The sequence below is a fragment of the Gorilla gorilla genome, chromosome 6 (genome assembly GCF_029281585.2).
Source record: "Gorilla gorilla gorilla isolate KB3781 chromosome 6, NHGRI_mGorGor1-v2.1_pri, whole genome shotgun sequence".
NCBI lineage: Eukaryota > Metazoa > Chordata > Mammalia > Primates > Hominidae > Gorilla > Gorilla gorilla.
This window is the reverse complement of record NC_073230.2, coordinates 74,924,256-74,982,886: the sequence shown is the minus strand read 5'-3', so window position 1 is coordinate 74,982,886 and position 58,631 is coordinate 74,924,256. Positions and strand designations below refer to the sequence as shown.

The 58,631-nt window shown below is 44.6% G+C and overlaps 1 long non-coding RNA gene, 2 other non-coding genes and 2 pseudogenes across 3 annotated transcripts; 1 reads left to right on the top strand and 4 right to left on the bottom strand.

Moving 5' to 3' along the window:
• Positions 1–5,235: 5,235 nt before the first annotated feature.
• Positions 5,236–24,187, bottom strand: LOC134758867 (uncharacterized). Its single transcript, XR_010134532.1, has 7 exons — positions 24,121–24,187; positions 23,000–23,136; positions 21,212–21,270; positions 19,998–20,070; positions 13,150–13,333; positions 8,528–8,612; positions 5,236–5,340 (listed from the first exon to the last, which is right to left on the bottom strand). It is a non-coding gene; the product is annotated as an uncharacterized lncRNA (long non-coding RNA).
• A 6,421-nt stretch (positions 24,188–30,608) lies between these two features.
• LOC129523664 (nuclear protein 2-like) lies at positions 30,609–34,296 on the top strand (annotated as a pseudogene).
• A 4,514-nt stretch (positions 34,297–38,810) lies between these two features.
• LOC129523899 (T-complex protein 1 subunit zeta-like) lies at positions 38,811–53,110 on the bottom strand (annotated as a pseudogene).
• LOC129523942 (small nucleolar RNA SNORA15) lies at positions 42,841–42,975 on the bottom strand. Its single transcript, XR_008667576.1, has one exon. It is a non-coding gene; the product is annotated as a small nucleolar RNA SNORA15 (small nucleolar RNA).
• LOC129523944 (small nucleolar RNA SNORA22) lies at positions 47,382–47,515 on the bottom strand. Its single transcript, XR_008667578.1, has one exon. It is a non-coding gene; the product is annotated as a small nucleolar RNA SNORA22 (small nucleolar RNA).
• Positions 53,111–58,631: the final 5,521 nt, after the last annotated feature.

The following is a 58,631-nucleotide window of genomic DNA, read 5'->3' as shown; positions in this document are numbered from 1 at the left end:
GAGAGTTATGTTATCAGTCAAAATGACCTCTGTGTTCTAAGCAGAGATGACCGAAGGCCATTCCATACAGCAGTGGCCCCTAGCAGCCTTTGCATTCTCATCAAGAGGCAGGGTAGCTGTTCAAAGACAGGTGGTGTCTATGATGCAACTAACCAGTACTCAGTAAGTTCAAGTCATCAGACACAGAGTAGTCAGGATTCCTGATAAGGGGCAGGAAACGTCAGCACCAGGTATTGAGATAATGGACAGGAATGCCCGGGAATGCTGCAAGTGCTCCCCACTCCTTACTTCCTTCTCCATGACAGATACACCCAATCAACTGAAACACACTTTCTTGCTAAACCTCCTCAGAATCGTTCAACACAGCATTCCAGGAAACTGCTGTCAACAAATCTCAGTATTTTTCACACGTGTGTTAGCCAGATTAGAAGTACAGATGGTGGAGTGACACTTATCCCAATGCCTCCCTTCCTCTCCCATTCTGACACATAAGAAAGCTGAATCCAAGAGAAATGAAGTTGTCTGCTTGGTTTCAATAGCAAGTGTAGTAGTAGAAATAAACCAAAGCCCGGTTTCTGGGACCTTCCTTTTCTAGGTCCTGAGTTTCTATAATTCATTCAGACATGACCCTTCATTGATATGTTATTAAATTAAAGACATATTGTAGGGGAAGGACTATGAGTCCCTTCATGTCTATATCAAAGAGCAAGACTCTTGTCTCCAAAAAATAAAAAATACAAAAATGTTTTAATTAAAAAAAAAGTGTGATGGTTTTTGGCAATGTTTAAATAGAAAATAAGAGTATCACTTTCAAATAAGCTGACACTTTCTGAACATGTAATAACCAGGGTCACAGAATCACAGAGGCCAGTGAGAACATTAAAAAGTACCCCTGTGAGCCCCAGTGACACATACATCACCAGGAAAATTTCCTGTTCCTGTCGCTCCAACGAATCCACAGCAACATAATATCAGCAAGTGGCACGATCAGCCTCCCCTACCTCCAGGAAGCCACAGGGAAAGTGGAGAGCAAAGGGACCATTCCCTGTGTCACTGATAAGTGAGGCTCAATGGGAAACATGAGGCATGAGGGGCATCCAAAGGTAGGTGACAAGTTCAGTGTCTCCCCTTTGTCTTCCTGCTTCACGTATTATCGGCATCTTCTGCTCTTTTCATGATAAGGAAGGAGGCAGCAACAGCATGTCTACTGTGGAAATGTGGGACTACTCATCGGGCATCATGAAACTTAATGTAGAAGTTTATACAGCCCTGGGAAGCTTTCAGAACCCGGTCTCCTAAGGCTCCTGGTTTTCTAAGGCTCTTGAACAGGCAGTAGACTGTGAACCCCCAGGAGTTCACACTGGTTTTCTAGGGTCTTCACACTGCTAACCGCAGTCATGGCAACTCCTTCATTTCATTTTTAAACAATTGTTTTCCCAATTATCCCTTTAAAATTGGGCAGTTTAGGCTGGGCATGGTGACTCACACCTATAATCCCAGCACTTTGGGAGGCTGAGGTGGGCAGATCACTTGAGGTCAGGAGTTTGAGACCAGCCTGGCTGACAATGTAAAACCCCATCTCTACTAAAAAATATAATAATTAGCTGGGTGTGGTGGTGGATACCTGTAATCCCAGCTGCTTGGGAAGTTGAGGCATGAGAATCCCTTGAACCCAGGAGGCAGAGGTTGCAGTGAGCGGAGATTGTGCCACTGTACTCCAGGTTGGGCAATAGAGCAAAACTCAATCTAAAAAAAAAAAAAAATTGGGTAGTTTAGAGCCTCTGATATAGCGAGTGTGCACAATGATTCGTGGTGATGAGCTATTAAACATGATTAACTAGGCTATGGTGGTTTTTTAAAATCGTGACTGGCTAGGCGAGGTGGCTCATGTCTGCAATCCCAGCACTTTGGGAGGCTGAGGTGGACGGATCACCTGAGGTTGAGAGTTAGAGACCAGTCTGACCAACATGGAGAAACACTGTCTCTAGAAAAAATACAAAATTAGCTGGGTGTGGTGGCGCATGCTTGTAATCCCAGCTACTCAGGAGGCTGAGGCAGGAGAATCACTTGAATCCAGGAGGTGGAGGTTGCGGTGAGCCAAGATTGCGCCATTGCACTCCAGCCTAAGCAACAAGAGTGAAACTCTGTCTTAAAAAACAAAAAAAGAAAAAGAAAAAAAAGAAAAATCAATACCCAGCAGATGGTGAGACATCCATAATGTGACCAGGTGCCAAGGAATGTCCATAAAGATGGAACTGCAGTCAAGTCTCCTGAATTTCCTTCCTTGGGCCCCTTCCCTGGGCCCACCCCCTACCCATATAACCACATCCTCACTTTTCTCCCCTAAACACAAATCGAGGGACACTCAAAGCAAGCATAGTACTCACTTCTTAACCAATCCATCCCCTCTTCCATCCCCAACACATGGAGAGAACTTATGTTAGCCTTGTAAATAAGAAATACTTACCATCCCACAGTTATTTTTCCAGTCTGCCTTTTTTTAACCACTCACCTGGCAGAAACTTATTCTCCTGGCCAGTAGCTATTTGTAAAACTGGTCTGCCTCCCTATTTTCACATCAAAGATACTAATTCTTTAGTAGAAAGGGGAGTATTCTAAATCAGACAATTAGCAGATCACCTAGAATTTCCACCCCCTCCACAGAGGCACCCAAACAAGAGAATTAACCCAATTTGTTGTCTATAATAAACAGGATGTTCTACTCACCACTGAGCCCCAGAGGTTGTTACTAGATGACTAATCCCTAGCAGTAACGGCTACAATGGCCCAGTTCCCTATTGTATTACTGTGTGCAGAAATTTGAAAGGCACTCTTCTCCCACCCCCATCTTCCCTAACATACTTTTGCACATCAATCCATTAAGAATCTGAAGTGTAATTTATCTTATTCACTACTATCCTGTTAAATTGCTCTACAGCTGCCATGGGAGTAATTGCGGTGATTAGTGATTCAGACTTCTTGAGCAAAGGGCCTTAAGTAGGTTTCATTATTAAAACTTCCAAAGGTTTTATTATTGAAATAAACCTGAGACAGAGCAGTATGCCTCCATAGGGCAGTCATACTAATGATTCTTAAGTTATGAAGGGATGTCAGACTCATCATCAATGTTGCGCTTGTGAGTATGACTAACTGGGAATTTATCAACGAATAAAACCAACTGGCATTCTAAGAATGAAGAAGAATAATCTCATTTTAAGTAGCATATGAAGTGCTGTGCAACCCTTTAAAAAGCTGTCTTTGGCTGGGCGCGGTGGCTCATGTCTGTAATCCCAGCACTTTGGGAGCCTGAGGCAGACATATCACCTGAGGTCAGCAAATAGAGACCATCCTGACTAACACGGTGAAACTCCGTTTCTACTAAAAATACAAAAAATTAGCCAGGTGTGATGGCACATGACTGTAATCCCAGCTACTCGGGAGGCCGAGGCAGGAGAATCACTTGAACCCAGGAGGCGGAGGTTGCAGTGAGCCAAGATCATGCCATTGCACTCCAGCCTGGGCAACAAAAGCAAAACTCCATCTAAAAAAACAAAAACAAAAACAAAAACACCTGCCTTTGGCCAGGCACATTGGCTCAGGCCTGTAATTCCAGCATTTTGGGAGGCCGAGGCAGGTGGATCATATTTACGTCCTGAATATCTCTCAAAACCTCGCTTCCCCTTCATACTCACTGGCACCTCCTATTCAGCATCTCATCACTCATTCAACAATATTCAATGAGTATGAAGCATAGCTAGGTGTTTTTAAACAGAATAAAAACAGTGTGATCTTTGTTTTCTGGTGGCTCAACATCTAGTTATTTCTTTTTTCTTTTTTTTCCAAGACAGAGTCTTGTTCTGTCACCCAGGCTGCAGTACAGTGGCGCGATCTTGGCTCACTGCAACTTCTGCCTCCTGGATTCAAGCAATTCTTCTACCTCAGCCTCCCAAGGAACTGGGAATACAGGTGTGCACCACCACACCCAGCTAATTTTTCTATTTTTAGTAGGGATGGGATTTCATCATGTTGGCCAGGCTGGTCTCCATCTCCTGACCTCGTGATCCACACACCTCAGCCTCCCAAAGTGCTAGGATTGCAGGCGTGAGCCACCGCACCCAGCAAACATCTAGCTATTTCTTATCTGAACTATTCACCTACACTCTTGTCTCTTACCATTCATTCACAGAGTAGTACCCAGTCTGGGAAAGGTAAGAGACAAAAGTATACCTGCGTACACCATGCCAATAGTTCCCAGAGTGTCTCCTCCTCAAAACTGAGATTTTATTCAGGGGTCAGTAAACTTTTTCTATAAAAACCAGACAGTAAATATTTTAGGCTTCTGGGCCATATGTTCTCTGTTGAAACTACTCAACTCTGCTCTTGTAACATTAAAAACAGCCATGGACAATATGTAAACCCATGGGTGAGACTGTGTTCCAATATGGTTTATTCATAAAAAAAGGCATCAGGCTAGATTTGACCCATGGGCCACAGAGTTTGCCGACCCCTGATTTAATTGCAGTGCTTCTTACTCCATTGGAATTATCCAGATTCCTTTCCATAGCCTAGAAGGTGCTCCATCCTCATCTGAGTATAACTTGCTTCTCCAGGATCCACTATGCTCCAGCCACCCTGACCATCTTTATGGTGCTTAAACACCGTGCCAAGTCCATTCATATCTCAGGTCCCTGCACTTCATGTTCTACCCATCACAACCACTCTTGCCCAGTGAGCTGCCTCAGCTCAAATGTCACCTCCTCAGAGAGGTCTTCACTGCCCACCCCAATAGGTCAGTGCCCACCCCAATAGGTCAGTGCCCATCCCAATGCCCAAACTTTCTAACTCCCAAAGCTCTATTTATTTTCTTCAAATTACTTATCGCCGTCTGAAAACATATCATTTGTTGCATGTATATAGCCTGCTTCTCCACCACCACACCACCACCACTAGAACGGAAGCTCCCCGAGAAAAGAGACTGTCTTACTCATTCTCCCCTTAGTTCCCAGCACCTAGATCTGTGCCTGGCACTTGGCAGGGGCTCAAAAAATATCTGTTATTGGCTGGGCACAGTGGCTCATGCCTGTAATCCCAGCACTTTGGGAAGCTGAGGTAGGCAGATCACCTGAGGTCAGGGGTTCGAGACCAACCTGGCCAACATGGCAAAACCCCATCTCTACTTAAAAAATAGAAAAATTAGCCGGGCATGGTGGTACACACCTGTATTCCCAGCTACTCGGGAGGCTGAGGAAGGAGAATCACTTGAATCCGGGAGGCAGAGGTTGCGGTGAGCCAAGATCACACCATTGCACTCCAGCAAGGGCAACAAGAGTAAAACTCCATCTAAAAAAAAAGAAAGGAAAGAAAGAAGAAAGAAAAGCAAAGGAAAGAAAAGGAAAGATAAGAAAAGAGAAAAGAATATGAACAGTTGGCGAGATCAAGACTTCTGGCCCAAAGGGCCTGCAGCTGGTCTGACCATTCATCAAAAAATCTGAATTTAAATGGAGACACATTGGACTGTCACATGCAATAAAAGAACTGAAGCAGCAAATGGTCTTGATTTGGGTTTCGTCCACCCTACACGGCTCCAGCAAATGGAGGAGTGAGCGTGCCTGCGGTGCTCCTGACACATCTAGGGTAGTTCCTATTCACAGTGGTCAACCTTTGGGATTTTCCACACCTCACAGGGTCATCGTCCATCTAGGCTAAGCTAGAATGTCCAGATAGAAGCTCGTGTTTAGAGACTGGAGAGAAAATTGTCAAACCTGAAAGCCCATGAACTGTCTCAGCCAGGGGAGAACACACGTAGGAAAGACTACAGAGTGATGTCAGAAGCCTAATTTCAGATTGACCTGTACAGCTTTACGATTGTGAGTAATTAACTTACTTTTGCTAGGCTCTGTTAGTCTCACATCAATAATGAGAAAGCGAACCGAATAGTCTCCCAAATCCCTTTCAATTTTAACATCCTCTGACTTTATGATTAAAGAGTGATACTAATAAGGCTAAAACTGTGGCTTAACCCCAATAGGAGCCTGTTGGGATTATGCTAAGCAAAACTATTCCACACAGACAGAGCCATTCTGACCATGTCCCTCCCTACACCAGCTAACATACAGATATGCACCACTGGTATGAGAAGTCCCTCCTACAGAGGACATTGGCTGATTCAATAATAGGCTGATTTAGTCATTCAACCAACAAATATTTACTGAGCACCTTCTAGGTATTTAGGGATACAACAAAACAAAACAGACAAAATCCCTTTCCTTATGGAGCTTACGTTTTAGTGAAGAAGAGTGGGGGAGTCAGACATCAAATAGGAAATGAGTTGAGGATACATTTTACGCAGAGCACCCTGGAGGCACTTTTGATAAGGTGATTTTTGAGCCTCAATCCAAAGCAGTGAAACAGAGAGCCATGCAGACACTAGGGGAAGAATGTTCCAGGCAGAGGGAACAGCAAGGCCCAGAGACAGGACAGGGTCAAGCATGCCTGGAATGTTAAAGGAAACGCCATGAGCTCAGTGTTTATACAGAGGAGTAAGAGCAGGAGAATAGCAGGAAGCACAGTGAGACAGGTAGTAGGGGGCAAGATCATGTAGAAAACAGAAAGCCACTGGAGAGTTTGAACAGAGGGGTAAACATGATCTAAACTCCACTGAAAAAGGACTGTTCTAGCTGTTGTGTTGAGAGTAGACAGGCTGGGTACAGTGGCTCACACCTGTAATCTCAACGCTTTGGGAGGCTGAGGCAGGCGGATCACTCGAGGCCAGGAGTTCAAGACCAGTCTGGCCAACATTTCGAAACCCTGTCTCTACTAAAAATACAAAAGAATTAGCCGGGCATGGTGGTTTGTGCCTGTAATCCCAGCTACTAGGGAGGCTGAGGCAGCAGAATCGCTTGAACCTGGGAGGCGGAGGTTACAGTGAGCAGAGATCACAGCATTGTACTCCAGCCTTGGCGAGAGAGCAAGACTCTGTCTCAAAAAAGAAAAAAAAAAAAAGACAGAATAGACTGAAGGAGGCAAGCATGGAAACAAGAAAACCAGTTAGGAGACTCCTGAGATAAACCAGGTGAGATATGATGGCAGATGGATCCAGGGTGGCAGCAGTGAGGAATGAAGAGGGACAGACTCTGGGATATATTCTGAAGTTGAATCAACAGGACACTGGAGGACAGGATGATCTTGGAAAATCTTGGGACTACTGCAGAACTGAATGAAGCTAAATGGCACTAAATTCCAACATCCACTGTGAAATCCTGGGATCAGGGATTTGTTCATCTCTGTCACCTAGTGTCCCACCCAGTACTTGGCACATAATGAAGATATAAAAAGTCCTCAATTCTTGAATAAATGTGGAACTGAATATATTACAAAGCCAAAAAACCTGCAGTTTGATAGGTCATTAGGAGACCAAAAAGCATCTGGTACTAGACATATTTTACTAATAGAGTCTTGCCCTGTCGCCCAGGCTGGCAATGGCATGATGTCAGCTCACTGCAACCTCTGCCTCCCAGGCTCAAGCAATTCTCATGCCTCAGCCTCCCCAGTAGCTGGGACTACAGGCACTCACCACCATGCCCAGCTAATTTTTTTGTTTTGTTTTGATTTTTGTATTTTAGTAGAGATGGGGTTTCACCATGTTGCCGAGGGTGGTCTCAAACTCCTGAGCTCAGGCAATCCACCCACCTTGGCCTCTCAAAGTGCTAGGATTACAGGTGTGAGCCACTGCGCTCAGCCTAAATCTGTTTCTTTTTATAAAAAATTTTCCTTACTATGGCCAGACACGGTAGCTCATGCCCATAATCCCAGCAATTTGGGAGGCCGAAGCGGGCATATCATGAGGTCAGGAGATTGAGACTATCCTGGCTAACACAGTGAAACCCCGTCTCTACTAAAAATAAAAATAAAAATTTCCCTTTATAACTCATTTCACAGTAGTAACCAATGAAGCTGACAAACAACTTCACATTATACAGGTGAGATGTGAACAACTTGGCCATTTCCCTGAGAGGCCAGATGTAGTCACCAAACCTCAGCAACTCCCACCTAAAATACAGGGATAAGTATTACACAAGTAGTAAGCCCATGTTCTTATAAATAGTAAATCATGGGCCGGGCACCGTGGCTCACGCCTGTAATCCCAGCACTTTGGGAGGCTGAGGCGGGTGGATCACGAGGTCAAGAGTTCAAGACCAGCCTGGCCAACATGGTGAAACCCCGTCTCTACTAAAAACACAAAAATTAGCCAGGTGTGGTGGTGGGTGCCTGTAATCCCAGCTACTCAGGAGGCTAAGGCAGAGAAATGCTGGAACCCGGGAGGTGGAGGTTTCAGTAAGCCAAGATTGTGCCACTGCACTCCAGCCAGGGCAACAGAGGGAGACTCCATCTTAAAATAAAAAGTAAAATAAATAAAATAAAAAATAAAATAAAATAAAATAAAATAAATAAAATAAAAAATAAAATAAAATAAAATAAATAAAATAAAATAAAATACAAAAATAAAGACATAAAGGATGTCACTTACATGGACACGTGTTCAGGGCTTGTGTGGAGGAGTTGTGGATGAGGACGAAAGTCGACTTGGAGACAATGGAGTCTGACTGGAGTTACTGGATGAGGAAAGGAGAGAAAGAGAGAGAAAAGGAAAAGGGTAACGGAAGTGGAAGATTGTCTCAGTGTGAAGGTCATCTCTGATTGCTGACAAAGGCAGTGGAAAATGTTGGAGAAGGTCTGAAAATACTGGTAAAGGTTGGTGGTTTCAGAAAATCTTGTAACGTTTCCTTTACTTTAAAACTTAGCATCTCAAGGGTTTTTAGTATGAGTTTTTTTTTGTTTTGTTTTGTTTTGTTTTTCCCCATGGATTTCAGAGTAGTTGAACCATTCAGCCACAGAAAATAACTCCGGTATCAACCACATTTGAATATTACCAATAAAGACATGGGACTCTCCTCCTCTGAGGTCGAGCACGTCTATTCACTTGCTGCTCAGCCTCCTCTCCTGCCCACCCTCACCTCCTTTTCTGGCATCTGCTCCTCCCAGGGAGGACTTCACACCCTCCTCACAGAGCCAGCTGCCACCTCCCACTCTTCGAGGCTCCATCACGTGCCTGGCTCCACCACCTTCTCACGTGTGACATCTACCTTTCACCAAGCTGACGACACAGTGCACCCATGGTGTGTTTAAGGAGACAGTTCTGATGGCCACAAAATTCTTTTGTTATGTGGTCTGTGATTTGAATTGCCCTGTCCAAAGACTAATGCATGGTTCATGGTCAGGCCAAGTAAGGTTATGCTGGAATGAGAAACCACCAAGCACCTTTAATTCCTTCCAAGATCTTTTAGGAGTGGGACAAAGTCAAGTGCTGTTAGTGATGGTAAGAGAGGAGATTCTCTCTGCTGCACTCTGGTGATGATGGCAGGTCCAGCACTGCTCCAGCACCCAATCCTTGCAGTGTCTTCTATGGCACTTGCACATTCTTTATATAATACGGGCTTTGCAGTCTCAGTCTCTGCGATCACTGTCACAACTGCCCCTAACAAAAGCAGTGACTGCATTCCTCACAACCTTGAATTTGAGCTTTGTCTTGAGAAATGAAGGTTTCTACAGGTTTCTTCATGTTCACATTAATCCAAACTGAAGATTTACCTCCAGGAATATTTTTCTTTCTCTATTACTTCCCTTAGCAAAAAATGTGTAACCTCCAATCTTCAATTCTTCACCAATGCTTTGATTCTTTGGCTAAATCAAACGCATGCTGAGGGCCAGGCACAGTGGTTCACACCTGTAATCTCAGCACTTTGGGAGACTAAGGCAGGCTGATCACAAGGTCAGGAGCTCAAGACCAGCCGGGCCAACATGGTGAAACCCCATCTCTTCTAAAAATACAAAAATTAGCCAGCATGGTGGTGTGCACCTGTAATCCCAGGTACTGGGAAGCTGAGGCAAGAGAATTGCTTGAACCCAGGAGGTGAAGGTTACAGTGAGCAAAAATCATCCCACTGCACTCCAGCCTGGGCAACAAAGCAAGACTCTGTCTCAAAAAAAAAAAAAAAAAAAAAAAGAAAAAACATGCTTAACCTATGAGTTAAGCACTGAGTTTTGTCTTCTCCACTGCAGGACTCCTGGACAAGGATTATTTTCTTACCCTACTACAGAATTTCTCAACCACTTTCCATGCCATAATCCACACAAAATCTATTTGGCACACTGACTGACCTTCACTAATTGCCCCAAGGTACTGTGAGAGCTGAAGGAGCAGTATTTCAGGACACACCCATTAACCCAACTTGAGAACATTTATTCACTGTAGTATTAATGAGAATGATTAACTGCACAAATTTGTAAACACCTAATATGCACACATAATTCATACTTGATTCCCAACACTTATTTCCTGACAATAAAAACCTTCATACTAAATGGCTAGTTATTGGTTCTTGGCAACTTGAGTTCCTAAGGTGGTAGATAATCTACAAATTGTGGTCACTTACTCTCACAGTGCACAATGGCAAACAAAAAGATGGGAAAGAAAGAAAGCTCTAATAAAGAGCTCTAACAAAGAAAATAGGCTGGGCACGGTGGTTCACACCTGTAATCTTAACACTTTGGGAGGCCAAGGTGGGCAGATCACCTGAGGTCAGGGGTCCGAGACCAGCCTGGCCAACATGGTGAAACCCTGCCTCTACCAAAAATACAAAAATTAGTTAGGCATGGTGACACAGGCCTGTAATCCCAGGTACTTGGGAGGCTGAGGCAGGATAACTGCTTGAACCCAGGAGGCGGCGGTTGCGGTGAGCCAAGATCGCACCATTGTACTCCAGCCTGGGAAACAAGAGCAAAGTTTCGTCTCAAAAAAAAAAAAAAAAAAGAAAGAAAAGAACATTGTTTGTTCAGGGGGGACTTCTTAGATCTTTCCTATTAGGCTGTGATATTCGTGTGCAGGCCAGAGTTACAGTATTTGCCATTTTAGGAACAGGGCTCATATGAATAAACATTAAGGTCCAAATGCGGACAGTAACTGCTATCCCTGAACAGTTGTGTGGCTACTTGAAACTGAAATATGCTGTGAGTATGAAAGACACATCAATTCTCAACAAAAAGAACATACGCAAATGAAGTAAAGAATGTAAAATACTTCACTGTGTATTTATTTATAATGATTTCAGGTTGAATTCGAAAATGTAAAATTATGTATGTGGCTTGCATTTGCAGCACACATTGTATTTCTCTTGGATACCACTGGCCAAAGTTCAAAGCTTAATGCTGGGTGTGGTGACTCACATCTATAATCCCAGCACTTTGGGAGGCTCAGGCAGAAGGATCACCTGAGCCTAGGAGTTTGAGACCAGCCTGGCCAAAATGGTGAAACCTTGTCTCTACACAAAATACAAAACTTAGCCAGGCATGGTGGCACACGCCTGTAATCCCAGGTACTCAGGAGGCTGAGGAAGGAGAATTGCTTGAGCCTGGTTGCAGTGAGCCAAGATCACACCACTGCACTCCAGCCTGGGTGACAGAGTGAGACTCTGTATCAAAAAAAGGAAGAAAGAAAAAAAGCTTCAGTTATCCCTACACTGCATATGTGCATATTGATAAATCAAGAAGTGCCTGTATTGAGCTTCTGCAAAAGATTTTTTGGGGAGGTGAAGGAAGGAGCAGTTCCATCATTTTAAAAGATTAATTTTTAAAAGCTTCAAGATTAATCTGTGCTTTTAAAAAGGATTTCACAACTATTTTACCTGTTGTATTTGTTCTTGGCTGAGTGACTACAGTTGTATTGTGAGTAAGAAGTTCTGGACCATAAATACATAGTTGATATTAATATTATAATAAAGCATTTAGAAGAAATTTATAGGCCTTTCTCACATAGCTGTGCACTGCTAATTATTATTATTATTATTTGAGACAGAGTCTCATCCTGTTGTCCAGGCTGGAGTACAGTGGTGCGATCTCGACTCACTGCAACTTCCGCCTCCCAGGTTCAAGCAATTATCCTGCCTCAGCCTCCCGAGTAGCTGGAACCACAAGTGCGTGCCACCACACCTGGCTAATTTTTGTATTTTTAGTAGACATGGGGTTTTGCAATGTTGGCAAGGCTGGTCTTGAACTCCTGACCTCAGGTGATCCACCCACCTCAGCCTCCCAAAGTGCTGGGATTACAAGCGTAAGCCACTGTGTCTGGCCAATTTTTAAACATAATCCATTCTGCCTTCATTTTATAGTGAAAATAATCATTTTGGTGACTTGAATTTTGAAAATAGAAATTTTCAGACATTCAGGTGAGACCAGCTGGATGTCTCCAAAGTCATCTTTTTTTAAGATAAATATGCAAAAGTCACTTTTCCCCCAAACCAGCTCAATTCTGTTTCTGAATCTTAGATGAACGGTCTCACAGCAGAGCCAGAAGCAGCTTGCTGTATCATCTTAAACCTTTCCTCTCCATATACAACTCAGTCCCAATGAATATACACAGATGCACAACCTCAATCAGTAAGCAAGACTCAACCCACTTCAACATTCCTTTCATGAGTAGAGAGAAGCCTTCTGTTCCTACCCCCAACACTCAAACTACCCATGTATTACCCTTCAAAATTAAGCCAGAATAACCTTTCTAAAGGGCAGATCCAAATTATTTTAAGAGGGAACTGCTATGAGACCATTTAATGACTGCCACTGCTTTTGTAGGATCTAAGGCCTTCCTCCATTTGGCCACCCAAGTCTATCTATGCAATCCCACCATGCCCACATGGCACTCCTCACTCCACACAGAATGGGTGAGGTATGTGAATATGTGGGCATATTTGACATCTCCCTGCCTTTACTCATATTTGGAACACGTTCCCTCCCTTCTGGATGCACAAATGACTGATCTGGGTATGCCATCCTTGCCTTCTCCCCTAAAATTGCTCAATAACTCTTCATTGCATTTTTCATAATATTAAGCCTCCCAAGGACAGGGTTCTTGCTAGACCCAATTTTGCACATCTGATACTTATACTAAATAAATGTTTGTTCAATAAGTGAATCTAAATGTTAATTGTAAATATAAGGAAGTCATAATGAGAGGGGAACACAAGGCCCTTCCTCATCGAATTAATCTCTCCTTAGGGAAGACACTGAATTTGTTTCTGCAGATTATCATCTTACCTTTTAATAAGAAATTTAATTCGATTGCCCACTTGAATGATGTTTTCCAGCCTTGGGATTCCATACCACGAGGGACTTCTGAAAGGAATGTTTTCTGGTAGTCCTTCCGCATACAGATCATTCGCATGTGCTTCAAATTTTTGGTACAGTAGAACCTTGGCTTCAGTGCTCCCCAAGGCTTCAGCTGAACAAAACCAAAGCAATTCAGGAGACTATGCTTGTGTTGAAATCAGATTTTAGTACAATCCAAAGCAAGGTGCAGGTCAATTTTTTTAAATTGGAAAAACTCTAGAAACATATTTACTAACTATTGAAGCAGGCTTAAAGCAAAGGCAAGTATAAATGACCCATTATTAGACAGATCAATGAGACAGAAAATTAACAAGGATATTAAGGACTTGAAGTCAGTTCTGGACCAAGCAGACTTAATAGACATCTACAGAATTCTCCACCCCAAATCCACAGAATATACATTCTTCTCAGCACCACATCACACTTATTCTAAAACTGACCACATAATTAGAAGTAAAACACTCCTCAGCAAATGCAAAAGAATGGAAATAATAACAAACAGGCTCTCACTGCATAGTGCAATTAAATTAGAACTCAAAATTAAGAAACTCACTCAAAACCGCACTACATGGAAACTGAACAACCTGCTCCTGAATGAGAACTGGGTAAATAACGAAATTAAGGCAGAAATAAAGATGTCCTTTGAAACCAGTAAGAACAAAGACACAACATACAGAATCTCTGGGACACATTTAAAGCAGTGTTTAGAGGGAAATTTATAGCACTAAATGACTAATGCACTAAATGCCCATAAGAGAAAGCAGGAATAATCTAAAATATAATATTTATGCAGCTAACAAACATGAAAAAATGCTCATCACTGGTCATTAGAGAAATGCAAATCAAAAACAATGAGATACCATCTCATGTCAGTTAAAATGGCAAACAATAAAAAGTCAGGAAACAACAGATGCTGGAGAGGATGTGGAGAAATAGGAACGCTTTTATACTTTTGGTGGGAGTGTAAATTAGTTCAATCATTGTGGAAGACAGTGTAATGATTCCTCAAGGACCTAGAACCAGAAATAACATTTGACCCAGCAATCCCATTACTGGGTATATACCCAAAGGATTATAAATCATTCTACCATAAAGACACATGCACATGTATGTTTATTGCGGCACTATTCACAATAGCAAAAACTTGGAACCAACCTAAATGCCCATCAATGATAGACTAGATAAAGAAAATGTGGTACATATACACTATGAAATACTATGCAGACACGAAAAAGGATGAGTTCATGTCCTTTGCAGGAACATGGATGAAGCTGGAAACCATCATTCTCAGCAAACTAACACAAGAACAGAAAACCAACAACTGCATGTTCTCACTCATAAGTGGGAGTTGAGCAATGAGAACACATGGACACGGAGGGGAACATCACACACCAGGGCCTCTCGGGGAGTGCGGGGTTAGGGGAGGGACAGCATTAGGAGAAATACCTAATGTAGATGACAGGCTGATGGGTGCAGCAAACCACGATGGTATGTGTAACAAACCTGCACGTTCTGCACATGTACCCCAGAACTTAAAGTATAATAAAAAATAATAATAACCAAATCCTGCCCCCAATCCAAGGCCACAAATAATTTAATTAAAGCCTATAAAATAGGACACACAGAAAAGTCACTCTGTTTCCTTGACTCCACAACTTGTATGTGTGGCTTATAATGCATTTACTTTATTATCAGTCTCGATAAACTCTGGGGGAGAAAGCCGGGGGTAACACACCTAATCCTTTCATGAAATGTCTAACACGGCCTCGAGTGTGTGGGATCTTTTCTCAAGTCCCCATGCCTGAGTGCCATTTGCTGATGGCCCTTCCCCATGATTGAGGAAGCTGGGTCACTAGTTGAACACTAAGTACAAAACAGCATGAGAATCATGCTTGCAGCTGCAGTTAGCTGGAGGGCTGGTATAAGGCACTGCTCCATGATTGTATATGCTGAGTTCTGCCATCTTAATGATATCTGTATATGTTTTCTATCTTTGAAGATACTTGCATTTTTACATATCAGAATCTCAAGGCTGAGAAATAAAAATTTTAAAAATTAAAAAAAATAATAAAAATAAATGACCCATTATTACCAACCAGATTTTGGCAGATTTAAGTGTCCTGATCCTAAGACAATCTTAATAACTCTAAGATCTTAAAATATTAAACTTTGTTTTTCAATATTCTTAGGAAGAAGAGAAAAAAATTATAGACGATAAAGAACACAACCTGAATACTATCTGTTTTGTTTGTTTGTTTGTTTGTTTTGTTTTGTTTTGTTTTTTTCCAAGATGGAGTCTCGCTCTGTCACCCAGGCTGGAGTGCAGTGGCATGATCTCGGTTCATTGCAAGCTCCGCCTCCTGGGTTCAAGTGATTCTCCTGCCTCAGCCTCCTGAGTAGCTAAGATTACAGGTGCCCACCACCACGACTGGCTAATTTTTGTACTTTTCAGTAGAGATGGGGTTTTACCATGTTGGCCAGGCTGGTCTCAAACTCCTGACCTCAAGCAGTCTGCTCACCTTGACCTCCCAAAGTGCTGGGATTACAGGTGTGAGCCACCACAGCTGGCCTGCAAATACTATTTGGAAGCAGCCTTTTGCCACTATCTGCTTGTGAAATTAATAACCCTCCTCCACTGGCTGCTGCAAACAGGCACATTTCAGGCTGAATTTTCATCCACACTGCAACCACGAGATCAATGTTCTTTACCCCTTCAACCTCATGAGCATGCTATTTTAAAAGAAATAACTTTCCACAAAGAATTCATGAAATGGGAAATAAAAATAGTAAGTAGAGGCCAGTTTAGATTAAAAGAGGCATAACAACCAAAGTTAGCACATGAAGATTGTTTGGACCCAGATTTAAAGCAAAATTTTTCAGATAATGAGGAAATGAGATACTGTTCAGGTAAGAGTAAGGAAACTTGGCCAGGCATGGTGGCTCACACCTATAATCGCAGCACTTGGGGAGGACGAGGTGGGCAGATTACCTGAGGTCAGGAGTTCCAGATCAGCCTGGCCAACATGGTGAAACCCTGCCTCTACTAAAAATACAAAAATTAGCCGCGCATGGTGGCGTGCGCCTGTAATCCCAGCTACCCAGGAGGCTGAGGCAGGAGAATTGCTGGAGCCCGGGGGGCAGAGGCTGCTGTGAGCTGAGATTGCACTCCAGCCTAGGGTGACACAGCAAGACTTTGTCTCCAAAAAAAAAAAGAGTGAGGAAACTCAACTAAGGGTTACAGATGAGCTGACACAAAAAAATCATTGTAATTTTGTCAGATGTGATGAGATAGTAGCTGTGTAAGAAAATGTTAATGCTGTTCGGGGATGCACACTGAACAGATAAAATGATGGTGATGACTGATTTGCTTTACAATATTCCTGCAAAGGGAGGTAAAGGAATAGAAGAACAAAATGTGGGACAATCTTAATGATCACAGAAATTGAGGAATGGGTATTTTGGCGTTCACTGTACTATTTTCTCTACTTTTGAATAGGTATAAAAACTGTAATTTAAAAATGTAAAACAAGGGCCAGGAGCGATGGCTCATGCCTTTAATCCCAACACTTTGGGAGGCTGAGGCAGGTGGATCACTTGGGTCAGGAGTTCAAGACCAGCCTGGCCAACATGGTGAAAGCCTGTCTCTACCAAAAAAAAAAATCAGCCGGGTGTTGTGGCAGGCACCTGTAGTCCCAGCTACTCAGAAGGCTGAGGCAAGAGAATTGCTTGAACCTGGGAGGCAGAGGCTGCAGTGAGCCAAGATCGTGACACTGCACTCCAGCCTGGGCGACAGAATGAGAATCCACCAAAAAAAAAAAGTAAAAATGAATTGACTAATCCCTGCTCTGAAGCCACATCCAAAAAAAACTCTAAAAAGAAAGATTCAAGCAATTTATATCATGCTATTTATATATAGATCTCCCTTGTACCTCTGTATGTAACATTTAAATATTTTGCAGCCTGATGGTTGGGAGTGGCTCAAAGCTGGGCATGGTGGCATGTGCCTGTAGCCCCAGCTATTTAGGAGACTGAGGCAGGAGGATAACTTGAGCCCAGGAGTTCTAGTCCATCCCAGACAACATAAGACCCTGTTTCTTTGTTTCTTTTCTTTTCTTTTTCTTTTTTTCTCTGTTTTTCTTTTTTTGAGATGGAGTTTCATTCTTGTTGTCCAGGCTGGAGTGCAATGGTGCAATCTTGGCTCACTGCAACCTCTGCCTCCTGGGTTCAAGTGATTCTCCTGCCTCAGCCTCCCAAGTAGCTGGGATTACAGGCGCACGCCACCACACCCAGCTAACTGAGTATTTTTAGTAGAGATGGGATTTCTCCATGTTGGTCAGGCTGGTCTCGAACCCCCCACTTCAGGTGATTCACCTGCCTCAGCCTCCCAAAATGCTGGGATTACAGGTGTGAGCCACCGCATCCAGTGGACCCTGTTTCTTTAAAAACAAAAGTCGGGGAGCTCTCAGGGAGCTCACTGATGAATTATTTTGGTGATATCAACAATTGCTATCAAAACACAACTATAAAATCCAAAATTATAGGCTGGGCATGGTGGCTCACACCTGTAATCCCAGCACTTTGGGAGGCCGAGGCAGGCGGATCACGAGGTCAGGAGATCGAGACCAACTTGGCTAACACGGTGAAACCCTGTCTCTACTAAAAATACAAAAAAAAAATTAGCTGGGCATGTGGTGGGCACCTGTAGTCCCAGCTACTTGGGAGGCTAAGGCAGGAGAATGGCGTGAACCCGGGAGGCGGAACTTGCAATGAGCTGAGATCGCACCACTGCACTCCAGCCTGGGCGACAGAGCGAGACTCCGTCTCAAAAAAAAACAAAACAAAAAAACAAAAAAACCCAAAATCCAAAATTATATCTATTGCCAGATCTTTCTCCTTACTTCCAGAGTTATTTATCCAACTGTCTCCTTCACCTCCACACCTCAACTTAAATGTCAACTTGAAATTAATTAATTAATAAATAATTTAATTATTTATTAATAATTAATGTCTTTGTTCTTAGATCGGCTTTCCTCTAACATCTCAAGATTTGTCTCAAATTCTTACTTCATGATATTAGCACCAAATCTGAAGGGTTCTAGTACAGGAACTCTCTGAGATTAGAAACACATGTATTTTTGAGAAACCACACAAAATGAAATAATTATCATAGCTGTAAAAAGAAATATGCCCATAAACAAATCATAGTAAAGGATTAGAGGCTTTCAGTCACACTAGACAGTGATGTTAAATAAAATTATTCTGTTAATTCAACAAGGAAATATATAAACCTAATTCTAACAAAGTTTTTATAAAATAAAAAAGAACCAATTAGAGTTGAGAGTAAAAAGTGAAGTTTAGAAAGAGGCGAGGACAACTACAGAACGTGCTCATCACATATCATCAAGGCTGCACCAATCACACCCCCTGCTTCCCCATTCCCCTTATTCTACTTAATTCTTTCCCAGACCTTATACCTTCTTACAGAGTAAATATCCCCTACTTACTATACGTTTCCCCACCAGATTGAATGCTCCAGAATGCACGGGGCAGGGCACTGTCTTCTGCACTGCCCAGCTCCCCCCGCACCTGACTCACAGGTAACAAATGACTGCAGGATTATGAGGTTGGAAGTAGTGAATATTTCCTGAATACTTGCAGTGGTTCCCAGCAATGACAAATCTAAGATTTCCTCTCTCCCTTTCAGGAACCTTAAAGAAAGCAGCAATACTGTCAGAGGTGTTTGAACGAGAACCACTCGATCTTAAATAGAAGCTGGGTAAAATGAGGCTGAGACCTACTGAGCTGCATTCCTAGATGGTTAAGGCATTCTAAGTCACAGGGTGAGAGAGGAGATCAGCACAAGATACAGGTCATAAAGACCTTGTTGATAAAATGGGTTGCAGTAAAGAATTCAGCCAAAACCCACCAAAACCAAGATGGTGACAAGAGTGACCTCTGGTTGTCCTCAATGCTACACTCCCACCAACACCATGACAGTTTATAAATGCCATGGCAACATCAGGAAGTTACCCTATATAGTCTAAAAAGGGGAACCATAAAAATAATCCACTCCTGGCCAGGTACGGTGGCTCACACCTGTAATCTCAGCATTCTGGGAGGCCAAGGTAGGTGGATCACCTGAGGTCAGGAGTTTGAGACCAGCCTGGCAACGTGGTAAAACCCCGTCTCTACTAAAAATACAAAAACAAATTAGTTGGGTGTGGTGGTATGCACCTGTGATCCCAGCTACTAGGGAGGCTGAGGCAGGAGAATTGCTTGAACCCAGGAGGCAAGGTTGCAGTGAACCAAGATCACACCACTGCACTCCGGCCTGGACTCCATCTCAAAAAAAAAAAAATAGTAAGAGAGGCTGGGCGTGGTGGCTCACAATTGTAATTCCAGCACGTTGGGAGGCTGAGGTGGGTGGATCACCTAAGGTCAGGAATTCGAGACCAGCTTGGCCCACAAGGTGAAACTACATCTCTACTAAAAATACAAAAATTAGCTGGGCATGGTGGCAGGTGCCAGTAATCCCGGCTACTTGGGAGACTGAGGCAGGAGAATTGCTTGAATCTGGGAGGCGGAGGTTGCAGTGACCTGAGACTGCGCCACTGCACTCCAGCCTGGGTAACATGAGTGAAACTCCGTCTCAAAACAGTAAGAAAAAACTGGAGCTGAGTCCTGCTCATTATATTTACTTTCCTAAAATAAAACAACATTATAAAAAACATTACTCAGTAATATACTTTAGTTGAAAGGGGAAAAAAGAGACTTACCAAATTATTTTGCAGAAAAGCTGATCCACCATCTTTCTTCATTTAGTGATTCTGGCATACCATTCTTCCTTTACTGTCGAAATCACAGGAATACAAGTTTTCTCAATTTAATGGGTTTAATAGCTTGGGTTATTAAATATTGTTATTATAAAATAGTATTATTTTTTCTTTTCCTGTGACTAAAATTATTTCTAATATCCAGAATGTATTTATTACTGAAACAATGCTGACACACACTGCACAAAAAAGGAAGAACCAGACATTCATTAAAGCTGGGAAAAAGCAGAACTCACTGTGCTCAAGAACCACTAGCAGGCCGGGTGCAGTGGCTCACACCTGTAATCCCAGCACTTTGGGAGGCTGAGGCGGACAGATCACCTGAGGTTGGGAGTTCAAGAAGAGCCTGGCCAACATGGTGACACCCCAGCTCTACTACAAATACAAAAATTAGGCAGGCGTGGTGGCAGGTGCCTGTAATCCTAGCTACTTGGGAGCCTGAGGCAGGGAGAATTGCTTGAACCTGGGAGGTGGAGGGTGCCATGAGTTGCGATCACACCACTGCACTCCAGCATGGGCGACAAAGCAAAACTCCATCTCAAACAAACAAACAAACAAAAAACAGCTAGCAGGTGCCATTTGCTATGGGGAGACTAGGGATATAATCTTGCTGCAATCCTTCCATTTTAGTAAATCTAAACAGTGTGATTCCATTCTGTTTTGTCCCCACTCTACTCCAGAGCCAAAACAAATAAGAAAATCCGTTATATTTCTATTTCTTTCAAAACACATCTAACAATTAAGAGATGATATGCATGGCTCCATACTCTAAAAGGAAGCCTCTTATGTCCTGGGTATCATGGACATTTGAGGAATGTTTGTTCAGTTGTCTGGTGCAAGCTTCAATAATAACCTGTTCCATGCATTATGCCAGACAAATTTTGCGTCTCAAAAGTAGGAAAAATATTGTTCTTTTAGTTCTGTCTACCCATAAATGCAACATTTACATGTATTTATAATGGGTTAATACAAATAAAATGAGTTTACTGTTCTAGAGAGTATTAGAATTTTGACAACATGAATTCTCCTGTCCTGGCATGTAATTAAATGTTAGAGGAATACTATTTCATGTGGAAGATACCATTAAAAAATCAATGTTAAGCATTAAATAATTATTTCACATAATCTTCTAATCTGACTTAAGACTGAAGACCTACCTCCTGAAGCTGGTTTATCAAGTTGTAAATCTTCACGTGTTGAATTCACAAGTTCATGTCTGCAAGGTGAGAATAAATACTTAATATTCACTAGGCAATATTCAGCAAAGTAATATCCACTAGTACATATTTAACATTTAATCACCAAGGGTGGCTTTGGAAAGAAAAGACAGGCTGGGCACGGTGGCTCATGACTGTAATCCCAACACTTTGAAAGGCTGAGGCAGGCAGATCATGAGGTCAGGAGTTTGAGACCAGCCTGGCCAACATGGTAAAACCCATCTCTACTAAAAATACAAAAATTAGCCAGGCATTGTGGCAGGTGCTTGTATTCCCAGCTACTCAGGAGGCTGAGCTAGGAGAATCACTTGAACTTGGGAAGCAGGGGTTACAGTGAGCCGAGATCACACCGTTGCACTCCAGCATGGGCGACAACAGCGGAACTCCAGCTGAAGAAAAAAAGAAAAAGAAAAAGAAAAAAAGAAATATCCCATTACTTTAAGGCAATGTAGATGCAGCCAGAATTTCTACAGAAATCTGAACCACACTATAAAGCCAAAAAAATACCAGCTAATATCATTTAAAACATATAGTACTAAAAAAATGGAATAGGTAATATTTTCCTTTTTTTTTTTTTTTTTTTTGATACAGAGTCTTGGAGTGCAATGGCACGATCTTGGCTCACTGCAACCTCTGCCTCCTGGGTTCAAGCAATTCTCCTGTTTCAGCCTCCCGAGTAGCTGGGACTACAGGCGCCCACCACCATGCCCGACTAGTTTTTTTTATTTTTAGTAGAGATTGGGTTTCGCCATATTGGTCAGGCTAGTCTTGAACTCCTGACCTCAGGTGATCCACCCACCTCAGCTTCCCAAAGTGCTGGGATTTCAGGTGTGAGCTACCGCACCCGGCTGGAAAAGGTAATATTTTCCACACATAAACATTAGTGTAACTTTATTGGACTTAAAAAAATATTTTTTTTTAGTAAGAGAAGCAGAAGATGCTCCTGAACTGCATCATTTCAACTAGCATTTATTTACTCATGATTAAAATACTACAACAACTATAAAAAGTCAAGTGATGGCCAGGTGCAGTGACTCATGCCTGTAACCCCAACACTCTGGGGGGCCAAGGCGGGTGGAGCACCTGAGGTCAGGAGTTTGAGACCAGCCTGGCCAACATGGCGAAACCCCGTCTCTACTAAAAATACAAAAATTAGCTGGGCATGGTGGCTCTCACCTGTAGTCCCAGCTACTAGGGAGGCTGAGGCGGCAGGATCGCTTGAACCTGAGAGGTGGAGGTTGCAGTGAGCCATGATCACGCTGCTGCACTCCAGCCTGGGTGACAAAGCCAGACTCTGTCTCAAAGGAAAAAAAGAAAAAGTCAAGAGCATAGGGAGTATTAAAATCAGACATAACCAATGGTCTCTCATCTGAACAGCTCCATTTTTTTGCTATCATTATGTGTTAAGGTCTATTTGCTAAACATTACTATTTGTACTAAAGTTTCAAGTGTATCCTATAACACATCAGTGCTGACTTAGGTTTAATGTCCTTTGCTGTACACTATACTTGAATATCATACTTATATATCACAACAAAAGTATCTTTCTCTAAGGCAATTACCATTAATACTGCTTTAAAATTACAAAATGTGGGCCTGGTGTGGTGGCTCGCGCCTGTAATCCCAGCACTTTGGGAGACCAGGGCAGGTAGATCACGAGGTCAAGAGATCAAGACCATCCTGGCCAACATGGTGAAACCCTGTCTCTACTAAAAGTACAAAAATTACCTGCGCATGGTGGTGCACACCTGTAGTCCTAGCTACTCTGGAGGTTGAGGCAGGAGAATCGCTTGAACCTAGGAGGCGGAGGTTGCGGTGAGCCGAGATTGCGCCATTGCACTCCAGCCAGAACAACAAAAGCGAAACTGCCTCAAAAAAAAAATATATATATATATAAAATGTGAAGATTGTTTTTATAGTTTCACAACAACTGAATATTAATGTCTTTAAATAGTAAATCACCATCACAACAAAAGCCCCACAACATAATCTGTTTCATTTTATAAAAAGCACTGACATTTATAAAATTGTCATAGTCAGTTTATAAAACTGTAATAGCAAATTATTTTTACTCAGAATAGTACTAAATTAACAATATAATAAAAACATAGGCCGGGTGTGGTGGCTCACACCTGTAATCCCAGCACTTTGGGAGACCGAGGAGAATGGATCATTTGAGGTCAGGAGTTCGAGACCAGCCTGGCCAACATGGTGAAACCCTGTCTCTACAAAAATATAAAAATTAGGTGGGCCTGGTGACACACCCCTGTAATCCCAGCTACTTGGGAGGATGAGGCAGCAGAATTGCCTGTAATCCCAACTATTCGGGAGGCTGAGGCAGGAGAATCGCTTGAACCCAGGAGGTGGAGGTTTTAGTGAGCTGAGATTGCGCCATTACACTGCAGTCTGGGCAACAGTGTGAGACTCTAATTCAAAAAAAAAAAAAAAAGGATAAAAGTAGAGACAACAGGGGCATCTTGGTGAATACCGAATTTAACAAAGCAGATTAAGAGAAACAATTAGTTTCAAAAAATAATATTCAATTAAATCTCTAAGATCCAGGGCTTTGCAATAAATATGTAAATAAATCCTCAATATCCATGCTGAAAGTTTAAAAGAAATGCTAAAGAAATACAACTTTTCCTTAGTTTTGCAGTAATCTAGAAACAAAGAATGTTTCTAATATTTAGACAGAAACTACAAAGCACCTTACAAGGAGAGACGTGTAAGGATGGCAGGATTCACCAGCAGCCCTGGGCTTGTCCACAGTACCCCCATGATGAACAATAACTCCATTGTGTAAATGCTTATGAACAAAGTATTACAGGGCTTTTCCAATTTAAACATACCGTATTTTCTGTCAGACAATTCTTCAACTTGTTTACATAGATCAGCGATATGATTATTCCATTTCTCTGAAAACTGAGCAAAAGTTGATTCTCAATAATATGTCCCTATGTCAGAGCAGCACTAATATATAATGACTTATTTCCTATATTTTACATACTAACAGTCCATATCATTTTACTGCTTTCGAAAACATTTTTCCCTTTTTTGGTGGTTCTTAGAATTAGTTTAATAGGAGACTACAAGAGAAGTTTTAAAGTTTAATGCCTCTTTTTAGCCTTTAATTTCTGAAAAGCAGGAGGGCAGAAAAGATCAATCAAATTAAACACGACAACAGGGAGGCCACAATGAGGGGGTCTCCAGAGGCCTTTTCGCAAACTTCCTAAAACATGTCTCAGCTGTGTGGAAATAAGGCTTTACAGCAGCTGGGTGCAGTGGTGCAGGCCTGTAATCCCAGCACTTTGAGAGCAGAGGCGGGCAGATCACTTTGAGCTCCGGGCAACAAAGCAAAATCCCCCCTCCCCTCCCCAACCGCCTGCCTCTGCCCCCGTCTATACCAAAAATACAAAACTTAGCCAGACATGGTGGCAGGTGCCTGTAGTCCCAGCTACTCAGGAGGTTGAGGCAGAAGAATCACTTGAACCCAGGAGGCGGACGTTGCAGTGAGCCGAGGCCATGCCACTGCCAGCCTGGGTGACAGAGCAAGACTCCGTCTCAAAAAAGAAAAAAAAAAAAAGATTAAGTAAGAGGGACACCAGACCTTAAAAATACAAGTTTAAGAGGGACCCTGACTCAGCGTGGTGGCTCATGCCTGGGACTTTGGGAGGCTGAAGCGGGTGGGTCACGAAGTCAAGAGATCTAGACCATCCTGGCCAACATGGTGAAACCCTATCTCTACTAAAAATACAAAAAATTAGCTGAGAGTGGTAGGCGCGCACCTGTAGTCCCAGCTACTCAGGAGGCTGAGGCAGGAGAATTGCGTGAACCCAGCAGGCGGAGGTTGCAGTGAGCTGAGGTTGGGCCACTGCACTCCAGCCTGGGCAACAGAGCAAGACTCTATTGAGGCAAGGTTTCTCATTCTCAGGTCCGAGGGGTTCAATAACTAGGCCCTTAGGGATGTGTGAGCCCCCTGAAACGATGCAAGGTTTTGTGTGGAGAGTGTGCACATGCGTTTCCGGGAAAACAGCCCGCGGCTCTCATTCTCAGCAGGCTCCACACTCAAAAAAGGTTAGACTCTTGCTACAGAGCTGTGGGAGCAGCTAGGTGAGGGGCCTGCCAAGGGCACTCTGGGGACTACCTGGGCAGTCATGAGCCCACCTGGGCAGTCCTGAGCCCACTGTCCCCTAGGCAGGCTGCGCTGCTTGGTATTTGCAGAGCTGAGGGGGTGGGGCATGCGGGACTGTGAAATCACCCTGAGATGACCCACAGCACTCAGCTGGGAAGTGAGGGGTGTGTATCCTGCAGCATCCTCCATCCCTAGGGCCATGGGGCCAGGAGAACTGGCCCTTGCAGCAAGTGAAAAGCCTATCATTGACTCCCTCCCTGGCCATGTAGACAATGAACCAAAGGCACTCATATCAAGTAAATGCCTTGGTCTCTGTGACCGAGGTGACCAGTAGGCATTCCCAGGTGCAGGGAAGGTCCTGACACCAAGATATGCACCTGGTTGCCTGAGGAAAGAGAAAGGACTATCCAAAGGGTTGGGGCTGAGCTGGGTGTGGAGTGGTCCTTGTGGGTCATGGTGAGTGGGAGGGGAAGCAGCATGAGCCAGGCCTCGGGGCAGGAGGACAACCAGGAGATGGCCTGGAAAAAGTGCTGGACCCATGAGGGTTCAAGGCTGGCCAGAGAGGGAGGTGGGATAGGCTGGGAAGTCCCGAGGTCTGAAGATTGGCCCTGGCAGGCAGAAACCAGGAAAGGTGGGCAGTTACCTGCACCCTGGGGGCCAGATGCATCCTTAGCCTAGAGCAGGTGCCAAGATTTCTGGCTCTGGGTGTGACCTAAGTCTGGGGAAAAGCCCCAACCCCCACCAGGACCACCTGCCCCCCAAACTACTTCAGATGCTGAGCCCAAGCCAGGAGCAGGAAGCTGGACTGATGCCTAGGGTAATCCCGACAAAGTCCCTGACTCCCCCCAGCTATGGGGCTGAAGGGGAATTACAGCCCAAACCCCAGATGCTGGCTCTCAAACTAACACTGAGCCCTCAGTGCCCAAAGGGAGACTCAATCAGCACACTTTCCAGATGGGGAAACGGGCTCAGAGAAGTGCAAGAGCCTTGCCCAGTGCCCCAGACCAGGACTCTAGGCCCAGAGTGTTCTTTTGTCACTGTGTCCAGAGGGTAGCAGCTGCTCTGATATAGCCACCTGAGCCTGGCAACTTTCTCCAACTTTGGAAGCCCAGGAGCATGACCCGTGCCCACAGATGCACCTGGCATGAGGTGCACCCAGAGGGACAGAGGCAGATGAGTTTCGCCTCCTCCACTGGATTGTGAAGGCCTTCAAGGAGACAAGGATCTGCTTGAGAAAGCAGCAGATAGTGAGCAACCTGGGGTGGTTTAACTCTGGATGGATCCGCAGTGCCTGGATGGGACCTGGCTCAGACAGCTCAGTTCTGCAGGTCACTGAGGCATGGAAAGGTCACAGCTACCAAGTGTAGGAGTCTGGATTCAAAGCCAACAGCATGACTCCAAAGTCCCTGCCCTAGCCCCTGGACCACCCACCTCTCGGAGTCACCCTTGCAAGCTCATCACATGTTCAGGCCAGTAGCACAACCAGCCAGGGCCAGGGAAACTTGGGGAGCCTCATTCCAACATAATCCTTGCACCCTTGCCCCTCACCATCTTTCTTCCTGCATTAACCTCACCCCCTACACAGAGCCTGGGCCACTTAACTTGGCATCAAACAGATGCCTCAATAAATCAGAGTCTGATCTTCTAGGAAAAAAAAAAAAAAAAGACTTAACAGATATACAGTTGCAAGTTAGAATGTTAAAGAACATAAACATACAACAACTTAATGTACATATAAATTCAATATGTAGCCAATCATTGTGACTATGACACAACAGAATATTAACATACTATTTTCAAAATGTATACAAGCTTAATGATCTATTTATATTCAAAATATGAATCATCAACATAATTTGCCATTAATATCTCATTCAGTCCCTTCACAGGACACATGATCCACTGGGAGTTAACACAATAGCAGCTGGCAGGCAGTGACACACAGCAAAAATGAAAACCAACAGGTGAAATAGTTCTGAAATAAAGAAGGTTTTAAAGCTAAGAGAAACCATTGAATTCCTAAGTCATTAGCACTAATTTTGAGCCAACTAATTAATATGAGATGAAACAATGTCCTATGCTTTGGTAAATTCAAACCATGTTTAAACAATGTCTATAATGTGACTTTCAAAAAGCTCCTGGCTTTACAAAGGTGAGATTATAACATAGTAATACATGCTAAAGCACTTCCCCCTGCAGATGAGCATGTTGTAACTTTCATCAGCCACATTGAAAGTCCAGAAGATGAGGGAAAATGTTGTGGATTTCACTGAGAACTTACCAGAGTTGAACTCCCTCACTTTCCATTGCCCATCATTGGCAGGTTCTGGAACTGGTGGCTGAGGTAGTTCGTTGGTCTTTGGTCTCTTAGAAGGTGGAGAATCATCATCATGTTGAAAAAGAAAATGGTCATTACTGAAGGAACAATTCTAGGGTACAGCCACCTCCTGGTAAATTCCCAACATTCAAAAGGTGAGCGGCTTTAAAGCTATTTTGAATATTAATAATTATTCCTGTACCACGATCTTCAGCATACATTTTTCTAGTTACATTTGAAATTTTATTCTTTTGGGATGTGCTCAAGTGAATACTGCTTTATCCTCTGTCTTGCTTCATTACTTTTTAGTTTGCTTCATTTGAATCATCATTATAAATCTCCCCTTGCCCTCAAATAACTCTGAAATTGCTGCCAATAGCTATATTGTTTTAAGGCTTTTCAGAAAAAACTTTCAACAAAGACAGCCACCTAAAGTTATACAAATATAGAAGAAAAGGAATATAATAAAGCTTAGATTGGAAAAAATATTTAAGCTTATACAAAATTCAAACATACATAAACAAGGGAAGCTGGATAATTTTATGTTCAAATACTTTTAACAAGTGCAGAATGTATATGCTTAAAGAAATAGGGTTGGCAGGGCATGTTGGCTTATGCCTGTAATTCCAACACTTTAGGAGGCCAAGGCAGGCAGATCACTTGAGGTCAGGAATTCAAGACCATCCCGGCCAACATGGTGAAACCCCACCTCTACTAAAAATACAAAAATTAGGCTGGGCGCGGTGGCTCACACCTGTCACTTTGGGAAGCTGAGGTGGCCGGGTCACCTGAGGTAGGCAGTTCAAGACCAGCCTGACCAACATGGAGAAACCCTGTCTCTACTAAAAATACAAAGTTAGCCAGGCGTGGTGGTGCATGCCTGTAATCCCAGCTACTCGGGAGGCTGAGGCAGGAGAATCGCTTGAACCCGGGAGGTGGAGGTTGCAGTAAGCCGAGATGGCGACATTGCACTCTAGCCTGGGCAACAAGAGCGAACTCCGTCTCAAAAACAAAAACAAAAAGATATTAGCCAGATATGGTGGCGCCTGTAATCCCAGTTATTCAGAAAGCTGAGGCAGGAGAATCGCTTGAACCCAGGAGGAGGTAGTTATGGTGAGCAGAGATCATGCCACTGCACTCCAGCCCAGGTAACAGAGCAAGACCCTGTCTCAAAAAAAATAGGGCTACATTATTTATGAAACAGATACTGTTGACTCAGTCACCAGAAAGCGAAGGTCGCCAACATCAGACAAATTCACTGGAGGACCTATGTATGTGCTTTGAAAGACAAAACTGCTTTTGTAAAGAATACTGTATTTCAGAAAAACATAATCATATTAACAACTAATAACACTGTAAAATGCTGATGTGTTGAATGCTACTTTAGAAAAACATGTTCAAGTCTAGGAAAAAGATTTCCGATAGAAAACTACGTATCAATTACCTAGCTAGCTAGCTATCTAGAGACAAGGTTTCATTCTATTGCTCAGGATGGAGAGCAGTGGGATGAGCATAGCTCACTGCAGCCTTCAGCTCCTGGCCTCAAGTTATCCTCCTGCCTCAGCCTCTTAAGTAGCGGGGCCACAGGTGGACACAGGTACACCTGGCTTTTTTTGTTTGTTTTGTATAAACAGGGTTTCACTACATGGCCCAGGCTGGTCTCAAGCTCTGGAGTCTTGCTCTGTCGCCCAGACTGGGGTGCAGTGATGCTTCTCGGCTCACTGCAACCTCCGCCTCCTGGGTTCAAGAGACTCTCCTGTCTTAGCCTCCTGAGTAGCTGGGACTACAGGCATGCACCACCACGCCCGGCTAATTTTGTATTTTTAGTAGAGATGGGGTTTCTCCATGTTGGTCAGGCTGGTCTTGAACTCCCAACCTCAGGTGATCGGCCCGCCTCAGCTTCCCAAAGTGCTGAGATTACAGGTGTGAGCCACCGCACCCAGCCTAATTTTTGTATTTTTTTGTAGAGACTGGGTTTCACCATATTGGCAAGGATGGTCTCAAACTCCTGACCTCAGGTGATCCACCCGCCTCGGCCTCCCAAAGTGTTGGGATTACAGGCGTGAGCCACCGCACTTTCTTATGTTATTAAATAGCCTAGCCCAGGAGGGTGCAGTGGCTCATGCCTGTAATCCCAACAACTTTAAAGGCCAAGGTGAGAAGATCGCTTGAACCCAGGAGTTCGAGACCGGCCCGGGCAACATAGCAAGACCCCCCCATCTCTACGAAAGATACAAAAATTAGGCCAAGCGTGCACCGCGCCTGGCTAATCTTTGTATCTTTCGTAGAGACGGGGTTGCGTCATGTTGCCCAGGTGCATCTCGAACTCCTGAACCCAAGCCATCCTCCTGCCTCGGCCTCCCAAAGTGCCGGGATAGCACGGCCCAGGCAGCCTCATGTGTTCTTTAAGCAGTCCCTCCCGGTTGTACACTTGGATAGTTTTTTTATTTTTTTATACAGGGTTTACCTCAGTCTCGCAGGCAGGAGTGCTGTGGTGAGATCACAGCTCATTGGAGCCTTGAATCTTGGGGTTCAAGTAGCTGGGAGGCTGAGGTTGGACTACAGAGGTGGGGTTGCGCCATATTGCTAGGCTGCTCTTGGCCTGAAGGAATCCTCCTTCCTGGGCCGTGCCGGGACACATAGTTTTCCATTTTTGACCGACATAAATACTGTGCTGGGTGGGAGTTTGTCAACTACCCTTTCAAGCCAGCAACACACAGGAACTGGCGGGGAGGTCGCGGTTACCAGGCTCCACTCTGAGAAGACTGCCCAGCTCCAGGCACTGTAGAGCCCTTGTGACGTGACAGAAGGCCCGCCCCTGTGACGTCACCGAAGGCGCCCCCCAAGATGTCGCAAAGGCCCGCCCCTTACGCAGAGCCAATCGGAACTCCAGGTGCTGGGTCTTCCAGGAGCGCGCCTGCGCGGGAGGGTGACCACAGGCGGCCGGGCGGGATGTCCTGTCCGCAGTCTTCAGCCCAGCCGCCGCCACCCATAAGCTATGAGGAGGAGTTTACAACTACCTGAACTACTACCACCTGCGTGACTTCCCGGCCTGCGGGGTCCGTGCAGCAAAGGCCTGACGCTGCTGGAGCAGGCGCTGCGCACCTACTGGCTGGCGCCTGGTAGGCACGAGCGCAGGGTCGCCCAGAAGCTCCTCAATGGCCGGCGCAAGTACCAGCCAGCGCCAGCTGCATCCCTGGCCGCGCACTCGCCTCAGCTGAGCCTGGGTATGTGCACCCCCCAACACTTCCCCCAGCCATGTTCCGGGGACCTCGGGAGCGTCCCCCACCGCCCGGTGCCATTCGTGTTGGGCAGGGTCGGCCCCCTTTGAGGCTGCCCCGCGTTAGGGAGCTGCACCGCACCCCCCCCCAGCTTGACCTCTGACTGCCGTTGCAATAGCATTAAAGCCTTTGGAACTTTGTAGGTGGGTAGAAGGGGCTAGGAAACGAAGAAAACATCTTTTTAAAAATTTATATAAGGGACTGGCCGGGTGCGGTGGCTCACACCTGTAATCCCAGCACTTTAGGAGGCTGAGGTGGATCACCAGGTCAGGAGCTGAAGACCAGCCTGGCCAGCATGGTGAAACCCCGTCTCTACTAAAAATACAAAAATTAGCTAGGCGTGGTGGTGGGCGCCTGTAATCCCAGCTACTCGGGAGGCTGAGGCAGAGAATTGCTTGAACCCAGGAGGTGGAGGTTGCAGTGAGCCGAGATCGCGCCATTGCACTCCAGCCTGGGCAACAAGTGCAAAACTCCGTCTCTAAATAAATAAATAAGATTTTCAAGGCGAGGCATGGTGGGTCACACCTAAATAAGTAAATAAATAAATAAAATGGATTTTCGGCTGGGCATGGTGGCTCACGCCTGTAATCCCAGCACTTTGGGAGGCCGAGGCGGGCGGTTCACGAGGTCAGGAGATCGAGACCATCCTGGCTAACACGGTGAACCCCCGTCTCTACTGAAAATACAAAAAAAAAAAAAATTACCCGGGCGTGATGGCGCGCGCCTGTATTCCCAGCTACTGGGAAGGCTGAGGCAGGAGAATGGTGTGAACCCGGGAGGCATAGTTTGCAATGAGCCAAGACCGTGCCACTGCACTTCAGCCTGGGTGACAGTGAGACTCCGTCTCAAAAAAATAAATAAATTTAAAAAAATAAAATAAAATGGATTTTCAAGGCCAGGCATAGTGGGTCACACCTATAATCCCTGCACTTTGGGAGGCCAAGGCAGAAGGATTGCTTGAGCCCAGGAGTTCGAGACCAGCCTGGGCAACAGGGCAAATCCCTGTCTCTATCAAAAGCACAAAATAAGCTGGGCATTATAGTGCATACCTGTAGTCCGAGCTACTCAGGAGGCTGAGGTGGGAGGATGGTTTGAGCCCGGGAGGCAGAGGCTGTATTGAGCTGAGATCATACCACTGAACTTCAGCCTGGGTGATGAGCCAGACCCTGTCTCAAAAAATAATAATAATAATAAAAATAAATTCATATAGTTTGGTATGGTTTAGAAGTTTCAGCAGGCAGATTGTCAGGGTAAGATGGATTGTTATATATACATTTATATATATAATATGTATATTTATATACTTATTTATTTTAGCAGAGATAGGGTCTCCCTATGTTGCCAGGCTGGTCTTAGACTCCTGAGCTCAAGCAATCCGGTTCCTAAAGGAAGCTCACGTTGCAGGTGTGAGCCACCACACCTGGCCTATAAGGGGAATTTAAGGGACTCTCTACTATGATGTCCCTTCTCCCAATCCCTTTCCGCATGTAGAAGAGGGTTCTGTTGAGTGACTGGCATTTGCTTATATTTCTCAGTGCTATGCCCAGTGTAATGGAAAATGCACAGACTGGCTCAAGAGCCCAGGGATTTCAGTTCCAGGCCAAGCTCATCCACTGACTGACAGAGTCAGTCAAATTTGTTTGGATTTCAGATTCTTCATCTGAATAACATAGATAACACTTATCCTATAGTACAGTGCAAAGATGACACGTGACAGTGAAAAAGTTAGTTTCCCTTTAAATATTAAGAATTAGGCCAGGCGCAGTGGCTCACACCTGTAACCCCAACACTTTGGGAGGCCGAGGCAAGTGGATCACAAGGTCAGGAGTTCGAGACCAGCCTGGCCAATATGGTGAAACCCCGTCTCTACTAAAAATACAAAAATTAGGTGGGTGTGGTGGTGGGCACCTCTAATCCCAGCTACTTGGGAGGCTGAGGCAAGAGAGTTGCTTGAACCCGGGAGGCAGAGGTTGCAGTGAGCGAAAGTGCGCCACTGCACTCCAGCGCCTGGGTGACAGAGTGAGACTCAGTCTAAAAAAAAGAAAGGAAAAAAGAATGAGATTAGAGAGGGCCTTCATTCCTCCTGGAAGAACATCTGATGTACCTGAAATCTTTGTTGGTGGCAGGAAATGTGTCGATAGCATAGGGTTTCACTGTCGCCTCCCACACAGGGCCTTCACCATCTCTGCCATCTGGAGAATTTGTTCCCATCAGGAATCTCCCACCTGGCAGTGGGACCATGCTAGTAGCCTGTCCATTTCCTGCAGATAAAAAGGAGAGATATTGGTAATACATGCATATATATAAAACAAGTGGTAATATTTGGATTGTATGCAATACTCATGACGGTATGACAAAACAAAACAAAAAATGTGGAGGCTTAAAAATCTGGCTTTAAATTCCTTTTGCGTTTTGTTTGCCTTCACATTCTTGTTCTGCCACTTAGTTTGATGGGAAACCTTAGGCAAATTTCTTTCTTTCTTTTTTTTTTTTTTTATTGATCATTCTTGGGTGTTTCTCGCAGAGGGGGATTTGGCAGGGTCATAGGACAATAGTGGAGGGAAGGTCAGCAGATAAACAAGTGAACAAAGGTCTCTGGTTTTCCTAGGCAGAGTGTTTGTGTCCCTGGGTACTTGAGATTAGGGAGTGGTGATGACTCTTAACGAGCATGCTGCCTTCAAGCATCTGTTTAACAAAGCACATCTTGCACCGCCCTTAATCCATTTAACCCTGAGTGGACACAGCACATGTTTCAGAGAGCACAGGGTTGGGGGTAAGGTCATAGATCAACAGGATCCCAAGGCAGAAGAATTTTTCTTAGTACAGAACAAAATGAAAAGTGTCCCATGTCTACTTCTTTCTACACAGACACGGCAACCATCCGATTTCTCAATCTTTTCCCCACCTTTCCCCCTTTTCTATTCCACAAAACCGCCATTGTCATCATGGCCCGTTCTCAATGAGCTGTTGGGTACACCTCCCAGACGGGGTGGTGGCCGGGCAGAGGGGCTCCTCACTTCCCAGTAGGGGCGGCCGGGCAGAGGCGCCCCTCACCTCCCGGGCGGGGCGGCTGGCCGGGCAGGGGGCTGAGCCCCCCACCTCCCTCCCAGACGGGGCAGCTGGCCGGGCGGGGGGCTGACCCCCCCCACCTCCCTCCCGGACGGGGCGGCTGGCCTGGCGGGGGCTGACCCCCACCTCCCTCCCGGACAGGGTGGCTGCCGGGCGGAGATGCTCCTCACTTCCCAGACGGGGTGGCAGCCGGGCGGAGGGGCTCCTCACTTCTCAGACGGGGCGGCTGCCGGGCAGAGGGGCTCCTCACTTCTCAGACGGGGCGGTTGCCAGGCGGAGGGTCTCCTCACTTCTCAGACGGGGCGGCCGGGCAGAGATGCTCCTCACCTCCCAGACGGGGTCGCGGCCGGGCCAAGGCGCTCCTCACATCCCAGACGGGGCGGCGGGGCAGAGGTGCTCCCCACATCTCAGACGATGAGCGGCCGGGCAGAGACGCTCCTCACTTCCTAGATGGGATGGCGGCCGGGAAGAGGCGCTCCTCACTTCCTAGGTGCGATGGCAGCCGGGCAGAGAGGCTCCTCACTTTCCAGACTGGGCAGCCAGGCAGAGGGGCTCCTCACATCCCAGACGATGGGTGGCCAGGCAGAGACGCTCCTCACTTCCCAGATGGGGTGGCGGCCGGGCAGAGGCTGCAATCTCGGCACTTTGGGGGGCCAAGGCAGGCGGCTGGGAGGTGGAGGTTGTAGCTAGCCGAGATCAGGCCACTGCACTCCAGCCTGGGCACCATTGAGCACTGAGTGAACGAGACTCTGTCTGCAATCCCGGCACCTCGGGAGGCCGAGGCTGGCGGATCACTCGCGGTTAGGAGCTGGAGACCAGCCCGGCCAACACAGCAAAACCCCATCTCCACCAAAAAAATACGAAAACCAGTGAGGCGTGGTGGCACGTGCCTGCAATCGCAGGCACTCGGCAGGCTGAGGCAGGAGAATAAGGCAGGGAGGTTGCAGTGAGCCGAGATGGCAGCAGCACAGTCCAGCTTCGGCTCGGCATGAGAGGGAGACCGTGGAAAGAGAGGGAGAGGAGGGGGAGGGGGAGGGGGAGGGGCAAATTTCTTAATCTGAGATACAATTTCTTTTCTTTTTTCTTTTTTTTTTTGTGACAGGATCTCACTCTGTCACCCAGGCTGGAGTGCAGTCTTGGCTCACTACAGCCTCTGCCCCTGTGGGCTCAAGCAATCCTCCCACCTCAGCCTCCTGAGTAGCTGGGACCACAACTGTGCACCACCACGCCTGGCTAATTTTTGTATTTTTTGTAGAGATGGGGTTTTGTTATGTTGCCCAGGCTGGTCTCAAACTCCTGAGATCAAGTGATCCTTCCACCTCAGCCTCCCAAAGTGCTGGAATTACAGGTGTGAGCCAACACGCCCGGCTGAGATTCAATTTCTTCATCTGAAAAATGAGGATACCTATGGACAACTGTAGCTTGTTCATAAAAGAAAAACAAATAAGTATGAAAAATGGGGATAATATCTCACTATCTCTTAGGTAGTAGCTGTATCAATTAAAGTAACACGGAACCAGGTGCAATGGCTCAGAGACAGGGTGCAGAAGCTAAGGCAGGAGGATTGCTTGAGCCCAGGAGTTCAAGGTTACGGTGAGCTATGATCATGTCACTGCACTCCAGCCTGGGTGACAGAGTGAGACCCTGTCTCAAAAAATAAAAAATAAAAAGATAGTAATAAAATAGCATGGGTGAAATGTTGCGCACATGATAGATTTGCACTTACCTCTTTCTTCCTCTACACAAACCCTTGCCCCAGCTAGGCGAATTTAGACACTCTACCGTAAAATACATCTAGCACTTTCTACCCATCCTTCTGCTCATGCTGTTTCTCTGCCTCTTCCTCTCCATTTACTGAACTCTTATCAGTTCTTGGTGATTCTCACCATTATATGCTCCAGAAGGGAAGTATATAATACATATATATTTTTGACAGTATATCCCTGGCCCCTGCCATAAATGCGCAATGATTATCGCCATATAGTTAAATGAGCACCTTTAGACTTGTTTGAATGCCTCAGAAAAATCATAGAATTAAAAAGGACCGGCCAGGCATGGTGGCTCACGTCTGGAATCCCAGCACTTTGGGAGGCAGAGGTGGGCAGATCACCTGAGGTCAAGAGTTAGAGACCAGCCTGGCCAACATGGCAAAACCCCGTCTCTATTAAAAATACAAAAATTAGGCTGGGTGCGGTGGCTCACACCTGTAATCCCAGCACTTTGGGAGGCCGAGGTGGGTGGATCACGAGGTCAGGAGATCAAGACCATCCTGGCTAACAAGGTGAAACCCCGTCTCTACTAAAAACTACAAAAAAATTAGCCGGATGTGGTGGCGGGCACCCGTAGTCCCAGCTACTCGGGAGGCTGAGGCAGGAGAATGGCATGAACCCAGAAGGTGGAGCTTGCAGTGAGCTAAGATTGCGCCACTGCACTCCAGCCTGGGCAACAGAGCGAGACTCGAGACTCCATCTCCAAAAAAAAAAAAAGCCAGGCATGATGGTGCACACCAGTAATCCCAGCTACTTGGGAGGCTGAGGCAGGAGAATCACTTGAACCTGGGAGGCGGAGGTTATAGTGAGCCAAGATTGTGCCACTGCACTCCAGCTTGGGGGACAGAGTGAGACTCTGTCTCAAAATAAATAAAAAAGGGTCTGTGCTTCAAACTCCTTATTCCACAGGAGGAAACCAAGACCCAAAAAAGAAATATGACTTAAAGAGCTGGTTAGTAGGTGACAGGACTAGATTCGGGTCTCTTTACGGTACTGTTTCCAGTAGGCCACACTTCTTCAGCTTGATGCACCACTTCAGTGTCTTTCCAAGAAAGGATGTCTAAGCACTGTAACTTCTTTCAAGGCAGATTCCTGGTCTTTTGATGTTCCTCAAGATCCTGTCTTTGGCTCTCTTATTCTGACACATTCACACTGATTTCATCCATTTTCTTTTTCTTTCTTTTTGTTTTTTTTTTTGAGGCAGAGCCTTGCCGTGTTGCGCAGGCCGGAGTGCAGTGGCGTGATCTCAGTTCACCGCAACCTCTGTCTCCCGGGTTTAAGCGATTCTTCTGCCTCAGCCTCCTGAGTAGCTAAGACTACAGGTGCGTGCCACCACGCCCAGCTAATTTTTTGTATTTTTAGTAGAGATGGGGTTTCACCATATTGGCCAGGCTGGTCTTGAACTCCTGACCTTGTGATCCGCCTGCCTTGGCCTCTCAAAGTGCTGGGATGACAGGCTTGAGCCACCGCGCCCAGCCTATTTTGTTTCTTCAACAAATATATCACCAAGGGGAAAAAACGGATCATCCTGGCATGGTGTCTCAGGCCTGTAATCCCAGCACTTTGGGAAGCTGAGGCAGGGATTGCTTGAGGCCACAGTGAGCTATGATGGCACCACTGCACTCCAGCCTGGGCAACACGGTGAGACCTTGCCCCCCCGCCCCACCAAAAAAACAAATAAATAAAAGGAGTAAGTAGGGAAATAATCAGATTGAATCGGAATTAAGAAATAACATACAATTGCAATGTATGAGCTTTATTTTGTCCCTAATTCAGCCAGCAAACGTTAAAAACCCTTTATGGGATAATAGATGAATTTGAACAGATTGGATATATTATTAAGCAGCACTGCCAGTTTTTTAGTTGAGAAAGGGTAATTATTTTTTCGTAACTTCTTTTGACTATTCCAGCTGAAGGTTTAGAATAAAATGGGATATGTCTGGACCCACTTCAAAATGGCTCCAGGAGACGGGGAGAGTGCGATTCCACAGGAGCAGGACTGGCCACAAACTGGCAGCTCTTTAAGCTGGCCCACGAGTACGTGAGGGCAGGGGTCGTTCCTCGTTACATTCTCCTCTTTCCCTTTTTTTTTTTTGAGATGAAGTCTCGCTCTATTTCCTAGGCTGGAGTGCAGTGGCACAATCTCGGCTCACTGCAGCCTCCGCCCCCTGGCTTCAAGCGATTCTCCTGCCTCAGCCTCCTGAGTAGCTGGGATTACAGGCCTACGCCACCACGCCCGTCTAATTTTTTGTATTTTTGTGGAGACGGGGTTTCACCATGTTGGCCAGGCTGGTCTCCAACTCCTAACCTCAAGTGATCCACACGTCTCGGCCTCCCAAAGTGCTGGGATTATAGGCATGAGCCACCGTGCCCGGCCTCTTTCCCTTTTATAAGTTTGAAAGATTCCAGAGCAAGAAGTTGAAAGCACAAGGTGGTGAGGCACCCTGCGCACCGAGAGCGACCTCCCCAGCCAGCGGCTGCAGGCGCATCCTGGAAGCAGGCAGAGGGGCCTCAGGCTCTCTCCCGCCAGGGCGGAGGGCCCCATCCCCTTTCCCAGTGCCCCCGGCGTGGCCGGCGGTTCAGTGACCTAGCTTGAGCCACGCACCAACCAGGAGCGACAGCAGGGACAGCAGCGGTGATGAACAACCCATGCTGGCATCAGGACTGGCGCGCCATGCCGCGCACACCCACGGCCCCGCTGCTCATCCGCTCTCACGCACCACTGTGGCAGTCGCCTCCTCCACACATGCGCATGCTGCTCCACCACCGCCCCTCACCCACCGGTTCAGCGGGGGAAACTGACGGACGCGAGGTGTAGGACTGGCCATACCACCTGCAGGGCTGCCCAGGGAAGTAAGGAAAAGCAGGTTGAGGGTCCCTAGAGGCCCCTTCACTACTTTTTGAACCTTTGGACAGCTTTCATTCCCTTTAAGATTGCTTGTGTGTGTCAAACCATTGCAAGACCACAAAGGAGGTTTCAACTTAACATTTATTTGCACACTCCAGGTCACTGCTGAGCCCCCAAAACCCACAGCCTAGTAACACCAACTTCACTTTCAAGGACCACAGAGATAGACCAACTATATAAATCTTGTGGAAACATAGTAATTTGGGTGAGGAAACTGTGACGCTACAGGCTTTGGGATGAATATTTTGCATAAGCAAAAGTTCAGAAGCTTGAAAATATAGTCAACCTACAAATCTCAAATTTCACCTGATAACCGTAGCCCTTAGCCACCATGCCTTCCAGCTCTCTCAACTCCCTTGCCTCTAGTTTACTCCTCTTCCCATTTCCTACAACTTTGTAGGGGGAGCATTTTAGCAAAGCTATTTCAAAAGCATGAAAAGTCCAACTGATCAATAAATTTACTCAGAAATTTACACTAACGGGATGCTTCCAAAATTTTAAATTACTAAGCGTTATTTATATTAGCATAAAAATTTTAAAACTAGATAACAATAGGGTACTGCTGAATAATTTAACATATGTCCACATAAAATTAAACCATTAAAATCTGCTTTTTCAAGGAATATTTAATAAGGTAGGTAATATATGCTTATTTAACATGGAATTTTATGTCACTGCTGCTAAAGCAAAACATCCTGTTCACTGGGTGAAAGACCTGCTTTATCTGTGTACACTTCAGTGCAATTTTTAAAAAATACTGTAATTATAATTTCAGAACTTCCAATTTTCAACAGATGCCAGTGTTCTCTCCTTTTTTCACATGGGAAAATTCCCTTGAAACTCATTTGAAGCTTGGACAAAAATTCCACAGCTGTATTCTTCAGGATCACTTTGCAGAGTCTTCAAGACTCAGATACAGAGGAAGCTTCAATTCAACCTTTCAGAGAAGACATTCCAGCTCACATGATCTCATCAACCAAGAGAATGTTGGTGGCAATCAGTGCTGAAAGGGGGATAAAAATTAGATAGCTCAGATGATTAGGAGCCCTAATTCGACTCAACTTCCCACTTCCAACTAAGCTGCACATGTTAACATCCAATTAAATTTCCCCCTTCCCCTCTACACATCAGAGGGCTAGTTCAGTTTCCATACTTTCAGCTGATTACATTATTCATGGGGGAAAATGAGCAACTAAACAGAAAACACCAAATGAAAAGAGTATGATGATTCTCTAACAGTTTAGTTTTCATTTTCCCAAACTTACCAGGAATGAAGAAGCTGTTTCTTTACACAATCGTTATCCCATAATGCCTGCTTCTGCTGCTACCACAGGCTCACCTAAAAGGCAACCAAAGTAAGTTCAGTCAATAAGAACCAACAATATTGTGTGTGGCTTTGCTTATCACCGATGACTCATTTCCTCCAGTATTAACTATGGGAATTCAAAGCTTCTCTGTTAGCCCAATTTTCTACTCTAAACCATGACCCCTGTCCACAATATTTGAGGAGTGTCTGACTTCTACTTAGAAGACCTGAACACCCCTCTCTCCTTCTGGATACATTTCTGTTTACCCATACTAAAGTACAGCACTGCAACTCTAATCTGGCTAAAATGGACTGATCATTTCCCTCATTCCAGAAATCTTTTTTATTAAATAATAATGTTGACAGCAATAGGTCTTGCACATACTGCATGGATGTACCTGTTATCTGTCTCCTACTTTGTACTTAATTTGTGTTGTTTTGTTACAGGGGCCTAAGATCAGGGCTGTCACCATTTCATTAGATTTCTAGATCCCCTTTTCTGGCATTATTTGTTATCTTTAGCTGTTTTTCACCCATGAATATAATCACCCAATCTATTTTCTTATCATAGTACTTGATTAAAAACTGAGTAAGGTGGCCGGGTGTGGTGCTTCACGCCTGTAATCCCAGCATTTTGGGAGGCTGAGGCGGGCGGATCACGAGGTCAGGAAATCGAGACCATCCTGGCTAACACGGTGAAACCCCATCTCAACTAAAAATACAAAAAATTAGCCAGGCGTGGTGGCGGGTGCCTGTAGTCCCAGCTACTCGGGAGGCTGAGGCAGGAGAATGGCGTGAACCTGGGAGGCAGCAGTTGCAGTGAGCCAAGATCTTGCCACTGCACTCCAGCCTGGGCAACAGAGCAAGACTCCGTCTCAAAAAAAAAAAAAAGAAAAAAAAAGAAACAAAGAACTGAGTTTAAGGCAAATGCAATATGAAAATCCTTCAACATTAATCTGAACCATCTACCACCACTCAACATCTCCAACAAAACTATACCAAAATTACTCAGTCTACTCTACTCCCTTAATTATTATACCTAGTCATTCCATTTTTTATTAATATCCTATTTTATCCCATTTTAGAACCCAGACTTCCCTAATAGTACTGGTGTCAAATTGCAAACCAAAAGATTTTTTTTTTGGTCCCCATTTTGAATCTTTCCTGGCTTCAACTCACATGTACTACATCTAGTTTTTCCTCTACAAACAGTTGCATTCTCTTACCTGTGTTCAGGTCCACACCCACGAGCTGACCTGATTCTGAATGTTCTGCTTAAATTTTAACTAATGTTTCCTGAAGGTCAAAACCAGAATTCTGAGCAAGAACCTAAAGTAAACAAATTTAATTCCTGAGAAAACAGGAAGAATTGATATTTAAAAAAAAAAAAGGGCCGGGCATAGTGGCTCACACCTGTAATCCCAGCACTCTGAAAGGCCGAGGCGGGTGGATCACAAGGTCAAGAAATCGAGACTATCCTGGCCAACATGGTGAAACCCTGTCTCTACTACAGATACAAAAAATTAGCTGGGCATTGTGGCACGTGCCTGTAGTCCCAGCTGCTCAGGAGGCTGAGGCAGGAGAATCGCTTGAACCTGGGAGGTGGAGGTTGCCGTGAGCCGAGATCACGCCACTGCACTCCAGCCTGGGCGACAAGAGACTGCATCTCAAAAAAAAAAAAAAAAAAAAAAGCAAAAGAAAGTCTCGGCCGGATGCAGTGGCTCATGCCTGTAATCCCAGCACTTTGGGAGGCCAAGCCATGTGGATCGCCTGAGGCCAGGAGTATGAGACCAGTCTGGCCAACATGGTGAAACCCCACCTCTACTACAAATACAAAAGAAACCTAGCCGGGTGTGGTGGCAGGTGCCTGTAATCCCAGCTACTGGGGAGGCTGAGGTTGCAGTGGGCCGAGATCACACCATTGCACTCCAGCCTGGACAACAAGAGCAAAACTCTCAAAATTCTTAAAAACAAAACAAAACAAAAAAAGAATCTCATTGCATGAAGACAGAACATTTATGTTCCCTTCAGAGAATAACCAGACATAAGTTACTGATCAACTCTCTCATCTACCCCAAACCCAGCAGCAATACACCAGTCATAAACTATACTTCAAAATTAGTATATAATAAAAAACAATGATATCAGTTTAGCTAAAACCAAAACAAAAAGCAAGTTTGTACTCAAGTATAACCCCTAATACTGCAAATATTAAGCTACAGGTTCTCTCTTGCCATCTGAAACGTCAGCTATTCAGGCCTCCCAGAGAAACCAAATACATTTGGATGTTTTACAGTCAGGAAGAAAACTGATCAAACCCGTTTATCCAAAATCCGTATTATGAATAAAGCCTACATTATCAAAAAGTTTTGATCAGCTGAATCTTTTGGAAGATTGACTGTTTAAGGCATACACACCTTGGGAATAACGAGCAACACATCAGCAAATGCTTGGACTCCAAGCTGTGCCTTGCCCTTTACACTGAGCTTATATTTATTCAGGGCTTCTGCCATTGCCACTTCCACGGCACCAGCACCCGGAACCACACAGCCTGTTGGATGGGGGAAAAAGAAAAATGCTAAGAAAACTGTAGAACTAATTATGAATAAAAAAAATACATATGAAAGCCATTAATTTTTTACAAATTCACTATGACCACATCAATTTAAGTACTGCATGTGAAAGCCACAATACAAGCGACTAACATATCAAATAGGAGAATGGTCCAACCAGAATGGCTTCACTGGCCACTGGCAGCTCTTTCAACATATCAGTATTAGTTCATTTATTTGTATTCACCTTTAATAATGATATGCTATGAAAAACCTTAGCATACCATCAGTCATTCTAAAGGGAAGACTGCTTTTGCATGGTGTCTGGCTGTGTAAACTACTGATAAAAGAACACAGTATTCAGCCATGCTTTTCAGACCAGCAAAACAATTTAATAGAATTGAAATATGGTGAGGATCTTACCATCATCAATAGCATTTTTGACAGCCCTCAAGCCATCCCTTACTGCATCTTTGATCTAAGTGTGGGCTTATTTGGTCCTTTGATCAATAATGTGACAGAACGAGGGTTGTTACACTTCTCAATAAAGGTGAACTTCTCCCTTTGTGTAGAAGAAACATGATTTTCAAAAACACGATGTGTGCAAAGAGAGAAGAGGGACTTACAGAGAATGACAAGCAGCATATTAATAAGGAACAAACTTGATCACATCAAACCAAATTATCTTTTTGAAAAATCACATATAAATGGTTTCCCATTACTACACATAAACCTTCAAAATGTATATAAACAAAAATCTGATCCTGAATTTCAATTAATTTTTCTGCTAAAGACTTCATGAACCAGGCACAGTGGCTCATGCCTGTAATCTCAGCACTTTGGGAGGCTGAGGGTGAAGGACAGCCTGAGCCCAAGAGTTTAAGACCAGCCTGGGCAACACAATACGACCCTGTTTCTACAAAAATTACAAAAAAAATTTAGCCAGGCATGGTAGCACATGTCTGTGGTCCCATTTGCTCAGGAGCCTGAAGCAGGAGGATCACTTGAGCCCAGGAAGATGAGGCTGCAGTGAGCTGTGATCACACCACTGCACTCCAGCCCGGGCAGGAGTGAGAACCCATCTCAAACAAAACAAAAATAATTCATGAGCTAAAAAGTTCTATTACCCTCAGGAAGAAAATACACTTACCAATGTATACTCATATACAAGTCCTGCATGTCCCAAGCAGTCAGGACTTAGGTCCTCAAAAGAATTCAAGGCCACCCCACCACAAGCAAGAGTCAGCCTGAAATAGCATTTTAAGGGAAATGAATAAGCAATGTTACCAGTGAAGTTCAAAGAGAAGACCAGTAATTTCTAGGAAGAAATTTTTCAGAATTACACACAAAATTACAGTTTAAAATGTACTTTAACCTAAGCCTTTTCATTTGCCATCAACCAGCTGAAAACCAGTCTTTTAACCCTCCATTTAAACCACTCTCCCCAAGTCAGCAAATGAAATCTAAAGATGGACAAGAGCTCTTTATTGGCCAGGCATGGTGGCTCACGCCTGTAATCCCAACACTTTGGGAGGCTGAGGTGGGTGGATCACTTGAGGCCAGGAGTTTGAGACCAGCCTAGCCAACATGGCAAAACCCCATTTCTACCAAAAAAGCAAAACGAAAATGAAACAATTCAACGGGCATGGTGGCAGACACCCGTAATCCTAGCTACTAGGGAGGCTGAGGCACGAGAATCCTAAGAACCCAGGAAGTAGAAGTTGCAATGAACCACGATCATGCCACTGTACAACAGAGCAAGACTGTCTCAAAAAAATAATAAAATAATATTTTTAAAAAAACTTTTATTGTGGTGAGCTCTTTGGGAGAAAGTATACTGAATTCAGAGACAAACAGTAAAATAATGTTTACAAGGGCACAGAGGGAATGAGAAATGGGGAGTAACTATTCAATGGGTATAGTTTCAGTTTGTGATGATAAAAAAAAACCTAGAGATGGACAGTGCTGACGGGTGCAAAATAATGCGAATATAGTTAATGCCAATTAATTGTACAGTTGAAAACCCAAAAGTAAAGTATAAGGAAAAACAAATAATCCCAATTCATTTGGAAAATAAGTAAAAGTCAAATTACTCAGATAAATCTGCTACTCATACCTCTCCATATTCCTCCTTTTAGCTCTGTGAAGAGCGACTATGCCTTCTTTGAAAGAGCATCTAAGGAAAAGGGGTCAATTCCCTATAACAAAAATAAAAATTAGTTTAAACATCTTTCACCTTAAAAGTAAAAAGGATGATACATACTATTTAGTTTATACACTGGATTTTCATTCTCACCTTTTGATTAATAACAAATCCTTTATCTGAATCACCAGACTTTCCTTTTCAGTTCTATTATTTGTTTTAACTCTATCTTCAATGAATTTTCTTTCAGCTTTTATGAGTTTTTCTCTTTCTGCTCTCTTGTAAAAAAAAGCCAGAATTCACTTCTCTATTAAGAAAAAAAAAAAGTTACAGAAAGCAGGGAAACATTTATTTTTTGAGAAAATAGCTTCTGAAACTGGATTAGTCCTAAGATTTAACAAACAGCTCACTGAGCTCCAATCCTGCCCCTTGCACATCTTCAGAGGCTGTTTCCTATAACTCTCCCAAACCAATTTAAGGATTATTGTCCTTACAGTGGGAAATGAAGTTTCACAAAAAAGTAACTCACCTAAAACACGAAGCTCCTCCATTTAAGTTAAGGGGCTATGAACTTAAGTTTTTTCATATTCTAATGACACGTTACAAATGAGGATATATGCATCCTCCACCCTTTTCTTCCTATCAAGATGCTATGCTCCATGGTCCAAAACAAGCCCTCTGATTAAGCTGTTCAAACATACACAAAATTATGGTTATTGATTTCCAGATGGGTGTACGTTAAACAATGAACTGAGAAGGCACTGATAATTTTCATGCAGTCAGCGTTGTTTCTTGAATTACTTGAAGATCCTATGCTGTACAGAAAAGTCTGCAGAGATAGTCTCCCTGGTAGGCTGTCAAACTGTGATGATATCTTTTAAAAACATGTTTTCTGCCAAGTGCCTGTAATGCCAGCACTTGGGGAGGCAAAGGTGAGAGGACGCCTTAATCCCAGGAATTCAAAACCAGGCTATGCAACATAAGGAGACTCCATTCTCCACAAAAAGAAAGGAGAAACGAACATATACATGTTTTCTAACTAAGTCTTTAGAAAAAAAATTTTTTTTAATTCCTCTACTGCTTCTCATTATGCTTTGAACCTAGCAATTCAATAAACACCAAATGACTGATGTTGTTCACCTTTCGGAATAATTCTACCCATAAATACAACATAACGTTCACCTTATTTCAGGAGAAAATATTACTAAAAGTGAAAACAATCTTCACCTAGCAATTTATCCAACTTATATCTTCACCTAGCAATTCATCCAACTGATATCTTCAGGTAAATATACAATATTTTATATCCAAATATATTAAAAATTTTGCTAACAATATATATTGTACAAAGCACCCCTAAATTTCAAAACACACTTTATTAGTTTTTTTTTTTTTTTTTTTTTTGAGATGGAGTTTTGCTCTTATCACCCAGGCTGGAGGGCAATGGTGTGGTCTTGGCTCACTGCAACCTCCGCCTCCCAGTTTCAAGCAATTCTTCTGCCTCAGCCTCCCAAGTAGCTGGGATTACATGCACCCGCCACCATGCCTGGGTAATTTTTGTAATTTTAGTAGAGACGGGGTTTCCCCATGTTGGCCAGGGTGGTCTCGAACTCCTGACCTCAGGTGATCTACCCACCTCGGCTTCCCAAAGTGCTGGGATTACATGCCTGAGCCACCAGGCCCGACCATTAGTATTTCATAGTCTTCTACCACCTACCTTGTATCAGTTTCAGATTTATGTTTCTTGTCAATGATCACAAAATCATGAAGAGATCAATAGGTTCATCTTTTCTTTTAATGGCCAAAATGGAGCCCACTACAGCCTGCAATAGGAGAAGGATAACCATTAAGTAAATTCAATTTGCAGCAGCAGAAACATGTTGCTTTTCAGAAGGCTAAAGTAGACAGTTTCTTCATTTTACAATCTCTACACTGATTTGTATTTTTCTATAAGCAGATAGAATACATTATATATGAACAGCTGTTACATTTCTGAAATCTCAATCTGTAATTCCCAAACATTAACATTCCTTAACATTAACATTCCTCCTGGTGTTTCATTAAAAATACTGATAACTGGAAGCTTTCTAATAACAAAATCTCCACTTTATAAACCTTTTAATGAAAGCTCCAATTTTACTTTTAAAACCCGGTTAGGTATACTATTATTTGAATTTCCTCATTTTACTTTTTAGAGACACAGATTAGGTATCACTGCCACAAAAATGAACCTACATAGCACCTTGTGATTGAAATTGGTAATTATATTCACGTTTCTACTATCAGAGATTTTCTATATAGGTGTACCATACCAGACACAGGCAAAATTTAATACATACCTCTGTTAAGACATCTGCAAGTTCAGCATGAACTTTAGTACAAAGAGATGCCCTGGCCACATCTTTAAGTGTTTCCTTGTCCATCTCTCTGCTTACTTTGACTTCTTCCAAAAAATGAAGGGCCTTTTCCTTCACAGCTTCAAATCCTTCAGTGATTATTCTGGGATGAAGGCCCTACAATACACACATAATAACACTTGCATCTTCAATTAGGTGCAACTATAGTTCATGATAAAGTTCAGATAATTCTTGGAGGGATATTCTGATCATCATATCTTTGAACACGAGGTAATATAATGTGCTGGCTTTCTGAATACATTTAAAAGGATAAATATTCCTTTCAATGCAGAGGAGAAGAGCAGGCAATGCTCTAGCACAGGGTCAAAGCCAAGGGAACTATAAAGCACACTTGGGTGTTCACTGTGCAAACCACTCCGAATCATGTCAAAACCGACACTGTGTCCCAACAACTCACAGATAGTAGCATTATTCTATCTTTTCTATAGGTAATCTCAAACTAATTCACATCATTTACTAATAAAAATAAATAAAGACTATCTGCTCTCTTTTACCCGAAAATTCTGACAATAGATTCGTAGTCACTGAGGTTTGTTTTAAACCTTGGAACTAGTCAGGGCTAAAAAAAGTGGAATTTATCTAAATGTAAGCTTTTGGTTGTCTTTTTCCTAACAAATAAATATGCCTAGTCCTAAACATCCCATTTTAAAATCTCAATTATTAATCTAAAGACAGATACAAATCACATAGGCAATTCAACTTGATTACAAAATTATTTTCAGGCCAAAAAAGGTTCCATAACCTGTCCAAGCTCACAACAAATTTGTTTTAGACCAAGACAAAGAGCCAGATTTAAGCCCCCTAATTCTACTGTATGGCCTCCGCTAGTATTAACACATCAATTTGTATAAATAAGTATCTGACACGTCCTATATACAATAATATATTACAGAAACAAGAGTTGTGTGCCAGGCGCGGTGGCTCACGCCTTTAATCCCAGCACTTTGGGAGGCCAAGATGGGTGGATCACCTGAGGTCAGGAGTTTGAGACCAGCCTGACCAACGTGGAGAAACCCCGTCTCTGCGAAAAATACAAAATTAGCCGGGCGTGGTGGCGCATGCCTGTAATCCTAGCTACTCAGGAGGCTGAGGCTGGGAATTGCTTGAACCCAGGAGACAGACGTTGCAGTGAGCCGAGATGCCATTGCACTCCAGCCTGGGCAACAAGAGTGAAATCCCATCTCAAAAAAACAAAACAAAAAAAAGTTGTGCATACTTCAGAAATGTAGAGATCTGCCTGTTTCAGCAGCTCTCCAATGATTAGGACATTGGAAGTCATACCATCACCAGTTATATCATCCTGGGCTGTTGCTACCTTTGCTATAAGGAAGCTGTTGGGTGTTGAATTTGCTGAAAGTAGAAAAAGAATGAATCACTTAAAACAATATGAAACAGTCTAAAAATACCACAAATAAAATGCATGAAGGACCTCTTTAAGTACTATCTACTTGAAAAAGCTACCCAAGTGTTTGGCTACAAATTACTAAGATTAAAAAGTCACAATTAGCTATCATGCACATGCAATTATAATGATGGAAACATTTTCATGTGTAATTTATTTCCCAGGTTATCTCTACTTTACAGATGAGGAAGCTTGAGGCTCAGTAGAAGTTTACTCAGGATGACAGCTAACAGTTAACAGTAATGGATAATTTTACATCCTTGCCTCTTTAGGCAAGTGTAGGGCTCTAGTGAGAATAAGCCAGGTATCTCCTAAAATGAAAGCTCAGCAGCCTCCACTGTTACTCTGCAATGGCCAAATAATTTAAAAGGAAAGGTCAGGTGCGTTAGCTCATGCCTGTAATCCCAGCACTTTGGGAGGCCACAGCAGATGGATCCCTTGAACTCAGGAATTCGAAACCAGCCTGGGCTACATGGCAAAATCCTGTCTCTTAAAAAAAAAAAAAAAAAAGCGGAAAAAAATTGTATTTTAGAGGTAAAATGACATGTCTGCAGCTTACCTTCAAATGATTCAGAGGAAAAATAGAAAAGAAATGGAGCAACATGTAAACAATTGGTGAATCTAGGTAAAGGGCACACACAATATAATCATTATTTTCGTAGGTTTGTAATTTTTTCAAAGAAAACTGAAAAACAGACTTCTGGAGACTGGAGAGAAGTTCCAGTGGGAGGGGACTTCTGAGGTGGTAGCAACAATTTATTTCTTAACTACAATAGTGGTTGTGTGTGTCCACTTTATAATTATTTCCTAAATTGTAAATGTTCTATGTGCTTCTCTCTACTTATGCTGTATTTCTCACACACTAAAACCCAAATAAATTTTTTTTTTTTTTTTGGTGACAGTCTCACTCTGTCACCTAGGCTGGAGAGTGCAGTGGCACAATCTTGGCTCACTGAAACCTCAGCCTCCCAGGTTCAAGCAATCGATTCTCCTGCCTCAGCCTCTGGAGTAGCTGGGACTACAGGCATATAGAACCATGCCTGGCTAATTTTTGTATTTTCAGTAGAGACGGAGTTTCACCATGTTGGCCACGGCTGATCGTGAACTCCTGGCCTCAAGTGATCCACCTACCTTGGCCTTCCAAAGTGCTGAGATTACAAGAATGAGCCACCGCACCCAGCCCCAAAACAATTCCGACGTCAAGTTTAACCGTGGCTCCACTTTTCTGCTAACACGGGCCACCACTGAACCCAGTAAAAACAAAAACACCTCCTAGATTAGCAAGTCTTTATTAAAGATATTTCATCTGGATGTTGATAGCATGGTATACTACTAGCAAAACCCTGATTATTCTGAACTCAAATCAGCAGGAAATCATTTCCCTTTCTTGGATTTGAACTGTTAAGTTTTGGGAATTTAGGGATGAGTAAAACGCATGCTCCCTTCAATAATCTCATATTCTCCATCCCTAAGACTTTAAAAATGTTAAAGCAAAGAGATTTCTCTCCCCTCCAGTTGGAGATGGAGATGAGACATAACAGAGAAATTGCTGTTTTAAAAAGAGAAAAACCGGCCAGATGCTGTGGCTCAGGCCTGGTAATCCCAGCACTTTGGGAGGCTGACTCAGGTGGATCACCTGAAGTCATGAGTTCAAGACTGGCCTGGCCAACATGGTGAAATACCATCTCTACAAAAAATACAAAAATTAGCTGGGCATGGTGGAGCAAGCCTGTAATCCCAGCTACTTGGGAGGCTGAGACAGGAGAATCACTTGAACCCAGGAGGCGGAGGTTGCAGTGAACCACTGGACTCCAGGCTGGGCGACAGAGTGAGATTCTGTCTTAAAAAAAAAAAAAAAAAAACCCATAAAGAGAAAAACCATCCTCATGCATTTTGCCCATGTGATTGTGTCAACCACCCTTAATTTTTCAAATTTTATTATAATTAATGTACAATTACAGTCCTTTAGCCCAGATTGTGAATGGCAAAAAAGCAGGGATTCAAAGACAGGGCTGTCAGACTCCAGGCACAGTCAGTACTATTACTGTCACTGTTACATGTCACTTCTGAATGTTCTCCTACCTTGAGAATGGACATTGCAAATCTTTCTACAAAGCAAAAGTTCTACGGAAAATCAAGACATTTCTGACCTAGCAGAGCACCTCTCACCATTTCGTGAAGCAGCGCACTGTGCAGGACCGTGCCCGGCTAATTTTTGTATTTTTAGTAGAGACCGAGTTTCACCATGTTGGCCAGGGCTGATCGTCAACTCCTGTGTCTTTAGTAAGCTTGATGTCTCCAGCGCCAGAAACAAGACTGTTTAAGGGACAGAAATCAATCAAATTGTGACAAAAACGAAATTAAAACGAAAACTAAATTAAAAAGTCCCATTAGAAAATGGGCTTTTCCAGCCGGGTGCGGTGGCTCACGCCTGTAATCCCAGCACTTCGGGAGGCCGAGGCGGGTGGATCTCGAGGTCAGGATATCGAGACCATCCTGGCTAACACGGTGAAACCCCATCTCTACTAAAAATACAGAATAAATAAATAAATAAATAAATAAATAAATAAAGCAAGCTGGGCGTGGTGACGGGCGCCTGTAGTCCCAGCTACTCGTGAGACAGAGGCAGGAGAAAGACATGAACCCGGGAGGCGGAGCTTGCAGTGAGCCGAGATCGCGCCACTGCACTCCAGCCTGGGTGACAGAGCGAGACTCTGTCTCAAAAAAAAAAAAAAAAAAAAAGCAAAACAAACAACAAAAAAGGACTTTTCCCAGATCTTAGGGAGCCAGGGATATGGAGCTAGTTATCAACGAAAACTAAATTAAAAAGTCCCATTAGAAAACGGGCTTTTCCCCGATCTTAGGGAACCGAGAATATGGAGCTAGTTATCTCCCGCAGGCTGGAGGACAAGTGTAGTGCCCACCCCGTCCCCGCAGAGATTGTGTAGAGCCCTCAGGGTGTCTGGAAGCCCAAGAAGGCAGGGAACGCCGCACACTAGAGCCGCTTTTTTCTCCATGGAGACGGCATCGACGCAGGAAGAAACGGCCGCAACGGTGGGGCTTAGCAGGGAACAGGACCGGCCCGGGAGGACGCGAGGAAGGGTGGCTGCGGAGCCCCGAGGCAGCGGGCTCCCGTCTGCGGTCTTGGGCCCGCCAGGTGCGCACGGCGCGCGGTGCCCACCCAGCCCTCCCGCCAGCCCCACCTTACATCTTTATGGTCCCTTTGGGCCCCAGGTTGGTCCTCAGCACGTCCTGCAGACCCCGCGCCCCGCTAATGCTGAACGCCAGCGCCGCCTGCGCTCCGGCCACCTTGGCCTTGGGGTTCAGGGTCTTCGCCGCCGCCATAGCTGCTCCAGAGGAAGAAAAGAAAGCGATGCGGCACGCGGAGAGCCCAGAGCCGGCGCGCCGTGGCCGGGATGAACTATCCGGATCTTCCGGAAAAGTCGGCGCGCCCGGCCCGCCCTAGCGTGCCCGCGCCGCCGCTATTGGGCCATGGGCTGTCCGGCGCCCGCTCATTGGTCCGCGGCTGCACGGTGCCTGCGGTCCCACCCCTCGCCCCGCGGCCGCGACGCTATAGCGCACGGGAGTAGCCTGTTCCTGGCAGTAAGTGCTTATGGGTTCTGGCGTTGCAGCTCAGTGGGGCCCAAGTTTGCGGACCCGGGATCTCAGGATGCAGGCAGGGCTTATGCCCCGCGCCGGACAGGGCGTAGGGTGGGCCTCCTCCCGCTCCTACTCGCGCGGTTTGCTCCTCAGTCTCCTTCCCTTGCTGCTTTCATGCCTTTCATTGGAGCTTTCTGGACCCTGTGCTTGACGGTGCTGTAGGTGCCGTGGGGACACACAAGCTAGTCTGATAAGCACCCTCCGCCGGAATCATGCGGTGCTGTAAGGACTAGCGAAGATGAAGATAGATTGCAAGGTAGAAAGTGCCGGATGCCTTTAGAAAGCTGCAGGACTGGTGCGATGGGGGTTGAGTCATAACCTGTCCGTCATTAGGACTCAGGATGCTGCTGAGGCCCTGGGCTTCCATGGTAGATTTGAAAACTCACCCTTGTAGAGTGATGGTGTCCAGCCTTTGAGAGGACTCCCTTTTAAGGTAAATTTCCAAAGAGCTCCACAATTGTTTACAGTATCCAGTGCCCGCCAAATTCCAGGGATTCAGTAACACGTGATATTTTATTTTTTCTTTTTATAGACACACGGCCTCACCATGTTGCCCAGGGTGGTCTCAGATTCCTGAGCTCAAGTGATACTGCTGAGCTCAAGTGATCCTCCCGTCTCGGCCTCCCAAAGTGCTGGGATTACAGGCGTCAGCCACCGTGCCCGGCCAGTATTTTATTTTTAATAGATAACGGAAATTGTTCTGAATTCAAAAGGCACCAAAGGGCATGTGGTGGAAATCAAATCTTCCTCCCGCCACTAGTTCAACACTAGAGACAAGCACAGTTACCCCTGGATACTCGATGAATTTTCGGAATGCTTTCTGAATTTATAAACTTATATGTGAATATAATCATTTCCCCACACAAATGGCAATTCCTAATACACACTGTAGGGTGTGTTATACTTTAACAAAAAGTATAACACAAAAAAATGTGTTTTTGTGTCTCCAAGACACAAAAAAATGTCTTGGAGAGTGTGCCATATCAAGACTAATGGGAAGTCCTCATTAACAGCTGCGTGATGTTCTTCGTAAGAATTACACAACTAGGAGCCGGGGCACGGTGACTCAACGACTGTAATCCCGACACTTTGGGAGGCCGAGGCAGGTGGATCAGTTGTGCCTAGGAGTTCAAGACCAGCCTGGGCAATGTAGTGAGACCCCATCTATACAGAAAGTACAAAAATTAGCCGGGCGTGGTGGTGCATGCCCATGGTCCCAGCTACTCGAGAGGCTGAGGTGGGAGGATCGCCAGAATCTACGAGGCGGAGGTTGCAGTCAGCTATGTCAGCTATGATATTGCCACTGCACTGCAGCCTGTCTCAAAAAGAATGATACAACTAACCGGTCACCTACTGACTGATGTTTAAGTTGTTCCCAATCTGCTATTCAGGCTGCAGTGAATATCGGTATATGATGCTTTTAGGAGGATTTGTGTATTTGAGAATCAGAAAAACATCTATATATGTGACTAGAAGCACTGCACAATAGAAGACTAGTTATTAGTTCCATAGGCATTACATGGTGTGCATGCAGATTTATTATAACTGCTGTTAAAAATGTTATGAGGAGACCAGGCGTGGTGGCCCACACTTGTAATCCCAGCACTTTGGGAGGCCGAGGCCAGCGGATCACTTGAGGTCAGGAGGTCAAGATCATCCTGGCCAACATGGTGAAACCCTGTCTCTGTAAAAATACAAACATCAGCAAGACCAACAAGGTGAAACACTGTCTCTGTACAAATACAAAAATTAGCCTGGCATGGTGGTGTGCATCTGTGATCCAAGCTACTCGGAGGCTGAAGCATGAGAATTGCATGAACTTGGGAAGGAGAGGTTGCAGTGAGCCAAGATCATGCCACTGCACTCTAGCCTGGGTGACAGAGCTAGACTGTGTCTCAAAAAAAAAAAAAAAAAAAGTCCAGGCCCAGTGGCTCAGATCTGTAATCCCAGCACTTTGCGAGGCTGAGGCAGGCAGATGATTTGATTTGAGGTCAGGAGTTCAAGACCAGCCTGGCCAACATGGTGAAACCTTGTCTCTACCAAAAATATAAAAAGTTAGCCGGGTGTGGTGGCGCACGCCTGTAATCCCAGCTACTTGGGAGGCTGAGGCAGGAGAATCGTTTGAATTCTGGAGACAGAGGTTGCAGTGAGCCAAGATCATGTTTCTGCACTCCAGCCTGGGTAACAGAGCGAGACTCTTTCTCAAAAAAAAAAAAAAAAAAGCTGGGCATGGTGGTTCACACCTATAATCCCAGCACTTTGGGAGGCTGAGGTGGGTGGGTCACCTGAGGTCAGGAGTTCCAGACCAGCCTGGCCAACGTGGTGAAACCTGTCTCTACTGAAAATACAAAAATTAGCCAGGCATGGTGGCGGCCACCTGTAATCCCAGCTATTCAGGAGGCTGAGGCAGGAGAATCGCTTGAGCCCGGGAGTTGGAGGTTGCAGTGAGCCAAGATCACGCCATTGCACTCCAGCCTGGGCGACAAGAGCGAGACTTGTTGCCCAGATGACATGATGGAAGTATTTTAAATACATAAATAGGAGTTCTTGATAGGGGGAAAAACATTTTAAATAACATGTATAAGAAGTTCTCACTTTTGAAACATTCCCCATGGGTCTATACTGGGAGGGGAACATCACACACTGGGGTCTGTCAGGGGGTGGGGATCAAGGGGAGGGAGAGCATTAGGACAAATACCTAATGCAAGCAGGGTTTAAAACCTAGAGGATGGGTTGATGGGTGCAGCAAATCACCATGGCATGTGTATACCTATGTAACAAAACTGCATATTCTGCACATGTATCTCCGAACTTAAAGCAAAAAAAAAAAAAAAAAAAAACAAACCTGGTGTGGTGGCGCACACCTGTAATCCCAGCTACTTAGGTGGCTGAGGCAGAATTGCTTGAACCCGGTAGGCAGAGGTTGCAGTGAGCCAAAATCGCAGCACTGCACTCCTAGCCTGGGCGACAGAGTGAGACCCTGTCTCAAAATTAAAACTAAAAAGAATTTGTAAAAAACAGTAAGAAGAATTCCCATACTCTACACACAGATCCCCCAAATGTAAACATCATATTTAACCCCAGAATAAGAAATTAACATTGACGCATGATCCAATCTATAGATCGCTTTCAAATTTTGCTAATTATATCATGATCTATCTCTGGCCCAGGAGTCTATTTATCCAGAATTACGCTTCGCATTTAGTTGTCATGTCCTTCAGTCTGAAACAGTTCTGCAGTTTTTCAGTCTTTAATGATCTTGGCATTGCTTTTAGTACTGGCCAGTTATTTTACAGAATGTCCCTTACTTTAGGGTTATTTGATATTTCCTTATTTTTTTTTATTTTTTGTTGTTGAGACAGAGTCTTGCTCTGTCGCGCAATCTGGAGTGCAGTGGCACGATCTCGGCTCACTGCAAGCTCCACCTCCCGGGTTCATGCCATTCTCCTGCCTCAGCCTCCTGAGTAGCTGGGACTACAGGCGCCCGCCACCACGCCCAGCTAATTTTTTTGTATTTTTTTTAGTAGAGACAGGGTTTCACCGTGTTAGCCAGGATGGTCTGGATCTCCTGACCTCGTGATCTGCCCGCCTTGGCCTCCCAAAGTGCTGGGATTACAGGCTTGAGCCACCGTGCCTGGCCTCCTTATGATTTTTTTAAAAATTTTTTTGAGACAGAGTCTCGCCCTTTTGCCCAGGCTGGAGTGCAGTTGTGCGATCTCCGCTCACTGCAGCCTCCACCTCCCGGGTTCAAGTGATTCTCCTGCCTCAGCCTCCAGAGTACCTGGGATTACAGGCACCTGCCACCATTCCTGGCTAATTTTTGTATTTTTAGTAGAGATGGGGTTTCACTATGTTGGCCAGACTGGTCTGGAACTACTGACCTCAGGTGATCTGCCTGCCTTGGCCTCCCAAAGTGCTGGGATTACAGGCATGAGCCGCTGCGCCTGGCCTCATGTTTCCTTATGTTTAAATGCAGGTTATGGCCGGTCACGGTGTCTCACGCCTGTAATCCCAGGACTTTGGGAAGGCCAAGGCAGGCGGATCACATGATCAAGAGATCGAGACCATCCTGGCAAACATGGTGAAACCCCATCTCTACTAAAAATAGAAAAAATTAGCTGGGCCTGATGGCACGTGCCTGTAATCCCAGCTACTCAGGAGGCTGAGGGAGAAGAATCACTTGAACCCGAGAGGTGGAGGTTGCAGTGAGCAAAGATCGCGCCACTGCACTCCAGCCTGGGCAACAGACCGAGATTCTGTCTCAAAAAAAAAAAAAAAAAAAATGCAGGTTATTCATATTTGGCAAGAACGCCAGAGAAATTATGTGTCATTTCAAGGCATCGTAGGAAGAGTCACATGATATCAGCAGTTTTTCCCATTCCTGGTGATGTTAACTTTGTTCACTTGGTTAATGTTTGCTAGATTGCTCTACTATAAAGTTGTTATTTTTTCTTTGTATTTAATAAGCATCTTGTGGGAAACTATGTGACTTCTGTTTTTCATCATAACAGTGCCTACTAATTTAAGCATCCATCGATGATTTTTTTTTTTTTTTTGAGGCAGCGTCTCACTCTGTTGCCCAGGCTGGAGTGCAGTAGTGCAATCACACAGCTTACTGCAGCCTCAACCTCCTGGGCTCAGCCTCCTATCTCAGCCTCCTGAGTAGCTGAGACTACAGGCTTGCATCACTATGCCTGGCTAATTTAAAACTGTGTGTGTGTGTGTGTGTGTGTGTGTGTGTGTGTGTGTGTGTGTGTGTGTAGAGATGTCATGCTTTGTTGCCTGGGTGAGTTTCAAACTCCTGGGCTCAAGCAGTCCTCCTGCCTCAGCCTCCCAAATTGCTGGGGTTACAGGCTTGAGCCACTGTACCCAGCCCATCAATAATTTTTGCCTGAAACAATTTTTATTGCGATCTTTATGTTGAGAGTCCTCCATGGATCTGTTGTGTGCTTACATGTCTTGCTGGGTGTGCCAAGAATGCAAGGCCCAAGAATGCTCTTTATTTGGGCCTTTTCTCAGGGTTGTTTACACAGCTGGTAATCTTCAGAGACAAGTTAATGTTTCCTCTTGGACAAAGAGCAGGCTTGCCCACTGCTTGGTATAAAAACAATAGATTTCAGCCAGGCGTAGTGGCTCATGTCTATAATCCCAGCACTTTGATTTTTTTTTTTTTTTTTTTTGAGATGGAGTTTCGCTCTTATTGCCCAGGCTGGAGTGCAATGGTGCGATCTTGGCACACTGCAACCTCCGCCTCCTGGGTTCAAGTGATTCTCCTGCCTCAGCCTCCTGAGTAGTTGGGATTACAGGCATGCAGCACCACACCCGGCTAATTTTGTATTTTTTTAGTAGAGACGGGGTTTCTCCATGTTGGTCAGGCTGGTCTCGATCTCCCGACCTCAGGTGATCCGCCCGCCTCAGCCTCTCAAAGTGCTGAGATTACAGGCATGAGCCTTGATTTTTTTTTCTTTTTCTTTTTTTTTTGAGATGGATTCTCACTGTTACCCGGGCTGGAGTGCAGTGGTGCGATCTCGGCTCACTGTAACCTCCGCCTTCTAGGTTCAAATGATTCTTCTGCATCAGCCTCCAGGCACACGCCACCATGCCTGGCTAATTTTTGTATTTTTGTAGAGACAGGGCTTTGCCATGTTGGCCAGGCTGGTCTCGAACTCTTGACCTCAGGTGATTTGCCCTCCTTGACCTCCCAAAGTGCTGGGATTGCAAGTGTGAGCCACCGTGCCCAGCCATCCAGCACTTTGGAAGGCCAAGTTGAGGATCCTTTGAGGCAAGGATTTCAAGACCAGCCTAGGCAACATGGTGAGACCCCATCTCTACAAAAATAAAACAATAAAACACCGAGGTGGTCAGATCACCTGAGGTTGAGAGTTCAAGACCAGCCCGACCATCATGGAGAAACCCCATGTCTACTAAAAAAATACAAAATTAGCTGGGCATGATGGTGCATGCCTGTAATCCCAGCTACTCGGGAGGCTGAGGAAGGAGAATCGCTTGAACCTGGGAGGCAGAGGTTGCGGTGAGCCGAGATTGCGCCATTGCACTCCAGGCTGGGCAACAAGAGCAAAACTCTGTCTCAAAAAAATAATAAGAAATAAAAATAAAAAAATATATAATAAAACAACAACAACAAAAACAATAGATTCCCTGAGCTGAGTGTTCCTCAGCTGTGATCCAAACCCACCATCTTTGAGGCATCCATCTGGGCCACGTTGTGTTACCCCATGGAAGTTGGAGGGAAAGAGGAACTGATGCAAATATCCTGCTGCCTACGCTGCTTGCCATGCTGTAAGCAATAAAGTCCTTTGTCTCTGACCCAGGAGTCTTGTTTCTTTCTTTCTTTCTTTCTTTCTTTCTTTCTTTCTTTCTTTCTTTCTTTCTTTCTTTCTTTC